At 42.0% G+C, this 61,795-nt stretch overlaps 3 protein-coding genes and 1 non-coding gene across 4 annotated transcripts in view; all 4 read left to right on the forward strand.

Annotated features, from left to right (window-relative positions):
• Gdap2 (ganglioside induced differentiation associated protein 2) overlaps positions 1–4,772 on the forward strand; it is an 11,334-nt gene extending 6,562 nt beyond the window's left edge. The window contains exons 7-11 of the mRNA XM_065300346.1: positions 284–458; positions 2,134–2,287; positions 2,346–2,540; positions 2,666–2,809; positions 2,869–4,772. Of these exons, the coding sequence (XP_065156418.1) occupies positions 284–458; positions 2,134–2,287; positions 2,346–2,540; positions 2,666–2,809; positions 2,869–2,907 (707 nt within the window). The 3' untranslated portion in view covers positions 2,908–4,772. The remainder of the gene's footprint in view (positions 1–283; positions 459–2,133; positions 2,288–2,345; positions 2,541–2,665; positions 2,810–2,868) is intronic.
• Positions 4,773–8,936: 4,164 nt separating this feature from the next.
• Positions 8,937–9,856, forward strand: LOC135790930 (uncharacterized). Its single transcript, XM_065301213.1, has 3 exons — positions 8,937–9,452; positions 9,536–9,691; positions 9,746–9,856. Exons 1-3 carry the CDS (start codon positions 8,937–8,939, stop codon positions 9,854–9,856), a joined length of 783 nt encoding a protein of 260 aa, XP_065157285.1.
• A 10,764-nt stretch (positions 9,857–20,620) lies between these two features.
• On the forward strand, positions 20,621–20,693 carry TRNAK-CUU (transfer RNA lysine (anticodon CUU)). The gene has a single exon. It is a non-coding gene; the product is annotated as a tRNA-Lys (tRNA).
• Positions 20,694–26,912: 6,219 nt separating this feature from the next.
• On the forward strand, positions 26,913–44,000 carry LOC135791163 (uncharacterized). The gene is made up of 7 exons (XM_065301472.1): positions 26,913–27,397; positions 32,953–33,060; positions 38,549–38,763; positions 39,953–40,088; positions 41,646–41,779; positions 42,154–42,370; positions 42,547–44,000. The coding sequence occupies exons 2-7, from the start codon at positions 33,015–33,017 to the stop codon at positions 42,714–42,716; spliced, it is 918 nt and encodes a 305-aa protein (XP_065157544.1). The 5' UTR covers positions 26,913–27,397; positions 32,953–33,014; the 3' UTR covers positions 42,717–44,000.
• Positions 44,001–61,795: the final 17,795 nt, after the last annotated feature.

Below are 61,795 nucleotides of genomic sequence, written 5' to 3' on the forward strand. Positions count from 1 at the left end.
ATATTTGAATTGTTTACCTCGTTGCATTTGCCCCTTTGGCCCATTTTCAATTCCTGTTTGTGGAATCTTTTGTGTTTACTTGGAACAATTACATTCGATATTTCGTGTTTTGTCCTTACGTGATGGACACTCGGTTTGGTATTCATTGAGTTCACTATAAATACACACGATATCAAGTTGAAGCACGCCGTACACCGCCGCCATAGCAACATTCATTACTAATTCAATTGATTTTGCCGTTTTCACGTTTTCCTTCGCCGCCATTTGGATGTGGCGCGCACAGCCGACGAGGAGGAATCGATAGATCTATCGAGCCAGTTGGATTCGGCGGTGAGTCTCGCCGACCATGCATTCAGTCAAATGCAAGGTGATCTCGACCAGCAGCGGCTGTTGGGCGAACGGACTTATAATGATCCACTCGCCGATATTATGGTGAAGGAGATCCAACATCAAGAACGGTGAGTCTCCATCACAGATTAGTTATTATCACTTTTGTGCCATCATATTTGTGTTTGTATGACGACAGCAGTGACGTCAAAATGTAGGTGTCCCACAGGCAATTAATCACGTTTTACGATTATAATTGAGTGCACATGTTTATTGTTTCTCATTAAAAAGTTATAACAAGCTTATCACAGGTTTTTGCTGATATTAGTGTTGTTTTAGGCACGTAAAATATTAAATTTTGATGAAAACGAGGGTGAAGATGATGAAACTGCGTCTTAATTTTATGACAGCCATTTTGCTTTTAATTAGTCGTGCGTAAATGTGCACTCGTTAGTTAGTTAAGACATTTATGCTGTTTGTACTGATTGACGCACGGTCATAAATTTACTTTGTGTCGAGCTTACGTGATATTCTATTAGGTGAAGTTTCCTTATGCGCACTTAGACGATGGCGCCGCCAATGTTATCACGAGATCACAGTCCCAACGCAAAGAGACAATTGCATCCACGCACGAAAAGCGTAACAAAGTTATAACGCGTTAGACATTGTCCGATGTGGTATTCATCGTGGCCGGGCAAAAGTTGCGCGCATTGACGCGTTTCGTATCTTATTCAAATTCAAAGGACCACAAAGCGAGGACACCCCTCTCCGAAGTCGCAATAAGCGGTGTGGTGCGCGGTGGCATTCGCAAAACTTTTTATTTCGATTATAACACTGCGGCACGCCACGCGAACAGAGCACGAATCAAAACAAGGAATATCGGCTAAAACGCGAACGCGCAACAAGCTGTTGGCAATTATAATGTTGCCACAATTGTGCATTCGATGTTGCCGGCAGCGCGTCGCCTAAAGAATCCGCTCGAAATTTGGATGTAACGCGTTAATTTCCAATTATTGATCATTTCGGTTAAGAGTTGCGTGTGAGTTTGAAAAAAAGTGGAGCATAGACAACTTTGCGCTCTTTTAATACCCAAAAAAGTTTGTACCATGAAAGTTTAGCGTACCTTAAATATGGCCTCATCAGACTTGGGCGTTTTGGCTAGTTTCGTTAAGTTTTTTCGATATCCTGCGAAAGAAGAAGATACGCAAATGGAAATATTGATCGAAGACAGGTAATTGCATTTTCATTTTTAGACAAAAACACGCCCCAGACGAATATAAACAAGTTTACTTAATAAAAATATGCAAAGTTTACACAAGCCTTTATTTATTAATTGAGAATTAAAACATGTGACATTTTAAATTAATTTATACGGATTAATTTTTGCTGCTGGCGTGCTTGTGCTACGATTGCATTGCGTAACTATTGTTGTTATTTCTTCATGAGCAGTGGCGCAGTTACAATTGAAATTATGTTTCCTTTAACGGTGAGATTAAATCGATTTCCGTTTTTGGTCGAACCGTGCTGCTGGGTTTACATAACCAGAATCACCTGCCGTCGTGATAATTTTTCTCATATTGTTGCTCAATTATGAGAGCGTTGACGAATGCCAGACATAAATCGCATCCACATCAGCGATGGAACTGTGAACCGTAGCGGTGGGATTTGCTACATGTTCATCAACGTTGTAATGATCATCGCGAACATGATGTAGACATGCATTTCAGCATTATTTAGCAAATAATTTCATTGGTTTTGGCATTGAGCGGCTAATCATTAACATTAATGTTTGTTTTTTGTTTGCAGGTATGAACGGTTGTTACGGCGTGCAAGAACGGAAGATTTAAGCGAGGTGTCTGGCATTGGATGTTTATATCAAAGTGGTGTGGATCGTCTAGGAAGACCCGTGGTGGTATTCGTCGGAAAATGGTTTCCATTCAATAAGATTAATTTAGAAAAGGTAATGAATATTAATTTTATCCACTTGAATTCTGTATTTATACAAATATACGTTTTAGGCTTTATTGTATTTGATATCATTGTTGGATCCGATCGTGAAAGGCGATTACGTGATAGCATATTTCCACACGTTAACGTCGAACAGTAATTATCCTTCGTTCTCGTGGTTGAAAGATGTTTACAATGTCTTGCCGTACAAGTACAAGAAGAATTTGAAAGCGTTCTACATTATACATCCAACATTTTGGACTAAGGTAAATGATTATATAGATATTTATAGTCTACACGAAACTAGTTTGACCTGTTTAACGGAAAAAAATTGATTAATCGATGATGTATTTATCTTGTCTAGCAATCTTGATTTGTTTGTGTCTTGTAGATGATGACTTGGTGGTTTACAACGTTTATGGCGCCAGCCATTAAACAAAAGGTGCATAGTTTACCGGGGGTTGAGTATCTGTATTCGGTAATGTCACCAGACCAACTCGAGATACCAGCTTACATCACAGAATATGACATGACGGTACCAAACTTTTAATTAAAATAATTGAGAATGTCTTGTATTGAATATTTGTTTTGTAGATAAACGGTTTGCGATATTTTCAACCTAGCCCCACGTAAATGATCATCACGCCATGTAGGCAGCGAACATCTAAACCAACAACATGTCGGCCATCCCCATCGATGCGGAACGGAACGAATTAATGAATAAATTGTAAAAAAACAAAACCAATGGAACATTCAAGTATGACTCTCAGTGATAACATTGCAATATTATTAATTCGATTCGATTCACGTTAACATAATTAATCATTACTAACTAATTACCCAATTATTTAGCTAGGTATGTAAGAATTAAAGAATAGTGCTGAAAAGCCGTGCGCTGTGCCAAGCCTCTCGTAACAAAGTGTCGCCCGTTGTCGTGAAATTCTATGTAACATTAAAACCACAATCAGGATGTACCCGCAACAAATCTCGGAAGGCTAATCCTTACAAATTAAGTGACTTATTACGAGAACTCCACTGCTGACACAAAAACATCTACGTATATGTTCAAGTTTGAATCTAATAGATGCGAAGATTGCTGGAGATATGATGCAGAGCTTATTTGATCTAATAATAAAGTAAAGAGATTATACAAACGTGTGGAGATTGTTCATGAGATTATTCAATTATTAAATACGTGGATAGAATACATTCCCATTGTTGGCACTGTTATCACGTTATATAAATACATATAAATATATATAAATGAATATGCGCAAGAAACGTTTATTGTAGAAACTATTGAAATTAATCGTGTATCATGTTCAAATTCAAAGGGACAGGAAGAACTGCGAACCATTCATGCGCAACATTTGTAATAAGTTAATATATAACTAATTAAGTGATCCTGCGGCAAGCCACAATCCGTAAGTTGTAATTAAAACGCGAATATCGATTCTAGTTTGCAATAAAACAGGCGCAGAGTATTGTATTATTATTATTATTATTATTATTATTGTGTAGATGTGTTTTGATTGTTTCTAATGATGTATACGTAAAGTATTAAAAACATTTGTTATATCCGCAGATTGTTATGCAAATGAAACTTTCCAAAACAAAGCGGAAAGGACTCCATTTATTGAGCACTGATTGTCACATGTTTGATCAAATGTACATTTATAGCATTTAACATATTCATGAATAACCAAAAAACTACTAATACCAAAAAAAAAAAACATACTAAAAAGTAAAAGTACTTATGAATCCTGTGAGACGAAGATATATTTTAAATAATGAAAACTTGACGTTTTTCTTTACGATGAAGCGTAGGTTTAGTAGTATTGTTGTATTTGCAAACCATTATTATAGCCAAGTTTGTAGAGTGAAGCTTAGATCTTTATCTGATTGTATAACACCACCATCCTATTAAAAACAAATGCCCTTATCAATAAAACCTTAAATGTGATGACTAGATTCACCTGCGTCTTAAAGTTATTCTTCATAGAGCCGGCGCAATATTCCGGTTGGCTTATTGTCTATAAACGCAGGTTTTCTTTAAATGATAATTCATCTACTTATGAGCGTGCCCGAGCAATACTTCGAAAAAATCTATCAATTGTTATCGATATGCAAAAATTTTATCATTTTTATTACAAAGCTGTGTACTGGAACAATCAATCGATAAATATGCGTCAAACAATAGGCAAACAGTTCGCAAACTAAAGCGCTAGATTTGTAAAGTATATTGTTCATTGTGAAACGAATCATTAGGAGATATCGAGTAGATGCACCCAATATGCAATCTACTTTGACATATATTGTGGAATACTACGAAATTGTTAATAACTATAATTTTGTAAAACTTTATCAGATTTAATCAAAATGAAGTGATAGTTGTAAAAGGACGCTTAATCTAAAAGGGATTATGAAAGATTGATAAAGAAATTATTGTATATTTAAGTGCGACAAACTGAACGGCGAAATAAATATGTTATTCCCCACTTTTATTGTGTTCACGATTGTCAATCGTAAAGACGAAGGAGAAATAATTGCGCTACAACGTCCGAGGAACCCAAACTGATTTATCGACTTGATTTAAAATTTAATTTATTCTGTTTCTCTATATATATATATATATATCAATTTCCTTTCTCTCTTTCTTTATATATTCTAAATTAATTGACATGGATATGTACATTAATATTAAAAAATATCCAATCCTACAATTATCTACCTGGTGTCCCCAACTAGATGTTTACGTCGGCTGGCAATTCACTTTCCGCCTTAGTCGGTAGTGCGCACTGGTATCGTGGGCACGTGTTTTGTTTGTGAGTCTCTTTTCATAGTTATTAATCGCGTTTCTTGAGGTGTTAACGTGATAGATAGTGGCAACAACAATGAATTTCTGCGAGTGTGGCTTACAGTTATTGAATTGTCGCGCATGGAATCGGATATTCAGTGACTTATCCTAATATTTCTAACTGCTGTCGGATACCGTCCACCTGGTAATATGTCGAATTGGTATTATATACATCTGATAGAGAATTTGGCACTTTTAACCACGTTTTTAGACCTTTTACCCCACATATTTTCATTATTTTAATATCTTATTTGATGAAGAATTTCCTAATTTTTATAATCTACATCTTGTTATCGCATTCACCGCGCGGAATGCAACGCATGAGATTGCCAAGTGCTGTTGTTGCAATCTCCGCACGCCGCATGCAGCATATTCTAGTTTAGTTTAGATCGCAAATATCGTGCTTATCGCAATTCGTGCACAAGGTCGTGTGACATCGACGCGCCGGCTTTGCGCATCTATTGCTTTTACCTGTGAGGTTCGCGCAGCAGGTACAGATTCTTATTGTGAACTGTCGTATCGTTGTTTGTGCAGTTTCGGTAAACGGTATCGATGGATTGCAGTCAGTATCGTGCCGGACTCTGGCGTATCTAGACGTATTTCGCGCATCGCGTATCGGTTTCTCGCCCTTCTATTTTCAAAATTTGCATTATATTCGGTCATCACTCGACTTAGTTGTAATGTGCGTCTGCAGTGTTTTGTTAATGATTAATTGTGCGTTTGATGTTTAATTTCAAATTATAATGCTGCGGTTTTATTGTCGGTTATTGTGTGACGTGGTCGGTCGCTAGATCAACTGGAAACAGATTCGTGCTTTAGTAAGTAACTTTTATCTGACCATTGCGATACTCAGCACAGAAAGTTTGTTTTCTATTGTATACAATGTTTTTGTTTTAACTTATATATTGACTTGTTGAGGCACTTACATGTTGAAACTCTATAATTATCGTAAAATAAAAGGATTTAACGATTATGTTTTCTTTTAAATTCAGAACTTGCCGTACCCTTGCAATTCGATGAGGACTGCATTGGTAAGTTTGTAATTAAGTAATATTATTTTGTTAAATAATTTAAAGCCTTTCAGCACTATGATGCATACTGATTAAATCCGTTCCAATACTCACCAGCATCGAAAAAATTCAATAACCGACGGACCACTAACGCACAAATGAAGATACAAGTTTTGTGATCATTTCACGCACAAATCATCGTTAGAAAAGCACTAAACACGTGTATTGTTAAGTGTTAATATTTATGCCGATTTTTATCGATAAATTGCAATGCAATTAATTTAATTGCAATGTAAGAAAGAAAAGTGCCGAGCCGCGTGCAGGTAAGAACTGACTAAAACGTGCGAACGTTTGTAGCGCGAGCGTAGCATGGAGCTGGTTCAAGGCGATAAAAAAGTTGTTTATACACAAACCCCGATAAGCAGGTAGAGATGAACACCAAACAAACCTGCAATGCATCTACTATTTAGAACAACTGTTGAACTATTTAAATATTTTTAGAGTCGTTTTATTAATTTTGAAATCACAACGATTCTAAAGAAGTTTTCACTTCAAAAATGAGACCCGAATTAGAACGTTACCAACGACTTTGTTTGACTAGTCGCGAGTTACACATCGAATATAATTATACTGGCACTTTTAATCTATCAGTTCTTACACATAGAATCTTATAGTAATGAGTACGAGTTCAGGTCGCGGCGTGGCGGATATGGGAATGCGACGCATTAACAAGATGTGTCATCCCTGCGTTACCATCGGTATATTTCACAAGTCCCTGCGCCACATACTTGCCGCGGCAACGAATCACCTTACCATCAAAATTCTCACCGAAGAGCCGGGCGGCGGCAGCGCCGGCTATATGTTAGTATCTCGGGCGCACGCTGTAATATCGCCGGGATTTCCACCTGGGATGCGCGCCCCAGAACGTGTGTGCATCTTCGTGAGCTAGCGCGTACGCACCCTTGGCGAAACTTTTCCAATTAACTATAATAACTATTCACTAAAACGGCGATAACATTAAATTACCGCTCGAGCCGTCTGTAGTCTAGTCGGTTATTAGTGCATTAAGTTACGTTCGGGGCAAACCCCAAGATTTTCCCATCGATTTACTCCAATTAATTTCGCACATCAAATGGTATATATAAAAGAGTCGAAACGTTAAACGTACCATAATAAATTATTGGCAATTAATTTCGCAAAAATACGTTCGCTTGAAATCGCATTAAATGATAATTCATAACGAGGGTAACTTGAACCCAATCCCATAATAAAATTGTAATAATAACCGAGTACAAGTGTAGACAGATTTATGGAACTAATTAATTGGATTAACACTACTTCACGCAGGCTACCACTTAATAATATCAACTAGGTGCCAGCGCTGTAGTTGCTTGTAGGTAGTTAGCGAGTGAATTAATTAAGAGTACCATGGGAGCTTGCCGGAAACTCGAGGAGCCGTGAGGAATTGCGCTGCGTCTGCACATCTTAAAGTCCACGCGGAGACAATAAGACATTGCTATTATTATTATTATTATTCACGCGTAAAAATTTATTATCTTAAAGACTTAAATAGTCTTAGACAATTAATACGTGTGCATGTTCTCCGTCACTAATGCACTGTTGCGATGAGCCTGCAATATCAATGTGCTTAAGAGAATTACCAGCTTAAAAGCATTGACGTGTTGGCGGTCAAGCGTCGCCCGTCGCTGATACGCTCACCTGCCGGCTGTAAATCAACATATAAAACGTGGTATTAACCGGTCAGTAAGCCCGATCAATTAGTCCATTAGTCAATAATTCATAATGCTGGGCTCGTCGTAACCGATTAGCGCCGTCGGCGATATGTCCATTTCGGTCCTGATTAATGGGCAAATCATTTGAAAACGCCATATTCAATTATGTCCCACGACTATGTATTTCGTAGGCCGCTCCGGTGTCACAATATTCAAATTGGCGATATTAATTTATCGAAGTAGCTGCAACTGATGTCGGAAGGGATGATTTCTGGTAAGACTTCGAGAATTGGAATTTTTCAAAAATTCAATGTCGTTAATTTTCCTTGGAAGTTATCTGATCTGTTGTCGGAGCGTAAAATGATTAATTTGAACAAGGGCATCAAGTTTCCATTATGTAATGTTGGTTAATGAGTTCCTCGTGGCGCATGGACTCATTCGGGGTGGGCTTGATAACATACTGATGTCTTTTTTCATCTGGTTGCGACTCTAATACACTTTTATAATTTTGGTGAGATGATAAGTAATAACCAGCGTCGCGTGCGGCATTAATCAAGTTTTTGAGAGTTTCGATTCTCGTTTTGATGTTCAGTTTCCCCTTGAACTTCAAAGCGACAGTTTCCTTTCCTTGCGAGCACTCCGCTGATAGCATTATAATGTCGCTGGCAAAAGTGGCAAACAGTTCCGAGTACATCGCGCGTCTCCACAGGCGCTTTCTGCCCGTCTACGTTCTCTACAAATTGACTGGGATGCTGCCGATGCAGATCTCCGGGCGGCTGCTGGTCCGCCGCTCCGACATCTACTACACCATCTTCTACTTCGTCGTCTACGCGTGCCTCTGCGTCTATTCGCGCGCGACCTTTCCGGAGCAGCCGACCAACGTGTCGAGCCGCGCAACCTCGTCATCCTGTGGGTGACGACCATCGTTGCCTGCCAAATGCTGATAATCGTCTTCTCCTTCCGCTACCGCGGGGCGCTCGTCACCGGCCTGAACAATATCGCCCGACTGGACATCGACATGCAGGAGCTGCGCATTGGCTCCGACGAGCTGACACACCCAACATGTGGATGATCGTCTTCCTGCTGGGTTCGGTGGTGGCGCGCTCCGCCATCGTGCCCCTAATCGTCGACTTAAACTATCCGCAAAAATGCACCACGTTCATTGCGACGCTGGCGAAAACCATGTGCAAATATCAATTCGCGATGCTCATCACGTTCGTCACCATGCGCTTCCAAAAGATAAACGGGGCCTTGACGGAATTAATGCATCCGGGCCGCGGGGACGATGTCAAGGAGGAGGCGACACGTCGCGCACGATTGCAGCGACTAACACGGGTGCACTTTAAATTGTGCAACGTGTGTAAGAATATTCACGACGCCCTGTCGTTCACGCTTTTGTTGTCCATGATCCAAACAGCCGTGGACATTTTCCAGCACACGTTCTACTTGTACTTGGCGCTGACGAAGAGTTGCGAGGGATGCGGGTTCCTGCATTATTTGTGTCCGCTTTTATGGCTGCTGGATGAGGGTGTGGAGACCATCAACTTGGTCAGGGCCTGCGAGAATGTGACCGCTGAGGTAAGAACTTAAACTCCCACTGGACGACCAGAGATTTGATCCAATTATCGAAATTCGTGAGAAATGAGATTGAAATGTTTAAGGTGGATAGAATCGGGCCGCTTTTACACAAGTTGCGTCGGTTCGTGAGTGACGCATGCGCTAAGGATATTTATTCCTATTCGATTGAATGTCTTCATCAACGCGTCAAATTCGACATGGCTGGATTTGTCGTCCTGGACTACAACCTGCTCTACGTGGTATAAAATTGTCTCGTTGATATTTTCTCATATCACATCAACTTCTCCTTGCAGTTCTTTCAAGTTTTCTCGACGTATTTTATTATCAGCATTCAATTCTTCGAGACACATCTCAGTGACAAGCGCGGCAATGCAACTCAGACCGTGCTCGGCAATTTATCGTAACCATTGAAAAGCTTTCCGAATGGTTGATTGGACGCGTGGTGGCATGGTGGCAAGCAAGAGCAATCAATAGGAGACACACTTACACCGAGGCCGGCGGTCTGTTTTTCATTAGTTTCCGTACGCTTCACGTCCTCAAACGTGCGTTTCATACTTTATTGGCCCGACTATCGGTTTACAATGGGAATGACCGTGCGGCGCGCATGAAGCAACTAGTGACAGCCGCAGAGGGCCCCGCATGCCACATGCACAATTTGATTTGAATTTATGTCGCAATTTGCAATTGTGCCTGCGAGTTTATTGAGCACCGAGCGCACCTGTGCCGATTATGAGCGCCGCCAGCGGGGCGGCGGCGATGGAGTGGCGTTGGCGAGGCATTATTACCATCATTCGCAGTAAAAAGGGAAATAGGACAACCGTGAAGCAAGCGATTCGAACGCGGGCGCGCGCCGAGCCTAACTAAAACAAACTTGGGACCGAAACGGTTACCGGTTACAAGTTTCGATCGTATCTGCACATTCGACGCGCTCGCTATCTGCCCCACAATCAGGGTCGAATTTTACGCGATATTAATTGCGCCGAGCTTGTTTATCGCTGGAAAGTTGCGGGGGCGCGCGCTCGCGAAACTGTTACGACTGTTTCACTTGCGAGAACTTTGCGGTGGCAATCGTCGCAGCCATTGTGTGCGCGCGCGGCTGAAGATCATCGAAAACCTCATAATTCGGCACTGTTTTGCACTCCAGTATTGATTTCGGCGGTGCATAACTTTATATTATTCGCAAATTTGCTGTAATAAGTTCTATCATTCTTCGCTATCGCAATCACGCGCAAATGAGACGGCAATTTTTGAACAAGGAGCTGAATTGCTTTCGGGTAACCAGCATTTGCGGAGAGAGTGATTTTAACATAATTGTAGTTTTCTATGTGGGTCACTGAGCACACTTCTTGGCCCTGCCATAATTCATTCAGGTTTGTGTAAGCAAAAAATGTATTTTTAGCAAGAAGGGATGCAGATAAATATGAGTAATGATTTGTCTAACTTGTCAAATGACACTTGAAAGTTAAATTTACTTGTCTGCATTCTACCACCACAACAATAAACCGAGTGTCTCAAAATATTCACAAATATTTTCGTGCTCCTCATTAAAAAAAATTGTTTCCTGATCGAAATACAAGGAAAAAATCACATTTTTATATTTACTATCAATGAAATTCTGGAATATAAAGTAATTTCAACAGATTTTTATAGGATATTCATTTTTCTGAAACATCCAGTGCGTGTAGTTACTCGCGGCACACGCTACTTGAAGATACGCACCATATTCGCGTGCTTATGTAAAAGGAGGAAATTTCGGGTTGCTCGCATTATGGCTCGTATGATTTACGTTCTTATTCGGCTCGAAGAGGCTCCCAGCGCCGAGCGTTCTGTTCCATAGTGGAAGATTCGCGGATATAAAAATTCGTGTGCGCGCGTTGAAAAATGGCAAAATAGGAGCGCTCGCCGACGAGCGGATGAAAAGGAAAAGGGTATTATATTATAAGGATATCAGGGAATGCCTCGCCGATCGCCTTTACCGCGCATCATCGCCGGCAAAGGGTGAGCCCCGTTCGATCTGCGAGCATCGATGCTGTAAGTCGACATTGACATTGATATCTTTCACTCTTTTACAGCTTCATATGAGCATTGCCCGTAATAGCGGCTTCGGAAATGTGTATCTTGCAATTTTCATGAGTTTCCTTTATGCATGTCACCGTAGTGCTGGGTAAATTACGGTTAAAAATTGCGAATAAAAATACCCGGAAATCCTTGAAAATTCGAATGATCTACACTCGGAAATGCCTGTAATTCTCGGCAATGGCATAACTTTCGATTGCAGCGCGGAAGTGTGCAGTTTTAATGTGTTTCCAACATGTGACCGACGCAAAGGCATTGTGCCCAATGTGTTTGTTTATTTGTGATTTATGTATAACTCGACTTTAGTGTTTTTCACATTTTTACGATGTTTTTTCTGCGTTTTAGCATGCAATTTCAATGTTTATAGTCCGTCTTGTTGCTTCGTGCCAGCGGCCGCTCGCTCGCATCGTCGTCGAGGTTTTCCTTCGGGTCGGCATCACTGAAACACACGCCGCCGCTGCGGGCTTTAGCTAATTTTATTGTTTCCTCTTGCCTTTTGTCCATGGTCAAACGCAATTTACGACCGCACCGTTTGAAACTTTTATTTCTTTTGAGTGGTCGTGGGCGACGGCCGGCAATGGTGTGATACCCCCGGCGAGTGATACACAAATGGATATTGATTTTGTGGCATTGTATCCACGCCGCCCCAAATTTCCACTACCCACCTCACTATCCTCCACAAATAGAGTTGCGAATAAATAAATATTGCACGGGCCCACGCCTCAATTATTCAGCGTAACATTTCGACAAATATTACCGGAAATAAATCCCCCGTTTGTTGTTGTTATTGCAATCATTTCAGTAAATAACTCGAATATAAAAGTCCAGTTAATTAACGTCCACACCATCGGGGGAGCGCACGAGTGCGGATGTAGTTGATGGCCGTAAAGCCGATCGGAATATATCCGCGAATCGCGGATGATTGCTCGCCGTATCGATGTCGCAATTCATAGAAATCATGTTCATGTTGGGTGGCGCGTCAGTATGTTTGTCCACTGATTGCGCGTGCCGTTCAAAATTGAAATATCACAATATCCATAAACCGCACAAACACACGAAATAATAAAATTTACCATCGGTGCACCACCCGACAAGAAAAATAACATCAATTTCAACAGATGATTAAATTTAATACTTTTTTATATTTAGATCGAGCCCGGCATCCGCTGCTTTGTTCCTCGGTTTGTGTATCTGTATTATCACATGTGGCGCAGTTAACAAATTCAATTTGTAAGCCGTGCATGTTGTAGGCGGCGGAAAAAGCGCTCCGGCGGCGTGCAGTCAAACAAGCGGCACATTACCAGTGCAAATGAAAAATATAAATGGCGAGCGATTTGTGCGAAACAAGCAAGCTCGTTGTGGGCATTAGCTGCCGCAGTGCACACCAGAATAGAAGAAAAAAATTCAACCCGCGCGCTCCGAATGCGGCGCACTAAACGAACATTAATTATCTATTAAATTAATTAATTATTAATATAAAATAAACGCAATACGTAAATGCGAGCACGTACCCGCGAGCGGGAAAATTTCCCATTGTTCGGGAAGCTAATTAATATGCAGGCGGTGGGTATTTCTATGTTGCGATATGCCCAAACTACTCGGTTAGCCGAAAACGCCGAGGGCACTCCGCGGGCCGCGTGTTCAAAAGGAATCAGGCCGACCTGACGAGCACTGGGAATGCGCACCACGGGATTTGCCACCAGGAAATTCCCAATTCGCACGCCAAGCCGCCGGACAAAAAAAAATCGCGTCCGAAAGAAAATAATTGACATCTGCAATATTCACGATGACACACCAGCCACCACACCAACCCATATCAAAGTTTTTTTCCTGCTGCTGCTCGGCTAGTGATGACTTTTTGCTCCTGGCGGCTTCACGCCTCATTCCGTCCACCACTAGTTAAGCGAGCGTCGCGCAGTGATAAAATTATTGACTTCGGAGTTCGTTCGCAATCAAGAGTTTTTAATGAGTTGTGGCGCGGCGCTCGCACTCGGCATCGAGAAGCCGCCGCCGACGGTGGCTAAGTAACAATGTATACAAATAGTGTTTGGATATGAATACATTTGAATAATAACGCTGGCTGCGTCTCGCGTGCGCAGCTCAAATTTGAATAATTCGCATCAATCCGGCCGATACGTGAGCGAACACGCTCATATCAGCTCGGTACACACGCTAAATGCCCTCGAAATAATTTACGGACGAAACAAAAAACACTAGCGCGACTGTTGTTGTTGATGTTTTTGTTTACGTTCCGCTTTATTCAGCCCACTTGCCAGCGCAAACAATCTAATACATCAAGAGGCGTACGGAACATTGGGATCAATCTAGTTTTACAGCGATTATAGGGCTTTCCTTCGCCAAAGGGAAAAACATCCGCGCTAGTGTGCTTCATAAAAATGTAGATACAGTGTAGCACGTTGTTGAACATGAAAGCAAAGATCAAAGATCAAAGGCCCTGGCTAATGGCCATGCGCGCGGGTGATGGTGACGCACCGGTGCAATAATGGCGCGCCTGAGGCCCGGAACCCATCTCCAACAACAACAATTAAGTGGACCCTACATGCGTGCCATTGTATATTTGCGCGCTTGCACCTGACGTATTTGCCATATTAACTGATCGGCCGCAACACATCAGCTTATGACGGCAATGATGCGGTGCATTGTAGCCCGGTGTGTTTACACGCCGAAACGGCCGTCATCCAACCCTCATGCATATACATATCAATTGTCGCGTGTCATGTGGGCCATTCGCATAGCTCATGGTTATGTGATTCAATTGAGAATATGGTACTTGTGTAATAATGCAATTACGACACGTCTGCATGCATGTGGCATCGCAAAAATGCTTTTGTATCCAGGATGCGCTTTGTGCATTTATACCGGTGTCTTTTTTGTAGGACACAAGAGTTGTGAATGGTTGGAAGCGGGTGGCTGAATATGATAGTGACGTTGATAAATTATGTTAAGTCGGCGGGGCGCGTCGCCCGCACAATGGAGGTAGTCAATCGTAATCCGAGAACGTGATTGTAATATGAATGCCGATCGATGAGCTGAAATTGTAAGCAATCAACAAGTAAGTACGCAACAAGTACTTGCCGCCACCGGTGCCGCCGCCACTGTTCATGCACCGTTCAATCTGTCTGCCTCTGCCGGCAGTTGCGTTTATACGTTTTAGATTTCCGCGATTTCCCTTTTCGCCCCGGCCGGGCGCCGCTGCCGCGGCGTGTTGACTTTGCCAAGTATCAAATAAGCGTATGTACATATTAAATTCGCACTCGGATTAAAATTTTCGCACCAAGCGTTTGTCGAAGTGGGATTTATTTTGATTTTCGGCGTTTGCGTGCCGGTTACGACCCACGCGCATTGCCATCAAATGATTCTTTGAAGTTCGGTTCACTGAAAGGTAGTGATTGGATATTTTGATGGTAGAGGAGTACGTTTACAAGGGACAGGAAAATAGAGAGAGAGAAAAACTAATCCTGCAATTATCCCTTATACTAACTGCGATTGAAAACAACCGATTGAGGATTATAAAGTTAGTGAATCCTTTTTGAAATTTTTTCCAATGCTTTTCCAAATATTTTCGTTCACGAATATCTAGTAAACTAAAGAGATAGAGAAGAATGGATTAAAGATTCTTAATCTGCAGAGAATTCTCTATAAAATAAGCTAGTTAAATTTAAAACGAAGAAATAATTCATAAGAAATAATGAGCAAATGAGAGTCGCCTATACATTCATCCTCGTACGGTGCCCTGAATACGAGTCACTTCTAGCGCTAGCTTCGAAAGGTGCCGCCGAATCAAGTCACTTCTACCTCTGCCTTCGTACGGTGCCCTGAACACGAGTCACTTCTACCGCTAGCTTCGAAAGGTGCCGCCGAATCAAGTCACTTCTACCGCCAACTTCATACGGTGCCCTGAACACGAGTCACTTCTACCGCTAGCCTCGTACGGTACCCTGAATCAAGTCACTTCTACCGCTAGTCTCGTACGGTGCCCTGAATCAAGTCACTTCTACCGCAACTCTCGTACGGTACCCAGAATACGAGTCACTTCTACCGCTATCGCTACTGCATAAAAATGCAGAAATCCTGTTCAAAAGTGCTAAAAAGTGGGCATTTTCGTTTTTACAGTTTTTTTCAATTGCTAATATCTCGTAAACTAAAAGCGATAGAAAGGAAGGGATTGGAAATACAACTTGTACCGCAAATAAAATGTTAATTCTTCGTGTTTCAGCGCCTGCATTCTGCGATTGAATAATACACAGTCTAGTAATGAATGCCAAGAATCGAAATTATAACCGCCTCTTAAAAAAATCCATCAGCGCAGCATTGAAAGTTTTCACGTCACGAACATACCTCAATAGAATTTATAAATTGTATAAAAATCGATTATCAAACGTACACACGTCGCTGGAGTGTGCGAGCGCAGCCGAACACGCGAAATCTATCGCCGGCGAAGACGAAGCAGACGAAAAAAGAAGCAGCACAGGAAATTGAAATTGATTTACAGCGACGGAGAGCGCGCGCGAGCTTTCATCTTCTTCAATGAGTGAGTGCGTCTTTATTCGCTTCGTTAAATAAAGAAAATAATTGGAAATCGTATTACGGCGCGCCGTGCGCGGCGCGATAAGATCGATATTATCTCGACCGCTGGCCAGTCTGGGACCAGCCAGGGGACACACACAACCACCTGACACTGACACTCCGCTGATGCACGCCGGCTTCTTGTCGCGCATCTCCGAGACATAAGTAAATGTTAATATTATGTAAATTAGATTTGAAATAACATAAACGCGGTGCATAAATTTCGCAAACTAACTAGATTAACCTTATCCCTTCATTCTATCGTGCGCAATATCTGAAGACCCGAAGGAATACCATCGGGTCGCATTAGATATCTACGCGTACACCAAGTCCAAGTACGTACGTGCATGCATAATAAACCCACACAGCGGCGCGCACTGCACGAACAAATATATGACCCAGAGCCACACAACACAAAGTGACCCAAATAACACCCACACACACACAGAGACACCTTCAACGCGCATCTCGCGCCATTAATCACTCCATCATTCCCACGCCGAGCGTTAATTGAACAACGCTCATATCTCAACGACGTGCGCCCAGTGAGTGTATGGACGCGCAAAAGGCGTAAAATGTTTATTTGTATCTCGCTGGATGCGGGTTATGAGTCCATGTCGACCCAGAAGGAAAGACGTAGCATGTTGTTGATGCACATTACGATGCGGCCGTTGTTGCCACCCCCGCATGACATAAAACCCAGCCACTGCGCGCCAGGAAGACTGAAATACATTTTTTATTGCACTCCTCAAATGTGCAAAGTGGAGCGCACGCTGACGCCTCACATTCCGGAATGTTTTACCTAGTTTAATGCCGCGGGACATTCAGATTTCTGTAATTAAACGCGCCGAATCTATAACACGATGTGGCAAGTGATGACGCCGGTGGGAGCGCAAATTGCACGCTTTTACGGGCAATCAAGGTAACACAGTTTTATGGTAAAATCATTCTTCGAGGCTGGTTTATATTGCCACCCGCAATTTCAATGCTGGGGTTTTATGCTTGCGACCACAATGTGCATATTGAATTGAGATGGAATATTGCTAATCAAGCTTATTTCACAATATTTCCGGCTGGAAACTTTGAAAGTGAAAAAATTTCACAAACGGCATCCAAGCTTTTATTCTTGTAAGATGACGACGCAATCAAATCGACTATACATCCATCGATGTATGCATCCCATACACGTCGCCCGATGCGAAAGTTTCGAGCGTTGATTTGAAAGTTAGCCGGGCAAAGTTCGCGATTGCGAAATTTCTTAAAAGCGCCTGAAATTGTAATGACATTTTCAAAGCGCGAGTGAAAATCGATAGCGCCGGTGCCGCCGCCCTAGACGCTTCATAATAGCTCCGCACTTATCGAAGTAATAAACGCAAAAACACGATGTAAACGTGGACAATGTTGTCTAGCTCGCGCGCAAAGTTTCCCCAGCGCGCATGAAAGCATAACGAGCGGAATAAAAGCACGAAAAACTAAAGCGCAGATAAGCTCATAGTCCAGATACGACTAGCCGTGTATCCAACTTTTGTAGCGTGTGCATAAATAAAAATAAAAGCCAACGAGCATAACCATAGACAACCACTACGACTCGCACACAGGATTGCATTTTGCCGGTCAAGTCAAAGAGTGGCATGCATTCAAGTCGTTTGTTCTTCGTAAAACGGCGTGGTAGAGACGTCCCTGTAGATTTATCTATGCAGACTGTACACACAGATAGCTATTATCTACAGCGTCATTTACGCTTTTAATTTTTCTACATTCGAAACCATTTGAAAATTTTCACGCGGCAGGTTTCCCTCCGGCGGCCTTTAACTTTGAACGTTTCATGCAATACTGAGTGTTTGCTAATCGTTCGTAGGAAGCAATTTTTAGATGGGAAAGTTTGGCGATGGTGTAAAAGTTGTGCGCTATTGAATGGAATTAAATTCACAAACAGTTTACTTCCTTGCTTGCCACCACCAGGCGACCAGTCCCGAGTTGATAGTTTCGAGATTATCGCATTGTTTGCACGTTCGGTATGCATTATCACCCAACTTCCACACAACTTCCCGGCGTTTTTACGTTATATTAAAGTCTTTTTCACGTACGCCGCCCTCGCAATCTCGTGTCGCACACGCCGCACACTCACGCGATGCCGACGTATTTATGTACATTCGCGCGATTTCGCAATTCTGCATTCATACACACCACCTCTCCACGGGCGCGTGGCGCTCGTATATTTCGACAACAATACATCTCTGGCGTGCATCACACATTCAGAGAGTATAAGAACATCGCAGGCCTCCGCTCGCATTCCCCACTTTTGTGCGCTGCCCGTCGCTCGGTGTGTGTGAGTAGGTATGCATTGTCGGCGGGCGAAGAGAGTTTGGTGGAAAATTGTTTGAATGCGCGCACAGGGGGCAAACGCGGCGACGATTGCCGGATTGCTGACAAACAACGCGCGCGAGCGGAAAAATTTTCATGCGGAATAAAACGCCAACAGCATTTTTAAGATCCCTGCACATTACGCAAATTGCCAGCTGAAGATTTTACACTTGCTTAACCATGCAAGTAGTGTCAATTGAAGCGTTAATTCCCGGGGCTTCATCCGACATTAATACAGCTGTTGTTTGAGTGTTAATAAACATGTTAAATTACTTATTGACACATGTTGCACCCGAAGTTTCGCCGAAGAGCGATTACTCAGGCACGGATTTACAAGTCGACGGCACAAAACTTTCCTGAGGGTGTAATGGGTAAACTTGCGGGGTGTATCAATTTGAGTGTTTTTCGTCGCCCGAGATATAGTGTAGCGCGAAGATTGAAAACCGAGCTGACAACATAATGAAAATAATGAAGGGATGGCTGTATTTTATCGCCGCTTGCTTAATGAATAGTTTAAGACGCCCCTAAATGTCACGCCGGCCAGACCGGTCGATCGGTGCGGCGCGGAATAGATCATTAACGGCGGGCGCACGCTTCTAATGGCTGAAACATTCGTAAACGCGAAGACGCGCCGCGACACGAACTTAATCACGTCACACTCAACGCCGCCCCCGCAGCAAATGTTTCCGCAATATTATGTTATGTGCGCGCGCGGGGGCGGCGGCGGGGGCGGGCAGGGCTGGGGCGATAACGCGCCCTTCACGCACGCAACCAGACAGACGCTACCATGCACGATGTAGCTCTTCAGCGTAACATATATGTTTTCGCACGAGTACAAGGTACTCTACACTCAACCGGGGATGCCGTTTGGGATGCGAGACTGTTGGTAATGGCAACGGCACGACGCACCACTTATTGCTCTATCGATCTGTCACCGAGCGAAATAAGTAAGCAAAGTACGCAATGGAACGCGCGCGCGGAAAAAAAACACAACAGCGCGAATTGCACATAAAACCGAATGATCTAATGACGCGCTTCATTATATTATTATCTGCACGCGCTCGCTGATGTCTTAAATACGCGCGAGTTTTTTTTTTATGTGTAATAAACTAAATATATGCATACCTTTCGTGGGTTTTTAGCGCGTTGTTAACTGCTAATGTCTCCTTTTACTGACCACATCTGAAAACAAAACAATTTACAATATTTTATTCGCCATTCTAAAGAATTGTGTTCATTTTCACCTCCTACAAGACACGGCTTCAATTAAAAATGTATTTTTACTTCCACTGTACTCGTAAAAGAGCAGAGAAATATTTTTTTTCATCAAAAGAAAAAATAAATAAATAGCTTTTCACTAGTTTCAGTGGAAATTGCCATTGGTAGCAAACAGTAAATTCAATTTGCGCAAAAATTAGAGTCACGGAAGGTCATCAAAGGCAACGAGCGCGCGCGCCGTGGATAGCAGTGTTTGATAAAGACCAACAATTTGAATAAATCAGTCGCAATTATCACAACTTTACTAATAAATACGAGCGGGCCGAGACCCGACTACATGTTACACCATCAGCACGCTTGGTGCGCGCGTCGTGGGGGCGGCACCGCACGAATTTGCATTAGATTAACTAATTACAGACACTTGTAAGAGGAGCAGCACGCCAGATGCGTATAATTAATAATCAATTAATTATTTTGTCCTCGCGCCCGCCGAAAACCGCGCGCCAAATTTATACGAAACTATGCCATTACACTAACCGCTGTGCACGCAAGTAAATATTTAAATTCCGGCGTGTTTTAAGGGCGTGTGCGAATCGAACGGATGTGGGTGATGATGGAATTTTAAATGCTGCAGGACAAACGTACGCGTTGAAAATAATTTTTGTGTTTTTCTATTTCTATCGATGTTGAAAGTTATTTTTGTATAAATTTTATGAGAAGCAATTAAATCGACCGTTTCACGGTCATATTCAACTCAATTCTCATTAAACTGAGCGCAATTCAATGCAGCAATTATTATTGTTGCCAGATACACAGTTATTATTCGAAATTCCAGCCGACATGTTGATATAAATCAGCTAAATGCGCAGAAATGCAATTAATTTGTCTGGTGCTGATTTATTCAGTAAAATCGTGGTTCCATGGCCCGGCTAGCTCAGTCGGTAGAGCATGAGACTCTTAATCTCAGGGTCGTGGGTTCGAGCCCCACGTTGGGCGCTTCTTTTGCACGTTTTCACACTAAACAAGTGGGTCAAAGTATACTTAAACACCCGAGCAGATATTTTAAACAATACACCGCGCGTTATTGAGTCGTCGCGCAAAAAAAAAAAGGTGAGTTTGCTTCTTGTCCTCTTTAGCGCGCTACCTGTTGGTCCTGCACGTTTTTTACTCGCGCGGCGGCGGCGCGCTCACATGGCCGTCGCGAGAGACACACGTTATCTGGGCAGGCTAGCCGGGGGCCGGCTGGCGGAGGCACCGCACCGGTTAAAGGCCACCGCAGTCACGATGGCACGCCGCCGCCACCCGCGCCGCCTCTCGCTCTAATGTGTAGGCACGACGAGAAGCTTCGTTATTGATCCAAGGCACAGCGTGAACGATGTAATGTCTGATAAAGCTCACCCTGGAGTACTCTACTCTCGTCGGCGACGCATGCATGTATCGCGTGCCCCGATGCAACAGCAGAACCGGCGCGCGCGCGGGGGCGGCGATTTGCGCGGCCCACGCCACGCCGCTGATACTTTAATTTATTTACAATGCTTACATCCACCATACCATATCCAGCAAAAGCCTGTGAAGTCAGGCGCAAAAAAAAAAGTTGAAATTTAATCATATACGAATTACGACCGCCCCCACACGTGCGTTATCGTGCGTTTTATGACTTTGTGTATGCGTCGTGGGGCAATTTTTACCATATTCCACTCGAGGATCTTTTCGTCAACGACTTCCGGAGCTGATTCGGCAGAAAAAAAAAAGCGCCAACTAGCGGATAGTGGAAATTATGCAATATCAAGTGGTAATTTCAAATGCGCTAGTATATCAAACCCATTTCAAAACAATCTGTCACATGTCTGAACCAGTCGGTCGGGGGCTGTCATCACAAAGGCGTAGCCAGGCGGCCGTCGAAAGCTGCGAAAGCTCCCCGGAAAGTAGCAATACGCGCGGGTGAAATCCGAGGCGCTCGCTGGCTCGCCGCCGCCGCCGCCGCGACGCAACAGATATGATTTATTCGTTTCACTTGTTTGTTTGCGGCCGGCGCGCGCCTCCGCATCGCGAATGAATGTAACGACTGCAAAGCGCTTTGACAAATTTAATAAAAGTGTCATGCATTTCGAAACTTCACGATTCCACCAACACCACACCTCTACAAATCGCGCCGCCGCCACCACCGCCGCCGACGTTATTGGAAGCTCATCGTGTTGTGCCCCTGCCGCCTGCCTCCTCAAAGAGAAGAAATTAAATTTGCATGCGCTTCTTGAAAGTTTCACGCGCGAATTCGTAGATAATAAATGCCCGAAATGCGCCGAATTAATTAAAATTATATTCCCACAAAAAGGGCCTTAACGCATTTGGCAGAAGTTTCCCCAGCGGGCGGGTGGATGGGCGGGGTAACAGCAGTGTGTATGTTTAAATTAGCTGGAGCACGAGACCGCGAGCAGGCGAGTTTTCGGCGCTTTTCTTACGCGTGCGGCGCCATCCGGGCGCATAATTGCTCCAACAATTACATAATGATTTTTTGATTGGCGAATAATCCCGACGGGCGCGGCATTTCGCTTCGTTTGCCCGCGCACATTGCATTATGGCGAGTTAACGAGCAACAATGCGAACAATCCGCAACCTCGCTGCTCTCATGATTTCGCCTCGAAAAACTTCCACCGGGGAATTCGCCTCAAATCTTTCCAAATTCAAAAAGTAACCATTACGAACGCCGCGCAGCATTCAGCGCTCCCCGGAGACGACAAACTTGTATTTGTGTTTTATCTAAGTGCCCTCGAGATTACCGCCCTGTGTGTGTGATTTTTTCTTCTTCTGTGGCTCACACAATAATGACGAGCGTTTATCTAGTTTTTAGCTAATATAGGTGACCTAAAAACGTCTGCATCGCGGAGGACACCAGCTCGCGAAGAGATCGAATCAGGTAGCATTGAGTGTTCGAGTGCCGCGGACGCGATAACATGCGCATTTCGCATTCGCCGGCTTTTCGGAAGACACCTGTCGATATCTGCGCCAGATCTTTCTCGCCGACGCAAATTTGAGGCCAACGCCGGAGCGAACTCTCAACCCCCGCGCGTTGCTGATACGCCTGAAATATTTCCACGAGTGATTTTATTCCGATCACGGAATGCGAACAGCGCTGATATTTCTATTTTAATGTACAAACATGTCAAGCGTATAACTGACGCTGAAATTGAACTGCATTTCGAATTATGCACGTCTATTTACGTATTTAATACGCATCAATAATTCTCACTGGCGTGGGTGCTCAATGGTAAAAGGCGCAATTAAAAATTAAGTTCTTAAATCAGCAGCCGGCGTAAACTTGTAAATTATGTGGCATGGTGGAGAGCTAGAAACGTAGGAAATTTTTGACGCGGCGTCATTACTTTGCGCGCTATCTTGATATCTTCGCGCGCTGCGAAGCGAAGTGAAAAAGTGAAAGAAAAAGCATGTTTCAAGTATGTATAACGTTGCTGACGTCGCATTTCTTTTCCCTCCGCATCGCATTTTCTTCGTTCGTACGTCGACAGCGGGCGCTCCTCCAATGTGCACCCTTCACAGCCTTCGCACCACATAGCGCATGTTGCAGGAAACGAGTGTAATGAATAAGCCAGGCTTGCACGCGACGCCGAAAAAAAAAACACCGAGTAGAAAAGAAAGAACGTTTTACCACTGGCTGGCCGGTGGCGCAAATCGCCTTCGGGCGTTTAATATTTAAAATATCCGCGCGATAAATTTCGTTAACTTTTTTTGCTGTAATAGTTTTCCGTGCGGCTAGCTGTCGACAACATACTGTAGGCGGGCGGGTTTTTGCCATCGGCGTTGGATAAATGCGACGTTACAGCCTAACACAAGGGGGGATTCAACACGTCTACTTTTTGCCCAACTTTTTGACATTTATAGTTGCACTGCCAGATTACATTTCACTTAAACGCCGGCGCGTTTGCCGCCCGGCCGGGCACCTTCCGCCACCCGCGGCCATCTTTCGCCCACCTTCCGCCGCCCGGGCTGTCGTAATGCGTGCGCGGCGGTGGATCAAGGGGTAGCTAATGCCACACCGGCGGCAGAGTGACTAATACATGTAAACTGCGCCACCTTTCGCACAACATTCTCGGCAAAAATCTCGCATTCATCTTTCCAGCGAATATTCGTGCTCAATTATTCGCGCAAGTTGAGGAGAATTTCTAAGAATCAATTTGTCGCCGCAAATGCATATCTCTCTCCTCGCGAGAAGTTAAAAGTTTTTGATCGAGGAGCACTCGCGTGCTCGCAGGAGCACATGAAGAATCTCTTTGTTACCTAGCAACAAAGAGATGCTCTTGCGTTGAAACGTATAATGTTCGTACGAATTTATAGCGCGCGCGAGCGCGGCTTTATGTTTTATTAGTTTTTGCCATAGTTTGCCGCATTTTTCATCACACAATATCGTTCCGGGCCGGCGGAAACTTTCCGCCCGAAAGATCACGCCGTGTGTGTTTTAGGTATTTATTGTTTAGTCGTGTTCGCATTGCGGAAAATACCCGATAAGGAGAGCGAGAGTTTCTTCCTCGACTTCGATTCGTATCGGCCCGAACAATTCCTACCAACTTAAAGTCCAGTTTCTGCCAGACCGGAGGTACGTGTGGCATACATGACGTACAACACAAGAAAGCGCGCGCCCGGAAAGAAACTATCGGTGTGTGTTGTTCGACGAGTGCGAGAACTGCGCCAAGTATTTCCTCGGCGGTGAATCTTTTTCATTTCGTTTCGTTCGACTACTTTCCGTTTAGGTTTCGCCACCCCCGGCCGGGCGGGCGTACGTGCGCGTCCGTCTAGTTCGTAGGTTGTTAGTCGTAAAAGATACTAAGTTACGGTTAAGTTAAAAGGACATCGAAAGAGCTTGTCTCGAAAGATAACGAGTTACTGAAAGAGTTACGGACGTCCGTGGAGGCCGAAGTGTTAGGCTGGTAATTTTCCTTGTTGGACAACCAACGAACGTGGGCAAAAATATTTCGCTCTTCAAGAGTATTTGCATTTCAAATGAGTTTTTTGCGGTGGGCACGCGCCGAGATGCGGAGTCAACAATAAGAAAACAAGATACACATCTCAAGCGACAAATTGTTTCGACGCCGATTTTAATTTCAACTTTTCCGACGTTTAAATTGATTTTCGATTAGAAAACGTCGGCGCATTCGTCTTAATCTTAAATCATTCAGTGGCCTAATCGATTCCTAATTGGAGATTTGCCCAAATCTTGCGCCAAGTTTCGATTAAATCAAGAAAATCCAGCGCCGCCATGAAATATGCGATTGCAGGTTCTCATTTTAAATAAGCTCCAAGCCTGGCATATAACACATAATCCTCGACTTGTAAAACTGAAGCAGAGCGAGCATCGAAGAAGCTGATTTGTCACAAGAACTTTAACTCAGATAAATTGCGAACAGTTGAAAATTGCGCGAACGCCGGGAATATGCGAGCGCCGTAAGTAACTTCGGCGTGCATTTGAATACGTCCTCAAAAATTTTCACGAATAATAACGCGAGCGGCGGTGGAAATTTGCGATGCAAAAAATGTCGACGAATCTTTTCGCGCGTATAAATTTCATCCATTCTTCTGGCAACGACATGCGTATCAAAACGTGCGCGCATCCGCCGCCGCCGCCGCCGAAAACCAGTTACGTATACGTACGTATATTACGGTGCCCGGCTATGCGTATAAGCGCATAACGAACGCGCGGGCGCGAAGAACGAAAAGAATAAGTCTCCTCGTCGTCCTTGAGCAGCAGCACTGGTGGCGCTGGAGGTCCATGGTGGAATGGGCGTCGTTGTGATGTTTTCGCCGTCCTGAATATTTCGACTGCAACCTGGCATTTCGCATTCCTCGCGCGAGAATTCCGCCGCCACATTTTCGCTTCCAGCATCTTTATCGCATCACGCTCAGGAAATTCTTCACCGAAAAACGCGCGCGCCAGCTTTTTCCGCGATGCCGAGTTTAATGAACACGACAGAACAAATCCGACGATCATGTCAGTGTCGTCAGTGTTTCATTAAACAGACAAACTGGAAAAAAGCGCGCGACGCGCCGGTAACGAGCCAAAGAGATTTTAACGAATCCGGACGAGATTCTGATAGAAATTTTACGACGCACGTGTACTCGTTAATAGCACACGCCGGTAATAGCTCATCGACGCCGAGTTCATAAATTCATTTCATATGTGTTTGCGTTTTATAGTAAACAATAAACATTTATGAACTATAAATTCATTTTATGTTTATAGTTTTATCAGTGTTGTGTTGTGTTTTTTTATTCTTCTTCTTCTACTGCTGCGCTGTGTTGTCATTTTATTTTTCTGCCGCGTTGCGCTGGATAAGATCACGAGGACTGATATTAAATATTCGCGCATTTATTAGTTGCGCGTAGTTAGTGTCACGACCGGAATGAGAGTCTGATCTTTCGCGGTTGCTGCGAGCGCGCTGGCTGCGCGGCCGCAGGAAACTGGGGAGAAAATGAGAAAATACGAAAACAACTTCTGCGTCCGGCATCTCTTGTCAACGACACATTCCATTACAATGGAAGGAACAAACTTATGATACAAGTATTTACTTCTATGCGGCAACATTTGCGCAGTTAAACACAATTAGGTAACAGTTTAGTTTCGAAACAAAAAAAAAACCTTTTCGGAATTAAATATCTGCAACCACGAACCCTTCATCAGGCGGGCAGCTTTCCGGGATCAAATCTAATCTAAACTGGAAGGAATTGCGCAGATATCCTCCACCCTCGCGCCGGTACACATTTTCCCGATCCACCATAGATAAGATAGTAAGTGCTTGGCTGCTTTATGGAGAGTACAATTGATTTTCTGCATTTCTTTCTTTCCTCACCGTTAACTCACTCGGGTAAAGCGAGTTTTTTGTTACGGTTACGGCATGGACGACGAGCTAATTTACCTTTTTCGAAAACTGTCCACTTTTCCGCCACTTTTTTGCGCCGCTGGTCCTCTCGTTAGGGAAGGAAGCAAGGTGGCGCGCCGCCGTCGGCATCGGTCGGCCGAGCAGCTGAAAGTGCGCCGGCAGCGCGGCGGTGGCGGCTGCAGAGGCGGCGGCAGCAACGGGCGCCTCGCACGCATGACGCGAGCGCCCGCCGTCGCGCCGGCACCCGACATGATAACCGCCAGAGTCCATGCAAAATCGCGCCGAGTGCGACGAAGACGGATGCGCGCCGCCCCCGGATCGCGCTTCGACGTTTTCAGTTGATCCGAAGCCGTGACGGCGTGCATGTTACACTTGCCACTTCAGTGTAAGTGACGATACGCGGCCGAGAGCGCGCGGATTTCGCCACCGCGCTTCGCCAAATTCGACCACCACCACCACCACCAGTAAAAAACCGACGACGAATTCAATCGGAAGTTAACTGAATGTCTATCAAAATGCAAACGAAGCCAAAAACGCCAATGTGAATCATCTTACCGCGTGTTTAAAACTCAACTTTTTCCCCAGTGCTCTCTCTCAACCCTTTAAATTGAAAACTTCACCGCGAAACTGCGCTAAACTGCAATTTTAATTTAGTTTCGTGTCGCTTGAATGCTTGTGCAGTGTGTTCCGCCTGGTTTACTCCCGCTTTGGTGGGCCTGAACGCCGCCGCACGGCGACGGAACTAATAAAAGTGCATCGTTAAAACACAAGCCGCAAAATATAGTTGCGCTTAAAGTTTTTTAATTAAAACGTGTAAGTATGCAGCCGTTGTGTAATTGTTGCTTTTGTGGTGCGGTTGTCACATTGATTGGACTGCTCGTTTGTCGGCGAATCATTTTTGAAGTTGCGCTTTCATTAGTGGCGGGCGCGCTCGGTGCGACGATTGCCGCCGGAAAGTGGTGCGCAACCAACAAGTTAACTTCCGCGCGCGCGGGCGGCGAAACGCGTTTATTCATGTGGAATGCAGGCAAAAATAGCGCAAATATCAATGCCAATATTGCAATTTGGCATTGTTTCAATTCTCGCCAATATTTCCCACTAAAACGCGAATAACACAAACGTTTCGCATACTTTCTGCAATAAATTCACTCAACTGACACAGTTTTTCATTGATTACTCCTAAACCAATTAACTTAAAACCATGATTTATTCACCAATCGATTAAATATTTAATTCTCAATCTAATTATGTTAATATTTCATTGGTAACTAATTGAACAAAAAAGTTGCGGGCATATTTTAATCAACTTTGCAAGTTTTTACATAAGTCAACTTTAATTGGCTATAACTTCTTACAAAATACTTCGTTTAACGAAACTTTTCTCATTTAGATACAGAATTAAACACAGAATACACTCCTGAAAGAATTCTACGAATCGCGCAAGTAGTTTTTGAGTTATTCATGAATAACTAAAACATTTCTCGCGATATATAATAGAACAGTGATTATTAGTTCGATAATTGTAGTTAATAGTTAATAACTTTTAAAGCAATTAACCTATATTAATAATTTATGATGAAATATATTCCGTATTAAATTCTGGACGTAACTTTGTAAGGATTTAATTGAAACGGCCACATATCAAAAGTTGCAGACAAATTTACGTCGATTTAAAGAGTTTCCATAAACTCCACTTTAATTGTTGATAACTTTCAATGCATTTAATTAACCAAACAAACTTTTATCAAGTTAAATGTGAAATTTAATACAGATTATTTTTATCATCATAAATGAAACTTGCGCTGTTTTCAATTAAAATTATTAATTAAAAACTATAACGTATTATTCACACGTCAAGTTAAATATTCCATACAACTCATAGGAAAATGAGTAGTTTTGACTGGAAGCCCGCGTTCTTTGTTGTCTTTACATTCCATAATAACAAGTCTCCTATGACAATATAACGAGCCAACATCGCCGACGCTAAAAACCCCCAAGACACAATATTTGTTCTTCATCATGAAGCGAATATAATGTTTGTATTTCTATTATTGTGTTTGCCTTTTATTCCATCTTATCTCATCGTAAATATTTAAGTTTCTCGTCGAATGCGCGACGAATTCCGTGAATTAAAACAAAACCCCGGCGAGTGGCGAATTTTTTGTTTTGTTTCTGCTTTATTTTAATGCTGGCGAAACTCTTGTAACGAGTTTCCGTTGCGCACAAAAGAATGGTGGCACTCGTCCGCAGTCAGAAAAAGTTTACAAGATAAAAAATTAGTAAGTATTTTCACTCGAGGCCAATTTCGCGAAACTCGGATTACCAGCTCGGCGCATTTGTCCATTTTATTGTCCTGGCAACAATAGTCGTGGATACTACTCGTAATAACTCCATCATCAACATCAACGTTTTTCCTAGCCTCGGGGTTTTCTTCCACTCGAAAAATACGTTGGGAAGCAGACGCCGATAAAAACGAAACGATCGAGCGAAAATAAGACTCAAACGCCGACTATTTATATTCGTCACTGTCCTAATCAACAGTTTGCTCCTTGACGTTTCCTTTCTATTAGAGAACCCGGCGTGCGCGCCTCTCAGCAAAACGGCCCGCTGCGTTCGAGTAAAGTAAAGTTCACTTTGTAGTTTGAACGTGTTTATCACATTAAATATCAAGCCGCGCACTTTTATCTTCCAGTCGTTTTCAACTGCCACACTTTCTGAGATTCTCAATGAACAGTAATAAGGACGCAGAGGGGAAAAAAATCATAACCGAAACAAGGAAATGCTCTTCCTTTCGCGGCGCAAAACTAACAAGCGCTAGTTGTATTCATCATTCATCTTAATCAAACCAGCATCAGATCGCGTCGCGGCTTCTTATTTTCCGCGCAGTAAAACAAAGCAGATGCAGCACTGCTCGGATGTTTACTCCGGCATCCTGCATCCTGCGTTTTCCGCGCACCGAAGCATATTAGATAACTCAAAACGCGCGCTCGTGGAATGTAAAACGTTATTCGCGTATTCCCCTCGGAGGGCAACTGGAATGCCTGAACGCTCGCCCGTAATTAATACAATAACGAATGCATGCGATTTTCATGCTTGACCTTTCGCATTACGTATTAATCTAAATTTTTCACGTGAATTATTTATGGCCCGCTCGAGCATGCGATTGACATCCCACTCGGCGCTTTGTTCAGCAGGGCGGGAAGGAGAGGGAATAATTTGCGCCCATGCTGTGATTAGGTTTTTCTTTTCGCAGCATGATTGAAATATGAATGAGTTTAATTATGTAGCCGGCGCATATAAATAAAAAAATCGATGGCGATTGTAGAAATAAAAGCACGAATCATATTTATAGAGCCCTTCGGGGGTGGACGCGCGCGTCGAATAGCAATCATTAAAAGCAACAAATACAAACACTGGTAATGGAACATCCAGACTACTCAAATACCAATTAAATCGCGCTTTATTTCATGTACGCGTATGTTTTGTATATCGTAACATTGTTAATGGTATTGTTATTGAAAATTAATTAAAGAAGGCAACTCGCATTTTAAATGATAACGAGCAAAAAACAAAACGAAAAAAAAAAAAGAAATGACGGATAATTATAATCCAACAAGTACAAAAATAGAAAAAGTCGAGTTCCGTCCGCCCACGCAAAACTCCACATTTAGGACATAGTTGTGCAATTTTTATCATGACCAGTTGGAAACATTTCCGCTCCCGGGCGCGGGCCAAGGCACCGCGATCTAAAAATATTCGGTTGAAGGGATCTCTCCTAGGTATACGCGCACATACATGTTAATGAGTTTATATCCGACCTCCTCCAGCGGGGCGGCAACGTCGGCGGCAAGTAGGGCGCGCACAACTCATGACAAAGGTTCGAGACTTGAGTGACAGGTTCATGCAGCCTCAGACATGGTGCGGCGGCGGTGGTTTTGTATATTTTTTTTTTCTGCTGCGAAAACTCGCGTTTCCTGATTAACTCAATGTTTCCTTAAATTCGCGTAATTAGAAAATGCGCGGTGGTTTATTTCGGGATTATTGACACTCGCCGCGCAAGCAGAAACCCAAAACCTAAACCAGCGGATGAATTATTAACCATGTGAGAGATGAAAGAAATATTTCATTTATTTTCGCATTACTCTCGCGCTCACCAGACATGAAATATGAACATTAAAGAGTAGAACGGGAGGAAATTCGGCGATAGTTTGGCCCAGCATGCGCAAATAAATAATTCACGGTGTTCACGTGCAAGTGTACGCCTAATGTAATTAAAGATGAGAATTTCCAGAGCAGGCAGAGCAGAAATAAAACGCTGTTGAAATACTCCGGAGCGGATTGACCGCCGCGCGTGGATGGAAAATCAATGCGTTGAACAGTTAATTAAAATTGAACGCTAAGTGCGAATGTTAATAAAGTATCAGGTTCGGTTAATGCGACGCCTCTTCGTTACGCGATCAGCCGCTGCTCAACGTGCGCGGTTCAGTTTTAAACTATCGATTCGCGCTATCGATACACTACATGTCGCCGATAATACACTTAGCGAAGTTGCGCGCTGCCTCGATTCTAATAATATCATCGGGCGCTGCCAAATTTAGACCAGATTTACAATTTACTAACGAAACACAATTATTCGCATGCGGCGGCGAGAAAATTCAATTTTTTCCCACCCAGCCATCAAAAATAAATTTCTGGCATGAGATTTATCAAAATCAAAATCTCCGGGTGCAATATGCGAATTGTACGAATGTAATTTGCAGAGTAAATAAATAATCAGAGCGCATACAAAGCGCAGTCGTCCCCAAAACAAATAATTAACCAAAATTGCGAATTCAACGCGCTGTGTTTACATGTACTGCTATTACTCACACACGCGTTGTTTTTACTTCACTTTCCCCTGGAAATGTGGGAAATTCTACGGCCGCCAAGGGTGGCACACAACACTTTCGCACGTTGTACATGTCTTCAGATAAGCGCAATAAAATGCGCGCTGCACATACGGGAATAAAAATACATAGTTTCATTCGTGGTCGATTACCGTGCGCCAACCTCACGCATATACTTACAAAACAAAAATTATTCAGTTTAGTCCTCTGTGGTTGTTTTTCGCGGCGCAATTTCCATCATCATTGCGCGCCGGGCCCGCAAATAGAAACGCGTGGGTTTGTTTTTTCAAGAATTATTACCTCGGTCTCGGCGGCTGAAAACAAACAGCAGTTTGCTATCTGCCATCATAAATATTTACTCGCCATGTCCTATTTGAACCACCCTCGCATTCGGCGTGCGGAACTGACACAGATACAAGGATTCCATTTGCTTGCGCCGAACGAAACGAAATAAAGCGAAGCTGCTGTTGCTGCTGCTGGTACCTACACCTACTAAAAATGCCATTCTTGCGTCGTTCATAAAACATAATTAATACAGTCGCGCGATGGCATTCGCGTCCTTGGCGTATTCACGTTTAATCCACTCATTTATAACAATGAGCTAAGTTATTACGGAGTGAAACGCCGTCGAGACAACTCTATACAAACGTAATGTTCACACTTTACGTGCCGAAAATGTTTTATTCTACATTCGGGGACGGCGGCGGCGGCTGGGGTGATGGGCGTGTGTATGCCGGGGATTCATTTGATCTGGAATTTGATTATTTTTGTTTGCGTTACAGCGAAAAATACGCCAAATAAAAACAATGTAATTTCGAGTGTCTTTCTGCGTTGTGTAAATAAATTTCGCTCATATTTCATTTAAATTAAACTAAAACATCGCCCACTGATTCATTCGGTTCATTAATCTGTTCGCTACGTTTATAAAACAAACCGAAATGCATCGCTGGGGGCGGCGAATGCATCCAATATTTTTATTGCATGATTGCAAATTGCTTTCGCACTAAAACGTTAAACTGGTTTGCGCCGAAACAACATTTCTCAATTTAGTATCCACGAGTGAAAAAAAAAACAACAAAATTGTTAAAATGACAAATTAGTTGCGTGTTGGAAAAATTGCGAAACAAATAAAAGCGCGCAATATGAAGTTTACGCCGGTTGAGATTCCGAGCAGTCTAATATGTTCCGCACAAAGGTGCAATAATACAGAAGGCGGCGTTGTTTAGCGATGCGCCGCCTCCGCTGTGTGCTCATCTCGCCGGCATTGTCCTCCTGCGCGTCGCCGGCGCGCAAATTTTTATTAGAATTACAAGCTTCGTGAATAATTTATCTCGGCGGGAATAAAGCTGTTTGTTTTGAGCGCCGCGGCATTCGGAATTTTTCCTGTTTGTCGCCGCCGCGACGCGCATAATCTTGGCAAATAAAATAACGTTGTTTATTTATGTGGTGTAAACATCTCTCCTCAAACCGAACAAATTTCAGGTGGTGCATTCAACCGCGCGACCAACCAGCTACGACGACGACGACCGGCGAAGATAAATAAAATGTATATTCTCCGGCGAGGATTTCTCTACTTGCTCCTGCTGCTAGGTAAGCAAACCGAGTTTATTTACATCGCGAGGGCAAGGTATAAGCGGTGTGTCACACGCGTGCGGCCGCAGTCACAGGCATAATATCCTAGTTTCTTGCAATTTCAACAAAAATTTATTCGCCGTGCTAGAACTACGCGCGCCGAGTAATCTAATACCCACATCTTTAGCGCGAGCGCATATTTCCGAGCGTTGCGCTAAACATTTAAGATTATATAAGATGTAATACACTTATACCTGTTTGCCAGCGCGCTGGCGTTTCGCCGTAAAATACGACGGAAACTCGAGCTTCTCTCCGCTCGCATATTTTCTTACCCACATCGTGCAGCAGTGAACAAAGCTCCTCGTGCTTGAAGGGGGAGCGAATGACTTGTAGATTGTTGCGCGCGACGTGCGCTTAAGAAATTTCGGCGAACTGTGCTCTGGAATGTCGCTAGTCGACAGTGAACACATCAAACAATACCTACGGAATCGTAAAAACAGAGGTATACGAAGGAGATGAACTCCTAGTTTACAACCAGCGGATTTTTCTTTATTTTTCTTCTAGGAAGCAAAAATATTTTTTGTTTCGCTGAACAGGAAAATATTGCGATGAACAGCGTTAATCACCCGCGGGTGTTTTTGTTGTTTTGTCGTTCTGGAATGGTTTATTGTTTAATTAAACTTCACCTTCTTCATATGAAATACCGGCCGGATTAAAAACTTGCTGCACACGCCGGTTATTGTTATTAATTATTTGTAGCGACACGCAACTTGTTAAAAAGCATTAGGGAAGGCATTAGAAGGACAAAAAGCCAGCGCGCCACAAGTTGGAAGCCGTATTAGGGCGAAAACCCTCAAAACGAGCGCGTGGCCCCCATTTCGTCCTTGCCGCCGACTCCCGGATGGCATACGTCCCGAATCGCGCAGAAAATTCGCGCCCGTCTCGCCAGCCGCGCCGAAGTAATTACTAACACCTGGGGCGACATGCACACCAGCTGCTTTTAATTAATAATCAATTCGAATAAATTTCGCAGAAATATTACGCGCGTATCTATGACACATTTACAATGCCACCGCAAACTTGCGTCCTACGCGGTTCTAATTGCAGCAGCGCCTGCGGGTTGTTTAGTCGTTGTTTTGTTTTGTTTTGCTGTGTTTTTAATTTTTGTTTTCTTTCGGTTTTGTTTCAAGCGCGATTGCGATAACACTTGGAAACTTCAATTCCGGGCATTGTTTGCGCACAAGCGCGGTGGAAAATAGGTCCTCGTCGCCGCTTTTGTGGCGGCTAAGTTGTTGTTCTTGTCGCGCGGACAAACGAAAAATACGAGACATTCTTCGTCGCGGGCGTTTCCGGGCCTCTTTGTTGCGGGCATGTCGAATGCTCACATGTTTGCACGCCACCCCCAGGCGTCGTGCGCTGCGGTTTTCACTTTATTGGAAAACACACGTACGTGCATCGGGCGTGCACACGTAAAAACAGGATAAGATCAACAGCGCAACACATAGTCGAATTCCATCAGGTCGCGAAGTAGTCACCCGCCCCCGCTGGGGCTGTGGTGGTACTTATGTGTCATACAGTCAGGCGCGTTTTTCTCTCCCACACATTGCAAATCAACAAATTGCCAGCACGATCCAAGCGAGTTGGGAGTAAATTCACAATCGAATGTGTCGAAAAATCGAAAACAATCGAAAAATAGAACAGCATAGACCGACCGATGGAACAACACTGTCCAACGTGTATGTCACGACTCGACTTCACTCAACAATGACACGTTCAGCGACTATTTAGACTCGTTCCGGGAGTGTTATTGGAAAAAACACGAGAAACAAGCCAACAAACGAAGGAGCGAACAAATGTGTTACCATTTTATAATAGAAATAAAACGAGAAATAGAAACAGCCAGCCGAACCGGAACATATATTTCGACTTGCCGGCTTGCCTCTTCCAATAGGTTTTCCACGACACGCTTTTGCAACCCGAGATATAACCGAGTTATTTATATTATTATGTTGGAAATATTTACGTCGTAGCATTTCGCATTTATGTAGCAAATTTCTAGTCGAAGATTAATTGTTTGACATGATTCATTGATTCGCGCATTAATCCCGAGCGAAATTCGTGCATATTCACGACATTTGTGTCAATATATTTGTGGCACGAGGAGCCATTAGCAGATGTCATGCTAATCTCGTAGAAATCCGCCGTCGAACGCATTCAAACGCGTGTTTATGAATCGCCTGACACCGCACGGCGCTATTAATTACAGCGCGGCATCAAAGCCAAACGTTGCCGGCCGCGCAACTATTTGTCAACTATTCAATTAGCCCACAAACGTCGCGTATTTTTCTTTTTCGCGTAACAAGCTTTATTGGGTCGCCCTATGTTAATGATCGACTTGGATTAACTGAATTAACGAATTTGTAGCGCTATTTTAGACAATTTTGTAGAAAAACGCTTGTAAAAGCTTGAGTTTTCAATGTTTTTGCAAATTTCAAAGTTATAATGAAAATATTTGAGTTTTTTATTAATTAGTGAAAGAATTATTTAATTATAACAAACCGTTGATTTTTTATTGATTTTTAAAGGTCACGATATTTTTATGAACAGAAAACTGACATATTTTTAGTTTTTTGTTAATAACTTTGAAAGTTTTCTGATTTAAACAAATTTCTTTACGGTTATTGATAGTCTATTAAATTATCTGTCAATATATGAAATCAAATATAAAATCGTAGTTTTGGTTGATTTACTATGAATTTTTAAAGTTGAAAAAAAAAATTGCAAATGTAGATGAATATAATAACTAGTGTCGCTCGGGCCTATACAATTTAAATTGACATTCACGACAATACTTATGATACTTCTTTAATTTTGAATTATCATACACTTGCGTATTATTTTCTGCGTGTAATTTATGTGAAAACTCTGTAATGTGCCTTGCTCGCAACCCTGAATATCATAAAATATCGTGATACATAAAAGAAAGGAAAAATACAGTGCGAATGAAGGAACACGCTCGGGTCCGCGCCGAGGGACTTTATTGAATTGCCGAAATAAAACTGAAAACGTCGCGATCGCGCCCGCCGCATTACATAACGGTATAACGGATGAAACAAGATGAAAACGTTTGCGAAAGGCGGCGCGGACGCGGCGCGCAAGATCGCCGGGCGTGCGTATGAGTCGAATAAATGAAACGGCAGAAAGGCAGCAGCAGGAACACGAAGAAGAAAAAAATATATAACGAAACGAAACAACGTCGGCGGCGCACTCGGGAGATTGTTGAATGAGTTCGATTAGTCCCTGACTGAATGGGAAGAATCGGCGGGGCCCGCATGTCGAATTGTTTCAATTGCTTCAATTGCTCGTATTCATTGGCAAATTAGACGGAAACTTGAAGAGGAAATTGATTGTTTCCACTTTTGTGATCGGCGCACAATCGCATATTTGATTTGGCGTATTCTTCCTGTCCGCCGCCCGAAATCCCAGCGATTTTAATCTTAATTGCTTGATTATTAATGATATCCGGGATTGATTAATGGCGTCAATCAAATCACTCCGGCTCAATGGGCTGGTGACCAATACGCTCGAGTGGAAATAATTCGGAGTTAGAAACTTCATCACACAAGAAGCGAGTTATGAGCACGTAAAGGGAAAATCAGTGCAAAAATCCTATGTTCGACACTTATACCGCAACTCAAAGCATTGGACAATTTTTTCTTTTCGAAAATTCACGTTGTTACAATTGTAAACCCGTACTAATTGATTAACGATAGGATAATGCGCGCAAATCTTTATTGAAACGCCCGTTCGAATAAAGTCCGACCAAAGTTTGGCCCCCGGACGGGTGTGCCGGCGGGCGATTGTAGTTTCATTGTGATATAAAGTGCAATTTGAGATGTAGCTACAATGGGAAATGTGCAATTCCATTGTACTTACAATCCGAGCATGTTGTGTAACGACACAACGCTAATGGCGCACATTTACAGCTCGCATTTACTTAAGTGCTTTCAATTTTCGCTGCGAGCATGCGCGTTGTAATCCAGCGCGCGACTAATTCGTTTACTCGCGCCGGGAAATTCGATCGGCGTAATCATCCGAGAGTCTTTGTGGAAGAAAATCCGCGGTGCGTACTCGTACTATGAATGTACTCATCGGGGATTTTTGCGTCGCTGTGTAATAGCACTAACAATAGCCCACTACTCGCGTAACAATGAACAACAACACCTAATGACTTTTTTACTGGCTGTTTTCGAAGCACCGTACTCCATTACACGCGATATATCCAAAGGGCTTTCGTGAGTCGTTGTGTACTTCCGTTTGCTTGTTTATGCTCTTATGCGTTTTCCTTCCGCGGGCAGTTATGCGTTTCCTCCTCCACGCCCCAATATTCCGTTTCGCTTGTTAATGATGTCTTGATTTCTCGCAGGGCTGCTGTTTTTCCCTCCCCGCCCCATTATAACAACATGCTAACTCTATTAACGAATTGTTTGATGTCGAACCAAAAGCAGCTATTTCCATCCGAACGTTTTCATTTTGCCTTTTAGCCGCAGCGCGCTTAATTGGAAACATTGAGAGCATAATTGTTTGAAACTTTCATTAGTCAATAGTGTAATTAAATATTTAATTGGCGTGCTCGTGGCGATTTGATGGCGCAAGCAAGCGGCTGACACGACGTCAACGCCTCGGATGCTTATGATTGCATAAAAACGCAATGGCGATGAGAAATCGATGGCAATAAACAATGCTTGTGGGGCGTAATAATAATTTCCACGGATCCATCAAGCCGCGAACGTTAAAAAATTTATCACCGCGCCGAATGCGGGCCAAAATGCAATTAAGCTGATGGCCGAATTCAGTCGAATGCAGGACGAATTGTTTTCGATCGGAATTTATGCGCGGCCGGGACGTAATAATTCAATGTCAATGCGAGTTATTGAAAATTAAAAATTAAGAATCAATATAGTAATAATAAAAATCAAAAAAATTGACAGGATTGTGCTGTGTTAATGATCAACTTGTATTTAAATTTAAATTTTACGGCATTTTTGTAGAAAAACGCTTGTAAAAGCTGTAATTTTTAATATTTTTGCAAATTTCTTGCTTGGTATGAAAATATATGAGTTTTTCTCCCTAATAGTGAAAGAATTATTTAATTATGTCAAACCGTTAATTTTTTATTGATTTTTAAAAATCGCGATATTTTTATGAACAAAAAACTGAAACATTTTTAGTTTTTTATTAATAACTTTTCAAGTTTTTGGATTTAAAGAAATATCTTTACTGTTATTGATAGTCTATTAAATTATCTTTAAATATATAAAAGAAAATGTAAAATCGTAGCTTTGGTTGATTTATTATGAATTTTTAAATTTGAAAAACCATGCAGGACTAATTGTTTTCGATCAAAATTTATGTGCGTTTCCCTAAAAATTCAATATCAATGCGAGTTTTTAAAAATTAAAAATGAAAAATCAATGATACTAACAAAAATCTTCAACTTTTGCAGGCTCATGCTGTTTGGCGAACATCGATCGCCTGGAATTGGTAATGCCCAGGTATGCAGTGCGCGGCGGCGATGTCCTGCTCAAATGCGAGCACAGCGTCACCCCGGAGGAATTATACAAAGTCGAGTGGCAGAAGGCCGGCACAAAGATCTTCCAATACATTAAGGACCGCAAGCCGCCGTACCGATACTTTCCAATGGACGGCGCCGAGCTGAACGTAAGTTCCATATCGCATAGGCGGCGTGCTTCCGGTGAAGTCCGCCAACTGCTCCTTTGCCGGGCGGCGTATTCAATGCGCGCTACCCCAATGCACCCGCTCGCCCATTCGGGGTACATGGGACACTGGACACAATGCACGGATGGCGCATTGTGCACAAAGTATACATTGTGTATACATCGTGTGCAAACATGCGCCAGCTGTGATTGTGATTCGGATAAGTTCAACTTTCTCGCGCGCGAGCCAAACTTGCGCTTGCTTTAATTAACTTCGCCACCCGGGTTTTTTTGAGTTTTCATTAGGAAATTTAATCTCTTGCGAGCTCTTCGACTGAGGTTGCATTCGGGCTGGAATTTGATATCGAGTTTTTTTATATCTCCACGAATCTTTTGACGATTTGTACTTTTACTTTGGGTAACAGTTCTGAACCGCATCGAAACTGGCAAAAGAAGCAAGAAGAAAACTACAACGAAGCACAAAAAAACAACTCTGGCGATTTTATGATTTAAATAAAATTGTAATGCATGAATCAGTCACTCAGTGTACGTACGTATGCATAAAGACACATTTTTGCCGTTGCTTTTATTTCCATTTTAAGGGGGCGAGATTTGTGGAGATATAAAGTCGAATCGTGACCCCGTCTTTCGTTTTTTCTTTTCGTAAATGTGTCTATCTCGTTATTGACATGTGACTGAGCGAATTTCGAATTTAAAGCCAGGCGCACAAAACATGACGAAGTGGAACGGCGAGGGATACGAACACGCCAGGCGCTGGAGAACGGGGCACACAGCTTGTGAGACGCGTGTGAATAAGTTAAACGCCGCTTGGAACACAAAAAGCCGCCCGAAAATGCATGCAATCAATTTTCCGGGTCCTCCACCCACACACAAACATACACACATAGAGACAGAGAGAGAGTGTCATGCATGTTGACATAAAATCGCACTCAGGCGAAATGAAACACTATGTGGGTGGAGGCGCGCGTTTGTGTGTGACTAGGTGAGTTGGCCCTCCAGTTTATTACCTAACTCTTGATTAATAATTGATGCGCGCGTGAGTGGAGATATAGCAAAAATTCGATCTCGGATTCCGAATGTGTGTATATACATATATCGGTAGTGTGTTGATTTATTCACGCCGGCTGCACACGCCGGGCAATGATTATTATATTATCGGTCTCGGATTTCAGAAGGCAAACAGCAGCGCGAAGCAGCTCCATCTGACTCGGCTGACGTTCGCCGCCGGTGGGTCGTATTCGTGCGTCGTTTCGATGGAGACGCCGATTTTCAGCAAGGACTCCGAGAGTCAAACGCTCACGATAATTGGTAAATATATTAACATGTGTGCGAGCGTTCTGTTTGCATGAAACGCTCGGATATTCCTCGTGTTTGATTTGACGATTAACGTGCGCGTGATAAAAAAAAACACACGAAAAATGAAAAAAAAAAACAATTTAAGAACACACAAAGCTATTAGACTCAACTCAATTTGTTCCGTGGGTGGCATCGCGTATGCGGAAACCGATACCAGCAACTTCGCGCATCCAACACGTACGCGACATGCAAATATCTCGGAATGAATAAGTTGAAGTTGCAAATATCGATTTGTACTCTCGGAACTTTAGTGGAGCAAACAACGTTGATATATTCGGCGTACACACACACACACATACATGAGTGTATTATATTCGCGACCGAACACACACGCCGCCCCCGAATGGGCAAAATCCTAGTAAATTCAAACGTCACAAGTGATCAGAAATTCCTTATCTGTTACCCATTGTGTATACACGGACGTTACGCGCAGATAGGAAGACGGTGGCCGCCCCCGCACGTGAATAAGTATTCCCACCGGCGGGGGGAGCAAGTTTCAAAGCATCCGAAATACCTCGCATCGCAAAAATCAATATCGTCCTGTGTGCGCTTTTTTATTGTTGAACATTAAATATATAGAACGGAAATTGACCTTCGTCGACACGATGATATATTCTTGAAAATGAATAGACACTTTATCGCACATCAGCAAAAAATCACCCGAAGAAGAAAAACCACCGCCGAAAAAAACTTAATAAATATTTGATGTTCCTTGAAAAGTGTGCGGTTTTTTCACGCCGAGGGAAAGACAACTGACTGCGCGCGTTTAATTAAAATATTTGCTATTAATTAAAAAAATAACGCGCTACATATAATTAAAGTTCCGTGGCGCGCAGCAGGCGACATCGTATTTTTTATTGATTTCATTAAAATGTGGCAGTAGGGACAGGGACGAGATTTTCACATGCCACTTTTCACATTTCGCTTCAGTCTCTTGTTTTTAAGAAGTTTTCCCAACGCGCGCGTATTATGCGCGCCGCGGTCATAAGCTAAGCAGAATAAACACGCCGTTGTTGTTTGATCGCATAAATTTGATTTAAAAAGTATTCCCGTGTTTATCTAATATTTGAATTGAAAATTTTTCGGGTTCGCTGCGACCGCCCGCAGAGCTCGTATTCACTCTCGTACCGGTGAATATTCGGGAACGTGCCGAAACTCCATTCGATGAATTTCCACGCGCGACCCGAGTTTCGGGTATTTACTAATGGCGGAACTTTCTTTCGGGGCGAAATCCTCCTTCTACCGAGCCGTTACTGAAACACACGCCGCACACCGAAAAATTGAAAAAGTGGGCAAACCGAAATTAAAAAGCGCACATCTTGTCGGATTCCGGTTGCAGATCGAAGATTAAACAAGCGGGAAGAGCTCGTCGGCGTCGTTGCTGTCGCTTAACGGCGCCGGCGAACGAGATTAGTCGTCGTCGGGCGGCAGCGGCGGCGGCGTCGCGCACGCCGGGATTAATTTGTTTTGAGACACTCAGTTAAAATTTGATTCTTCTCGAAATTGCAGAGCCGCAGGAGAAAGACCCGAGCATTACGTTCGACAAGAACACGTACCAAGTCGGGGACGTATTGCAGGCCAACTGTACGACGGCGCCCGCCCGCCCACCGCCGCACATTACGTGGCTAATCAATGGAGTGAAGGTATAATCGCGCCCGCAACTTATACGTGCACTTACCTAACATAATCCCGCCAGCGCCGAAAACGCCGAGAGGGGACAAACTCTCCCAGCTAATTCGCATCGATTTTCCGTAATAGTTTTCGCCCGCACCCGCCGCCGCCGCCGCCGGCGGATCTTGTTTGCAAATTTAAGTGCAGTATGCGTGTAGAGAAAAAAAAAACACGCGCGCCGATGGGGCGTGTGTGGAGTTGCAGGCGAAAACGATATTCTGATAGGCATTAATTCATTAACGCTTGTATCTGCCGCCGCCGGACGCCCGGCAATTTGTTCCGCCAACGCATCGATTTTCAATTAAGGTAATTCGCTTTGTTTGCGCCGGGCTTATTGTTTATCTAGGTGGACGAGTCGCTGACGCGCGCGTTCTCCAACGGAAGGATACACGGCCACGGCTATTATGAGCACCGGTCGCCGTCGATGAAACAATTGTCCATCGAGGTGTCGGAACTGCACGCCGGGGACAACGGCGAGCTATGGCTGACGTGCATGTCGACGATTCCCGGCTACATCGGACCCAAGGAGAAGTACGCCGACGAGCGTCGGCATTCGATCCGAAGTAAGTGCGCACATAAATTACCAATCAACCCAAGTAGCCCGTATTTATTCACCCACCCACCGAATCGAAAGAATCGCTGACTTTAATTAGTCAGTGTGGTGTGTCACAAACTCAAAACTCAGTGCATTCGATTCGTCGCGCGCACATAAACTGCAAAGACGTCCCTTTTGTTTCAGTCGAAGTTGTAATGACCGAGATACCAGCTGAGATAAAATCGTCCGACAACAATCTCGTCGAAAACATAACATCGAACCGACAACCGCAATTGCACCCGGATCATCGATCGCACTTCCTGCTTATTTCCGGCTGGCTGGTGTGCAACCTGCTCTTCAACGCGAAAACATAATCTCGAATAAGTTAGGCTTGCATTTTATACACACTATTACACCCACACAGCCACGTCGCAGTGACAACAATTTGTAGAAACTTGTAAGCCCCGCACACGCAGAGCAGGGGCATACACGAAAATCTATGAGCATAAAAATACACGCGCGAAACTTGCGCTTCGAATCAAACTTCGCGAAGCATGCAAATTTCCAAACGCAAAGTCTATGAAAATATTTGAAGAAAAAAAAAACACAGAAAAAAATTATGGAGATATATTCTTGTAAAACGTAAAGAATAACAGAGGAGATATTAAAATTCGCGTCGCGCGACCATCGCGCACCGAATTCGCCGCTGTGGTGAGCGAGAGATAAATGTTTTATATTTATTAACGACTTATTACTAAAAATGATTGTCTGAATTGACGTTCTTATGATAAAGATAACTGAGCATGATAACGCATTATAATATATTAATGTAAGAATACTAGTCGACGATGTTGTTAATGGTAATCATGGATAATTGAGTGTTTCCATAATAATTTCATGTAAATAACCAGCGAGATCTGCGAGCGGCAAGAAGGGGGAGAGAAAGAAGATCCCTGCGACTCGATACGATGTATTTAAATAAATCAGGTGTGAGTAAAACATGATTTAGTGCTTTCCACTTCAAAATTCAAAGAAAAAAATAACGTAATATGCTCTCTGAGAAGCCGTAGAGGGCGCGGAAGACGATAGAACTAAGGCCAGATTATTTTCATAAGCTTCATAAGAAATCCTGAAGAGTGAAACATTGAAACTATATTTTTTGAAGCAATACATGAATAATTATGCATAAATTATCAAAAAACTTTTTGAAGTATGAAAAGTGGCACTTTAATCACGGACGACCAAAGCCGTGCTAAAGTACTAAAGTAATAGTATATCAAGTATCAAGTGGCTAAACGTGAGTTTTTGTCACGAGATTGATTAAGTGCCAGCGTAGCAAGCGTTTAATCAATCGAGTGTTTAACAACGTTTAGCCACATGATGCTTAAGCTATTTTTTCTACTTTCACTCTATTTCCACGTTGAGATTTTGGATTTAAACTTTTTTTATTAAATCTCGAAAATTCGTTTGCCCACTACTGAGAAATGCTCCACCCCGTGACTAAAGCCTGTGACTAAAGTACTTTAATCACCGCTTTGGCTATCAGTGTTTAAAATACCACTTTTCGTATCTAAAAACCGTGAAAAAACTAACACTTTAAAGGCAAAAGTAAAAAATAAATTATTAAATGTTTCAAAACAATGTAGTTTCGACATTTCACTCCAAATAATTATTTTTTAAGGCCTTAGAAGTGTGGCTAAATAGATGCTTGTGTAAAATTGGCTTGCTATGATACACACTATACATAAATGTAACAACAGCCGCGTAGTAAAGCAACAATTGCCGCAGATAAACCAAGAAAAATACAAGTATAAACACTATGATACATAAATTTATGTAGCGCAGCAGGGTAAACCCACAATTTAAGAATCTATATATCGTAAAATGTAAAAAAGAATAAGTATAAAATGACGAGATTCTAATTTTTGACTCAATCTACTGTTTACTATATCTCTACGAAGAAATGAAGATGAAATTTTAACAATAATCTATTTATCACCACCTTCACGAAAATCAATAAGGCAATGCTTTCCATGCGATTGCGATACCGATATTGCGTATTAGTGTTGAAATCGTGAACGATCCCGAGAGCTTTCGCCGGCTTTCCGAAATCAGCAACATGATGAGAAGCAGCATAACCAAAATGAATTTAACGATGTCAATGTAATTATGAAAATCATGTCAATTAATACGCAAATAATTCCACGTTATTTCATTCTACGTTATTCGCCAGCTGGGTTTCCGCATTGCGTTGGTTTTCATGCGACCATAAACCCAAAGAACAAAAGGAAATTGATAACAATCACCGAACGATACAATCATTTTTCAACCGGCGCCGATCGGTTCTGAAGAGTCTCAATTTGAAAGCGAAGCCCTATATTTTCATAACAAAATCTTCGTAGGTATTATTTACAGGCGTGTGCGGCATGTAGGTAGGATATTTGGGAGGCGCTCGAATTTAGATTTGCACGAAATTGTCAACTCCCACAGCCACCCGGACGTAAAACGACCGCAATACAATCACAATGAGATTAACTTTTGACGATTTTGGTTTTGAGTCTTTTTATCCGGCTGAGTTTACGTTTTGCGTTTGGTCATCGATGGTCAAGATCTTATCACTGTTTGTACGTATTTATCTGTACCTAAACTAAAGTCAATATCATGTCCCTAGAACTCGTGTTTGCCCTCGAACAATCTTGAATTTTGCCACTTTGTACATACTCTTCGACGGGGACGCGAGCATCGCAGATCGAGAGAAACGGATCAAAAAATAAAACATAAAAAAAAACAAAGCGGAATGAGAGTCAATAGCGAATTAATGGATTTAGGTATAATTATATACATATAATCCAACATACATAAATAATGTTACATTAATTAATATACGCCTGCTAAATGGCCAAAAATGTCTTCCTTAAATAATAAATGTAGTGTTAATATTAATATATAAATATAATTAATTACGATGTTTACTATTGGGGGGCGGCGAGCGACAAAGGACGCGCGAGGCACGAGAGGCCGGAAGGTCGACAGCCGTTAAACAATACAAAAAAGAGAATGAGAATGATTTGAATTAATGAATCGGCGGAGACACAACGCACAATGTCGCATCGCAGCGCGCGGAGCGAAAATTCTTCCGACGGCCGCCCAATATGACAAATCGAACGACAACACACGCGTTAACATACCACTGAAGAAAGAAAATTGTGCGCGTCATACGCCGGTGTTTTATCGATCATTAAACCTAGCGCTCGTTTTTCTAAAAAACAAGAAACACGAGTTGGTGGTGGAGGCGCCAGCCCACGCAGCATGCGGTATTGTGCAAAAAGGGAGCAACTAATTGTCACTTCAAGCTCGTAATCCGTAATCACTCAATTATAAAGAAAGCTGACCTAAATAAGCCACTGCATGTGAGGCGGAAATGCGACGGGGTCAAAGCAGTTTTTGCCACTTCAAATGTTATTCGGGACTGCATACTTAGAGAAAAATTGTAAAATTAGTGAAAAACTATCAATATTCATATTTCAAATTGCCAAAATATGTATTTCCGTGGACTTCCAATAGATAGAATAGCATAAATTTTAACGATTTAAAAGAAAATGCAAACAAGGAACGAGGGAGATTGCCATTTTATCGATTTGCAAAACCAAAAGTTATCCATTAATCAGGCGAACTCAACACGTTTTTTATTATTGACACAGTTCATCGCGCAGTGTGTGCACATCGAGTGTGTTATAAATATGCAACAGCATATGCATGACAAGTGTCAGTTCGGGCAACTCCGAAACAATTTCGAAAATCAGTCATGTGTCGCGCTGGTGCAGCGCCCGCCGCGTGTCCGATAAGTTGGACGCGTTCGCCGGAACGCCGGTGACATGTTACAAACTTTCGATGTGGTGCCGGGCGTTCGGTTTACAAAAGCAAAAGTTGCGCCCGCGCTGCCACATAATTGACTTTGCGCATCAAAATATTGTGCGCGCCCGGTCATATCTCCATCAACTGCACGATTTACACCGCCGGAAAATACAATACGCACTCGACACTCACCGCACAATTTGTTTCGCTGATGATGATCACTATTTATCTTTTATGTTGAAAAAATATCGCGCGTTTGGTTTGGAACGTGGAGGAAAACGAAACTAAGTATCTAAGCTCGTAGCATTGACAATAACTTGCTTTAAATGTTACATTTAAATGTAAACAAAACAAAAAACAAAGAAGATATTAACACAAGCGTTCATCGAATCAAAGAATCAATGAAAATCGACCTCAGCAACCCGCTAAAATTCACTAAAACCATCTGAGTACGTTGCGCATGCGTAGAACAAATTAGAAGGCGTACCAACTGCGCGTACCTAGCAAAACACAACAATCCGGAAGTTAACTAAACGCGAATTAAGTGAAACTTCGAAACCTGAGGCGGGTTCATAAGCGTTTCAAGGACTTCAACCAAACTATACCAACTAATTGTTCCGTACGCCTATCAAAATAATAATTTCGTTTAATGTACAACTTATCGATCAGCATGTAGATGTCAAATTTGTATGTTAATCGTACTATAAACCAAGAAGTTAATTCTTTCGTCGATTTCGTTCCAATTCAAGTTTTCTACATGTACCTACGAACATAAAACTAAATTCGAATCGATTTGTTGCGGTCAATTTTCATAGTTTAACGCAATGTTTTCCCAAATGTAAATATGATGAAAATTATGCAATTATTGTTTCGAAATGAAGATTTAATGTATTAATGAACCGATCGCGGTTCGCATTCACGGCTAATCGAACCTACTGAAAGTGTAATTGAAGCGATAATTATTACGAATACAATTTTGATTGGACTCTGTTGCATTGCAGTGCAACAGCGTGCATATTGTATGACTTATTACTTATTAAAGATGTAAATGATGTACATTATACGTTTTTAATTATAATATATGTATGACTTCTATGCGTTTTCATTCAGAGTGTGTTTATTGTCTCAAATTTGAATTAAAAGGTGATGCTGGCGCCGCCGCCGCCGGAGGAAAATGGATATTATACGGTAAGTAGAAGAATATTTTCTTATTAAAAGTTTCGGGGAAGTTCGCGCATTCAAGCAGGAGTTATAAATTTATCTGGACAGGATAATGCGGTGGGCGTGTCGGGGTAACTCGAATGGGTGGAGCTCAGATTAGATAAAGTAGTTTATCTAGGATGCAATTTTATTTGCAACGGTTTTTATGTGGTTTTTAGGTTGGCCTATGCTTTGACTTGCTGGATAAGTACCAAACGCTAATGTATTGCCACAGCGGGGCTATTCTATGACTAAAAATGTTTATTTTTCTATTTCTGCCTTTAAATCGCCTGTTTTTTATGGTTTTGAAATACAAAAAGTGATACTTTAAACACGGATGACACAGGCCGTGACTAAAGTACTTTAGTACTTTTTAACGCTCGCTAGGCACGTTCTTAAACAATTTCCTACCAAAAAAACTCAAGAAAAAAGCTTGATATTGAACTATTTTAAGTTGTCCTATGCTTTGACTTGCTGTATAAGTACCGAACGCGGTTCTATTGCAAAAGTGACACTATACTATGACTAAAAATGTTAATTTTTCTACTTCCACCTTTAAAGCGCTGTTTTTCCACGGTTTTTAGACACCAAAAGCAATATTTTAAAAATGAGTTGTAAATGTCGTGACTAAAGTACTTTAGTCACAGGATAAAGCTTGTAAACGCTCCCTAAGCTCAATCTCAATCTATCCCATGACTAAAACTCCCGTTTGGCCCACTTGATACTTAATAAACTATTATCTAGCATAAAAAAAACTGTTTTTATATTTTTTTACGATGGCCTATGCTTTGACTTGCTGTATAAGTACCGAACATGCTTCTATTGCAATAGTAACACTATACAACGACTAAAATATGTATTCCTACCCGAATTTTGATCCTTTTGACATAAAATTGTGCAATAACGATTTGCGATCCGCTCAGATGCCCCGCTTTTCACCCCCATAGTGGTCTATCCTGGCGTTTTGAAGCGGAAACTTTCAGCATGCAGGCTTACACACACATGCGCCGAAGAAAGTTTCGGTTACCGAAGGCAAGCGGGTGAAAAGGCAAGCGACCGCTTGCACCTCGTGCACACGTAGCCGCCGCTGCCGCCGCCGTCATCTTCCCGCCAACCTCACGCGCGGCGCGAGGAGGAGGAGGCGCAGGAATAGTGGTCGCGACGGCGAAACGAATTGCCGTGGTGGAGAGGCGGCGGCGGCGGCGGACGAATTAGGCGGGGTGCGAGACGAGGAGGAGCGCGATGCCGGCGCCGCACTGCTCGAGTTAAAGAGTAAGAAGTAAGAAGTTGGAGTTTCGGACCCGCTGAATAAAACTTCTTTAATTAAATTTTAGTAAAACCGAGCGAGCGAGCGACGCAATGCAAGTTGGTTGCGTAGAGCAAAAGCAGGGTGACGCTTGCGATGGAAGGAGAAGAACCGCTCGCTTCTCGCACTGCTTCCCGCCGCCGCCCCCATGCTATCGCCGAAGACAATACGTTCAAGGCTAACATTTTTAATAATTCAAGCTCGGCGAACTCTCCCTTTTTTGTAATTGTCCCAGAAAAATGTTTTCATAAAAATCTCATAAAATTAAAAAATCGCGTCGCGTGTTTGCGCCGGAAAACTTTTCGGTATCATCCGGTGGTCGCCGGCGGCGTGTTGTTCATTTGATCCGCGCAATAATCGTTGCGAGTGAAATTTTTCAAGTGGTAATTAAAAGCCAAACTCGTCGTCGTGTTTGTCTCGCTGGCAATATCATCTTTAATCTTTATTGCTAAAAAAGCAATATCACCTCAAGCCGCAACTCTCGTCTTACAAACTTAAAGTCTCTTCAAGTTGAAGATTTGCGGAGTTAGCGACACGCCGCATGAATGTAGTTGGGATTCTTCGTTATGACTACCAACAACCACCTCTTGACTAACCAGAACAAAGGTTTCTTTCCGTTATGGCGAAAGTTGTGTCTTATTACATTAAGCTTTGGAATATATTTTCTTTTCACTTGAGATTTTTTCCACAATCAAGCGAATTGTTAAACTATGCGCATAAATATCTACATGTACTTAATCTACGGCCCTTCGGTTCCAACTTTTCAACAACAGAGACTTGTGGAGTTGATGACACGGCAGGAAGCGCTTGACAACGCCATAACAAAGCGTTTTTGTCCTCGGCGCGCAAAGTTTTTGTGATACGATATACCATTATATCCGAGCGTAGCGATTTCAATGTACACTGGGATTGTCAAGCCCGCGCTGCGTTCGCATGTAATGTGTTGTAAATCTTAAACTAACGCAACAAGTTAGCGAGAGCGACAAAGTAACCGGCCGTTTGTGTGCTGATGCCGCAGGTTTTTGGCATTTGCATTGCGCCGCCGTTGCGGGTTGAATTTGCGTTCGCTGTCGCTTTAAGCGACGCCTATTTATCTTTAAACGCTTCGGCTTTTGTGTCACCGCCGCGCGCGCTATTTAATTTATTAATAAATTGCTCGTTGCTGCTTAATTTGTGTTATTTCGGGGCGCGCGAAAGCCAAAAGGCATTCGTAATGCGCGCGGCTTTCATTCATTCACCGCCCCGTTCGTAATTAAAAATATTGCGGAACGTGAAACAGTAACGACATGAATTATACACGATGCTGGCATCGTTGGAAAAATATTTTATTTCAAAATATTAGCACAAAGCAGCTCGCTCTCTTTTTATATCTTGTTTTAATGTGCGCGCGCGAAAAAGGCTTTGAATATTTCCGAAAGAAAATGTTAGTTCGGCCGAACGAATGACAGCCATAAAATTCCGTATTAAAATAAATGTCCGCCGATACTTGTGAGCTTATAAACATTAAGAAGATTAGTTGCCGATGCAATGTACTCGAGTGTGTCTTGTTGGTGGGTTGATTTCTTATGCCGCATCAATAACATTAACATTTCTCGATTTGTTTCACGGTCGACCCTTGATTTCAGCCGCACAGTGCGGGCTATTCGTGGCCCCCCGTTCGTAATCATTCTTGTTGAAGGGTAACATTTTTTCTTGTTTGCAGCGCGCGAGCGCGCATTGTTTTGTGTTCTTTATTTCCGGCGAATATCGGAACCCGGTGGTCTATTGAAAAGTGCGCTCATCATCAAGCGCCGGCCGCGCCACACTCTCGCATAATTACTCTCTCGGCTTGGTTTGTTTCTCGTTCCGATAATGCGTTGTTTATTTCGGACGCCAACGCGAACAAGGGCGGATTCAATTACTTCGCCCACGCGCATTGAAAAGCATTTATTACGCGATGTATAATGCAGATTTTTGCTTTGGGAAAAAACTCTTTTACGGAGAAAAAACTTGTTTAAAGAACAGATTAACTAATTTACATCGTAAATTTACTCTAAAACAAACATTTAATAGTATATTAGGTATCAAGTGGCTAAAATTGAGTTTTAGTCACGAGGTGTTTAATCAATCGAGTGTTTAACAAGGTTTAGCCACGAGATTTTATTTGATTGCCACTTTTTAAGTATGTTTAGATATTGTGCTACTCCGTAGGCAAACGCACAGACGCAAGCTCCACCCCTGTGACTAAAACCTGTGGCTAAAGTATTTTACTCACGGCCTTGGACGTCAGTGTTTAACTTACCACTTTTTTTCGCCCCAAAACTGTATAAAAAGTAAAAAAAAACTAATTTACCTCGTAAATTTACTCGAAAACAAACATTTAATAGAATATTAAGAATCAAGTGGCTATAATTGAGTTTTAGTAACGAGGTGTTTAATCAAACGAGTGTTTAACAACGTTTAACAATGTGATACTGACGCTATTTTATCTACTTTCATTATATTTCCACTTTTTAGGTTTTTTTATATTTTGTGCTGCTCCGTAGGCAAATGCGCAGGCGCAAGCTCCACCCGTGACTAAAACCCGTGACTAAAGTATTTTACTCACGGTTTTAGCCGTCCGTGTATAAATTACCACTTTTTTCGTTTCAAAACTGTGTAAAAAGTTAAAAAAAAAAAACTAATTTTCCACGCAAATTTACTCAAAAACAAACATTTAAAGATAATAATACCTTACAACCCTATAAAAATACCAGCTACCTTTATTACCGTGACAATTTTAGTTAAATGTTTACTCAACATACAATTACAACCGTGATAAAAAGCGAAAAATTGAAGTTTTCACCGTTTTCACTCAACATTTAACCTGCGCACCGTGCGGAGTTTGAATAGCGATTGGAATATGCCACAACTATGACGTGAATTGAGTGCATGAAACACGAGCACAGAGGTCGAGTGCCCAAGCGTCGTTGTGAAGTTTAAAAACAAAATCGATAGTAATGGGTATAATGTTGGCTAATGGATCAACAAGTAACCGGACGTGCTCACAAGCTATGCAGTATGCATTTCGTCCGTGCATAACACATCTCTGATAAATCGTACGCCCGCAATGGAACACGCTCGACAGAAGTATTAAACAAATGTTACACAAACAAACACGCGATCGGTACGTTTTATATGAACGCATCGCATTTAGCGAACAAACAAATTCCACACACAAATAGTTCGGTAAATAAGTTTACACACACACAATAGTTGTAAATGATAAAATCATATTGACGCCAATATCATCTTTATTGCGTGTTTCGTGAGAAAAAATATGATGACGTGGCGCGTTTGGCAATCAGCAGATTTCTATCGGAGTGAAAGCAGTTCGAACCACCACCAGTAGTAGCTACTGGTCACACCTTTATCAGCCACCAGCGAGGCAGTCCATGTAATTACTTCTCTTGTCTAAATTACAATCGGTAAGAACTACATGCTTACTTATCTGGCTTTTATCGCGGCCGCACGTATTGCTCTAAAGCGCCGGCAAATGGGAAATGGAAAAATGGAAATGATAACATCCTCGCAAATGAAGTTCGGAGCCGCGCAAAACCGCAAACTGTCGTAATGCCATTTTTGCCGTATTTACTTCGCTTATTTGGCGCACACCTTGACCCAGAAGAGCGTAATAGAAATATCCGAAGAAAGGACGTTTCTGAATAGTTGTAAAGAATTCTATCTTGCATTTGAACTTTGTACTCTTTTTAAATGGAATGTAATATAACTGCAGAGTGCACGTATCGAGATCAAAATATGCTTCGACGACGTATTTCGATGGCGTTTTACTCGGAAACCAAAAACGATAGAAACGAACGGATTGAAAATTATTAATCTACGGGAAATTCTCTATAAGATAAGCTTGTTAAATTTAATTTAATTAAATCTAAGAGATGAGAAAATAATTAATAACGAAAAATTGACAAAAATGGGCATCGCATTTTTTTGAGTATTTTCGATAGCCAATATCTTTTAAACTAAAAGTGATAGCGGTCAACGGATTGAAAATTATGAAAGATTGGAAAATTCTCTATTAGATAAGATATTAACATAATTTAATACCGAGAGGTAAAACATTTAAAAATGCGATTAAAAGTGCTCAAAATCAATTTTTAGTTGCGAAGATTACGTAAACTAAAAGCAATAGAAACGAACGCATTGAAAATTCTTAATCTACGGCACAGTACCTGGTTATGATCTGCAAAACACTGCGAAAATTGGACATCGGTACTTCTTCTCCTCGAATGTCAAGGAAGAAAAGTTATTCACGCACACGCATTGTCGGAAAACAATCGGAAAACGATAATATGTAATTCGGGTTTGTATTCACAAAATACCATACTCTTATTAATTTTAAATTCAATACCCGACCGATCTAATAAAACGCGGCGTTAATACTGAGTTTAACTGCACAAGAAACGCGTTGAGTTCGGTGAGGAATGCACGCGAATCGAGATAAGAGACGATAAGAGATAAGCAATACCGGTTCGACTTGTTGACGGCGCGACTGCAGCACCGGCACACGACAATACCGAGCGTTCATATTGCTGGTATTGAAAAGAATAAAATAAATAAATAAATAAAGAAAGAAATGAATCAAGCAAGCGCGTTTAAGTAATCAAATTTGTTTCGCGCTTTGCTTTTTTAATTTGTTTTGTATCTTACACATAACCTATTATTATTTGCTTAGGTGCATTGCACGTACTCGCATCTCCTGTCCGTGTACATTGAAGAGTTCTGATATTACACCCTAGAACGTTAAATAACATTTCATTATGCGGTAAGTACTTGATGCCACTATACAGTATTATTACATACGTATTACATACGATTGCCGTTTTTTTTTCTTCAAGTAAGTACATGCCATGGAATCCTTACAGCGCCCTGGCGCGAAACGTGTTGTATGCCGACGACCTTACAGGTATCATTGTGGTTAGAACAACGCTTGAGTAGTGCCATAGTTCCCTTAAGGGCCTCACCCTTCCTCGCTATAAGATAATAAGATAAGAAACGATGTATTGCTTTCAAATGTCATTTTTTACTTCCACCTTTATACCGTCAAATTTTTCACGGTTTTTGAGACTAAAATTGGTGCTTTAGACATGTATGGCCAAGACCGTGACTAAAGTGCTTTAGTCATGGACTGAGGCTTGCGCCTGCGTGTTTGCCTTCGGTGCAGCCCAAGACCATAAAAATAACGTAAACATCACATGGCTAAACGTTGTTAAACACTCGATTGATTAAACGCCTCGTGACTAAAACCCCAGTTTAGCCACATGATACTTAATATACTATTTAGATCTCGTGTCCTAACAAATTCTAAAGAAACATATTAAAAATCATCACTCCTCGAATTCAGCACCTCAATGTCCACAGGCAACAATTCTGCCACCTCTGATGAGAACACCTCATCCGAACTCAATGATACCACCTTATCCGAACCCGAGGATGTCCTCGAGAGGGAACCAACAACGCCTATAACACCAAGAACCATGAGGGGATCCAGCACCCTGAATGTATTCTTCCCTTGAGTCTCCGCGATAGTTTAGCATGGCTCAATACGCCGGACACCTCCAGCTCAGACTCATTCGGGGATGTATCGGGTACAACCGCATCCTCAAACTCTACTGAGCCGATACCATCGTCACCAATTGCCACATTCGTTCCTTTATTCATTCCTTCTATTCCTACGGTCCCTGGGCCGAAGCCAGTTCTGACCAAGGTGATGGCTTCCATTCCACTACCACCTCGGATGTTGAAGAAGAAGAAGAAGATACCAATCGATCTTGCCCCAACCACCAGGATGATCAGTTTGGCACCGAGGGAGAAGATCTGGGATGCTATGCCGAAGGAGATAAATCTCACTTTGGCGCCGCAGAAGTTTGATAGCGAGCCATCGCCGAAGATCCGCGTGCCTACCGATATGATGGACTTCTATATGCAACAGTTGCGGGACTTGGGCACCACGGATATCATTCCAATAACTAGACCTCGTCCGCCTCCCCCTCCACCACCTCCTTTTCCCAGTACTTATTATAATAGTGATGGAGAATTGGTCAAGGACGAGAAGCAGGTGATTCCTAAGCGTTACTATGATTCTTCAACTGATGAGGATGAAGCTGTTGATTGCAAACGTCCAAAAGTCGAATAATTTTAGAAAGAAAAAAAGAAAAAGATTTTGGCGATAATTGTGTAGAAATCAATAGAATGGCACTCTTTCTCATTTATAATTTGATATTTTCTCGAGAAGATAGTATCCGTTTTCTTTGGTGCTTAGCGCGGCACAAGTTTTCAATTTGTCTACCATTTTTCATCAACTCTCAGCGCCGAGCGACGCCAACCCCGACAGGATGGCAGCGCGCGTTGTCCTCGTAGCAATTCATAGCATGAGCATGAATAATGATGGCGTTCGCGCGCGCGCCAGAGCGAAATTCTCGTTATCTCGAGATCCTATTCGGCGCTTCGCTTCGCGCGGCCGGATAGATGATTACGCCCGGTCGGGGCCGGCCACTGCATCAAACTCCAACTTTGTCAGTGGATACGCGCACAACAGGCGCGAATAACTGAGGAATTAATCTCTCGACGTGACTTTTTTCCCCTGCACATTTAAATACGGCGGTGGTGGTGGCGTAACAACCAACAAAGTCGCTTCGGTAATACGCACAGGTTAATCCAGCGTTGCCTCTGTTCGCCATTCACGTGCGCACCCTCCGGATTTAAACCGACTTTGCATCCAGGTCACAGGCGAGCGATTCGGACGGCGAAAGTCTTCTTTGCGGGGAGAGACAATTGCTAAACAAACACGCGACGCGCGTGCCGCATAATTGGAGGCGAAAGTATACACGCGTGTCTAACAGCTTCTTGTTTGGAGCGACTTCCGGCTTGCTGGGGAGAGAGGAATGATCAACTACCGGAAACTTTCCTCCTGTGCCATATAATAATTAAAAGTTACTTACCTATGTATACGCAAATATCAATTAATTAAAATTTCAAACTAATTGAATTCTAATTAAGGTGTATAAATTAATTGCAATAAATTATTATTTGTGAGTGTGTGAATTGTAACTTTATATGTTTGCCGGGAACTTTTTGCTTTTGGTGGGTTTATCAGAGCAGAGCCGCAAAAGATGGAAAATAAAATATCTAGTGCGAATGCCAGTTAGATAACCGGAAAATAACTTAGGAAACTTCGAAAAATGAACGGAGGAAGCGGCGCCGTACGCGAAGGGCGTCTAACGTCAGCCCAAATGAATATACCGGAAGTCTCTACAAAATGTTTGCGAAAACGCATCGAAAATCATTGTTTTGACGTGCCAATTAAAATGCAAATCACACAAATCATTATAAAATGAAATATGTATTTCACTCAGGTGAGTTTAAATTATTATTAAATTAATATTTTTATATCAATATAATATAATATCTGTATAAATGTAGAAATAAATTTTGTAGGTTTGGTAGAATGTGTGTTTTGTTGCGGAACACTCAGTGGAAGGGCGAAAAACAAACGGAAACAAACCAGGACGGTGAACAGAGCTCAAATGAAGCAAACCATCGCGCTAAAGGTAACAAAACGGAAGAAAGCGGCCGAAAAAAGCACAAACGGAACCGGCGCGCGAATAAAACGAAGAGCCGCGCGCGCGGCGTCGAGGATCCGAACGTATGTGCGACATAATTCTAGTTTCGCCCTTTGTGCGCCCTCCTCGACGCTCGGAATCTCCTTTTATTCAATCCTACGCCCTCGTCTTGAACCCGCCACGCGCGACCGAAAAATATCATTGTTTGTCAGCACCTGAGCACGCCGGAGTTGATAAATAACGCCAGCGCGCGATTTAATTAGACGGAGTATCGAGCACATCAAATCGGCAGACTTTACTTTTGCATTAGGGAAGGTAATCCCGCCGCCGCCGCCGCGGCTGTCGGAAAAATGCTATTGGAATTTCAGTTCCTGCGGATCGAAGCATGCGGGGTTGATGCAAACGGAAACTTTCTAATGGTGTTTTCTTTGTGCGCTTGTACTCACTTATCCCAATCTTTAACACCGGCTTTGCCAGCGCGGAGAGTTGTTTGTACAACAAGAGGAGTTGTTTTTGCCTAAGAAAACAGGCTTTTGTTGAGATTTTGTTTCAACTCCCAAGGAAAAATCGCAGTTCAACAAAATAACAAAAACAAAAAAAAAAATAACAAAAATTCAGTACCCACTCTTTTGGACTTACAATAAAGTCATATTTTTATAATTATTTATTCATTTAAAAATGAGCCAATGTTGGAGTTGCGGTATAAGCACCGAACGCGTTCATTCTGCGTGAATGCAACATTTCATGTTTGCACATTTACATTTCCATTCGGCATCTTTATGATTTGATTAAAAAACGTAATAAACAGCCAGTTACAAGTTTGTAATTAAAATGTTTTTCCGCGCAGCGCAGCTCGTTGAGCTTGTCAGGGCTCTAATTATACAACGCGCCGCCAACATAACATTAAAATGTTTCGAAAAATTTAAATCATAATGTGCTGATAATGGAAGCCGCCACATTTATCCAAGTAACAATAACGCGTCCTTTATAAATAATTAATGAGCAAATATATACGTCTGCGGAGGATCCAGCGATTCGCCGCCACCGGCAACGCACACACCACACAAAAAGCGAAAACATTCTCGACTTCATCCTCCTTCGGCGGAAGCTGGTCGCCGAAACAGGCGCATTGTACATGAATATACATACGAACATAAATATTCACGACAAACAAACTTAAGTACCTGGAAGATATTTTCCATTTATTCGCGCCAGTCGCCTTTCATCACCACCAGCGTTGTTAATTAATTAACTAACTTCGCGGATAAGCACGTATTGTATAAAAAAAAACAACAAGACTCACATACGTTTGAAGTTACAATTTCAGTTGAATATTGTTTGTTTCTTGTGATTTTGCTGGATAAGCTACTTATTTTTTATTTGTTTTTAAAGCGCATTAACTGTTATTAGTCCAGCTAATTTTATACGCAGCGTAAAAACGTAATGCTTGAGTTGGCGTATAAGTACCGAACGCAACACGTTGCCATTTACTACTAAGCGTGTGTGTGTGTATGGTTGCGTGTCCGCGTCAAATCTCTTCTTGATTTTTTTACTTTTGTTATTTTTTCTCTGCCTAATTCCCTGTTAACGTTATTATCTATGTTTCAACGCATACAGTAGCTCACTAGCCGGCATTAAAAATTAAACCGTTAAGCACTAGCCATTTGGATTAAAATTATAAATATATCGCAAAAGTTTGGCGCGTACAGAGAAAAACACAAGCGATGCGCTCGCCGTGAGCCGAAAAATTACGACGGCTGGTATCGCGGTGCAAACGGGAGCGGCCCGAATTTATAATGACTTTATTTTATATAACCGCGCCGAGTAATACATAACTGCATGTGGGGCAATTTTTCTAAAGAGGGTCGAAAGCGGCGCGCGTTTCATTTAAATGCAAATTTATGTCAAATAAAATTACTTTCGAGTTACTCTTTTGACGCTGTCGACTTAACTCCCCCGATATCGCATTGTGTGATTTCGTAATCGTGTTGCGCGAAATATGCAAATTCAGTTTGGGAAAAAATTACAATTACAATTAGGTGCGCGCCTAACTAGGTTAATTAGAACACATCTAATTTACGATTTGAATTTTAAATCGACCACGCGCGCGCGCGTTATTTAATTATTTAAATATTTTTGTTTCTAATTGCATCCAGCACTTAGTAGCTCACCATCTCCGCCAGCGCTTGTTATCACAGACGATGGAAGAAGACTCTTGATCTTACGCCGGGTGATTCCTTTTAGTTTTCATAAGGAACAAATTTAATTACCAGCTAAGTAAAGCTTGTCTGTAATGCATTTTATAGTATCTTAACATGCACTACCTGAAATTCCATCAAAAACATTTGCTTATCTTGTGAGAATTTTTATGCACTCTTTGTTTAAGCAGCGTGCATCTCAAGATAAATGTGCTAATATCTTGAGTACCTAGTGCATACATCCCGCCATCGACTTTCGGATGGATTTTATGCCTCAGAAGGCGAGTTTTTCGTCCTTTTGGTTCGTAATAAAATGTACCTATTTCTATATTATAGGCAACTGAAACAAGTTTAAAAAGTAACAAATACGGCACATAATCTCTTATATTTTATAGTTTTTAGCTTCCTGCGCACCGTAGCTGGTCACTACTGAGGGTTCAAATATTATTTCGGCGATAACTTGTGTTTAAACTTCATTATACACCCGAATACACTGGAATTGCGCGGTTTTTATGTAATAATTTAAGTTTGGGGGAATTTTACAGTTGTCCGCGCGCATATTTTGCGCAATTTTTGACTGAATTCGCTGGCGTCCTGTATAGTGCGCCGATACCTGGAAGCGAGAAACTGCTTCGCCTTTTGGTCGTTCATAAATCGTTGGTTAAAGCAAGCCTTTCACTGTACACGTGCCCAAACTTAGTAAATTTTCTTTTAAATTACTACCACGTGAACGATATTTATGGCGTCGATTAACCAACGGGTAGTAAGTACCGACCAACAACGAAAAGAAGAAAGATATATTACGTAAATTACTTTTCTATTAAAACGTCACATTTAATTATTTCAACTCAATAACTCCGGGTTCCGGCCGGGGAATTTAGTCAAAACTTTTCGTACTCCTGGCTCGAAGCACCTATATTTAATATTTCAATTAATAACTAATAACTTTCCAAGAATTCGTCACGAGCACACTTCGGCGAGACTTTCGAGAAATTTCAAAATGGAATTACCAAGATATACGTGGATATTTTTTCGGTTAATTTGTTAATGGATCGTGCTACAGGCGCAGCCAGCGCATGATAATGTAATAAAAATGTGAGTGAGAGTGTATTAAATGATAAACACACTTTGCTAATTCTGTTTGCTCGTGCGTGGGTGTAAATAGAAGCGCGCGCGCGCGCGGTGGTGGCGACGCAAATGAAGTAAATACGCGCGTGTGTGCACTCTGTCACCACCTGAGGACAAGTAAGTAATAACGCCTGCATAAACACGAAAATGTATTCTATTCCGGCGCAATCAAATTACGCGCCGCGCATTTGTCCTCGCAAACATTCGGAATGTAATAAGTGCGCGAAGGAAATCAATTTTCATTTGAGAGCATGACATGTGTGGAGGGTACGTACACGTTGCACCTTGCCGCTGGCAACTTCCGCTGGCGCGCGCGCGGAGTTTTCTCCGGCGCGAAACAGTAAATTGCAAACTTGCCGCCGAACTAAAACTTGTTGACACAAATTGCAACGGACAGAATTCGTATTTGAACGTGTGGAAATCGAACTAAAACAAATACAAGAAATATAATTGCTGGTTTTATTTTATTGGAACATTAGTAATGGGGACTTGTCACAACTAAAATACTACATGTTGAGTATTAATCATTTTCAATCATCCCGTGTCTGTCTCTTTTAGTTTACGAGATATTCGTAATTGAAAAATCGTAAAAAATTTTAAAAGTGCGATTTTTGGGATTTTTTAGTCGCGTTTTCGACCTTTACTATTGGAAATATAGTTGTATTTTTATCTGATAGAGAATTTTCCAATCTTTCATAATCAGCAATTCGTTGGTTGCTATCGCTTTTAGTATAAGAGAATATTAATTATTGAAAATCGTCGATAAAAATTATCAAGCATAACCAGCGATTTTTTTCTTAAGAATGAAAATTTCATCTCTCAGATTTCCGTTTTAACTATTCTATCTTATAGGGAATAGTTCGTAGATTAAGACACTGCGATCAGATCTTATTTATCTCTTTTAGTTTGCGAGATATTCGCAATATTCAATTATTTTGGTGTAATTAACAAAAAGGTACCTACTTAAATGCGTACAATTTCACCACAAACGAAACAAAAACCTCTATAACTCCCAAACTAATTGCGATAAAGAAATAATTTCTCCTGCTACTTACAGATCTAATTTTATATTATTAAATACCCAACAAGAAAATTTATTTATTACTTTACGTTATGAATTATTTATGAAATACTTGAAAATATTCCCCAATCCTTGCATAAAAATTCCATATTTTTGTGTTGTTTTGCCTGTAATGATGTGCTTGCAAGTTTAATTCAAAATTTGTTTGCTCGCAATTCAGCTGAGCATGAAGATATTAATTGAAATTGCCCAACGCGCCGCGATAACACTGTGCGTTGTTTATTCATTAGATTTGTAAGCAGCGCGGAGGCGCAGATNAGAATAGTTCGTAGATTAAAACGCTGCGATCAGATCTTATTTATCTCTTTTAGTTTACGAGATATTCGCGATTGAAAAAAATCGTCAAAAATTGCAAATTGTCACTTTTTATCACTTTCAGTCGCGTTTTTTGACCATTTACTGTAGGAAATATAATTATTTTATACTTTTACCTGATAGAGAATTTTCCAATCTTTCATAATCAGTAATTCGTAGGATTCTAGCGCTTTTAGTTTAGGAGATATTAATTATCAAAAATCGTCGAAAAAAAGTATCAAGCACCCCCCCTTGGCAATTTTTTCTTAAGAATGAAAATTTCATCTCTCAGATTTCTATTTTAACTAGCCTATCTTATAGAGAATAGCTCGTAGATTAAGACGTTGCAACCAGATCTTATTTATCTCTTTTAGTTTGCGAGATATTCGTAAATGAAAATTTTCAATTATTTTGGTGTAATTTACAAAAAAGTTTCACCACAAACGAAACAAAAACCTCTATAACTCCCAAACTAACTGAGATAAACAAATAATTTCTGCTTCCACTGAAAGATCAAATTTTATATTATAAAATACCCTACATTAAAATTTATTTACTACTTTAGTTTATCAATTATTTATGAAAAACTTGAAAATATTCCCAAATCCTTGCATAAAAATTCCATATTTTTGTGTTGTTTTGCCTGTAATGATGTGCTTGCAAGTTTAATTCATAATTTGTTTGCTCGCAATTCAGCTGAGCATGAAGATATTAATTGAAATTGCCCAACGCGCCGCGATAACACTGTGCGTTGTTTATTCATTAGATTTGTAAGCAGCGCGGAGGCGCAGAT

Source organism: Atheta coriaria, unplaced genomic scaffold, assembly GCF_025399875.1.
Source record: "Atheta coriaria isolate IRGN ID8LTWV9N9 unplaced genomic scaffold, Caltech_Dcor_3.1 hic_scaffold_4_pilon, whole genome shotgun sequence".
In the NCBI taxonomy this organism is placed as follows: domain Eukaryota; kingdom Metazoa; phylum Arthropoda; class Insecta; order Coleoptera; family Staphylinidae; genus Dalotia; species Dalotia coriaria.

Excerpts from the sequence above, each read along its gene's own strand:
- LOC135790930 (XM_065301213.1), top strand. The coding sequence starts at position 8,937 with ATGTGGATGATCGTCTTCCTGCTGGGTTCGGTGGTGGCGCGCTCCGCC. Across the intron at positions 9,453-9,535 it reads GCGAGAATGTGACCGCTGAG|GTGGATAGAATCGGGCCGCT; the intron begins GTAAGAACTTAA and ends GAAATGTTTAAG. Across the intron at positions 9,692-9,745 it reads ACTACAACCTGCTCTACGTG|TTCTTTCAAGTTTTCTCGAC; the intron begins GTATAAAATTGT and ends TTCTCCTTGCAG.
- LOC135791163 (XM_065301472.1), top strand. The coding sequence starts at position 33,015 with ATGTATATTCTCCGGCGAGGATTTCTCTACTTGCTCCTGCTGCTAG. Across the intron at positions 33,061-38,548 it reads CTACTTGCTCCTGCTGCTAG|GCTCATGCTGTTTGGCGAAC; the intron begins GTAAGCAAACCG and ends CAACTTTTGCAG. Across the intron at positions 41,780-42,153 it reads GGCTAATCAATGGAGTGAAG|GTGGACGAGTCGCTGACGCG; the intron begins GTATAATCGCGC and ends TTGTTTATCTAG.